Source organism: Azolla caroliniana, unplaced genomic scaffold, assembly GCF_043228905.1.
Source record: "Azolla caroliniana isolate FFs.n. ecotype wild unplaced genomic scaffold, voAzoCaro1.0.p SCAF_10, whole genome shotgun sequence".
Taxonomy (NCBI): Eukaryota; Viridiplantae; Streptophyta; class Polypodiopsida; order Salviniales; family Salviniaceae; genus Azolla; species Azolla caroliniana.
The window spans coordinates 19,675,726-19,747,814 of NW_028230445.1; the positions used below are offsets into that span (position 1 = coordinate 19,675,726).

General features: G+C 46.5%; 1 protein-coding gene across 2 annotated transcripts; it reads right to left on the bottom strand.

Moving 5' to 3' along the window:
- Window positions 1–30,583: 30,583 nt before the first annotated feature.
- On the bottom strand, window positions 30,584–41,880 carry LOC147859433 (putative inactive receptor kinase At3g08680). 2 transcript variants are annotated; one of them, XM_087325228.1, is made up of 2 exons: window positions 40,902–41,880; window positions 30,584–31,269 (listed from the first exon to the last, which is right to left on the bottom strand). In XM_087325228.1, exons 1-2 carry the CDS (start codon window positions 41,821–41,823, stop codon window positions 30,653–30,655), a joined length of 1,539 nt encoding a protein of 512 aa, XP_087181354.1. In that variant the 5' UTR covers window positions 41,824–41,880; the 3' UTR covers window positions 30,584–30,652. The 2 variants fall into 2 exon arrangements, with proteins under 2 accessions (XP_087181354.1, XP_087181353.1); XM_087325227.1 differs by having other exon boundaries at window positions 30,584–31,275; window positions 40,902–41,877.
- Between the last annotated feature and the right edge of the window lie 30,209 nt (window positions 41,881–72,089).

Sequence of the window (72,089 nt, forward strand, 5' to 3'; positions counted from 1 at the left end):
CATATATGGAAATATGTCTCTGAGAGCCAATTGGGGCTATATCTGTAAATATTCCTAAAGTCATATTAGTATAAATATGACCTAGGGCAAACATAGTGTGTGTGAATATAGTTGTTAGTGCAACTGTTGTACAGTGTGTACAATGTGTAATAGTGAGAGAGAGAGAGAGAGAGAGAGAGAGAGAGAGAGAGAGAGATACAGAGCGTGTCTCTGTTGTAACTGCCGCCAGGCAAAGATCAGGAGCACGAGGTCGTTGCCTCTGTGTTCCTCTGTTGTATTCCTCTTACATAGTGATAGTTTGGAGTCTATGGGCTCCCATGGTTTTTCCCTCTCAAGGTTTTTTCCACGTTAACATACTTTGTTCCCTCTCTCATATTATTTGTGTGCACGTGTATTCACCTCTATTCCTATTCTCGGTGTTAGATTCGAAACAGTACGATCTGAGACTCGGTTGTGGCCAAGTAATATTCCACATATTTCGCGTCAGAAAGTACTGGACAATGGCTCGACATACGCGCGAGTGAAGAACCAAGACGGGCGTAACTCCGTCCAAATTTTGACGGTTCGCCCTAACCACGAACTGTGGATCTCTCGGCGGTAATGACCAGGAGGATTTTTAAAGAGGGCTACCAAGGCGTGGGGCTGCGATAGTCCGGACAACCCGAAGAAACCCCACACGTGTACCATAGGTAGGAAGTTTTGGTTCTCCGACAGCGGAGGTTTTACTATAGCTAGCATCAATGGCCGGGAAAAAAGAAAGGTCGAAGAACGTCTAAGGGCGTGTGGTGCCCTTGGCTCCGACGACGAGATTGGTGTGTCGTGGAGGCGGTCTCATTTGATTACACCCTGGGAAAGATCGGTAGGGGGATGAAGGCCTAAGTGAAGATCGAGTCATCCTAGTCGGAACTGTGGAGATGTATGAAGTCATCGCGGACTTCGGGGAGATGATCTGGTCGGAGGAAACGGCCCAAGTTAACACAAAGTACAAGAATGTGGACCGGAAAGTAAGGCCAGTCGCGGCTCCCTTGTTGGAGGGTAGTGAGGAGCGAATAAAAGAGGTCGCGTCGGACCCAAGCTTACGAAATCCGGTCGGCATAGGACACCGGTTCACCGATGAGACGCTACGAGAGCTGAAGATCGGTGGGGGTGGCTTCCTATTGCCGATGGAGGAGGACCGTTTTTGAAGGATGCTCGGAAGTCATTGGAGGGCCTTTGCATTCTCGCTGGAGGAGATCGGGTGCGTCGACCTGACAATCATAGAGCCAATGGTTATCTTCATGATACCGCACGTACCATGGAACCTCAAGCTGATCCTGGTGTCAAGAGATCACATCCCAAAGCTGATGGAGTTGCTCAAACAGAAAGTGGATATGGGCATCCTCGAACCATCAAGTGCTCCATATTCCAATTGGTGGTTCATGGTACCCAAAAAGAATGGCACGTTGCGCTTCATTTAGGACCTGCAGTTAGTCAACAAAGTGACCATTCAGAACGCAGAGATCGGGCCGACTATTGATGAGTTCGCGGAGGCTTTCGCCAGAAGGTCGATCTATTTGGTCGGGGGTTTGTACTCAGGGTACGACTAGTTCCAGCTAGCAGTGGAAAGTAGGGACATCACGACGATGCAAACCCCTCTCGGTTTAGTGCGGATGTGTACCCTTCCACAAGGAGGGACCAACTTGGTCATGCACATGGTGAATGCAATGAACAAGGTTCTGAGGGACTGCATCCCTGACATCACCATGCCATTCTTAGATGACATCCTGATCAAGCGATTCCTGATAGAAGAGAAGGATGAGTCGGTGAGATCGGATGGGTGCCAGAGGTTTGTGGCAGACCACATCGAAGACTACGAGAAAATTCTGGAGAGGCTCGAGCGTGCTCGGCTCACATTTTTTGGGGAGAAGTCGGCTTTCGGGCATCTGAGTGGGCCATACGGACGGAAACCGTCTCCGGCGAAGGTAGAGACCATCTCTACGATGAAAGAAGAATGTAGGTTGGTCATGGAAGTTTGTAGGTTCCTGGGCGCGTGCGCGTTTTATCACATTTGGATTCCGCACTACGTGCACATCGCGGAGCCACTCTACGGACTACTAAAGAAGGGTTGTAAATTCGAATGGAACCAAGAGCACATGTAGTCGGTGCAAAAGCTGAAGGGGGCATTGATGGTGGCACCGGCCCTCAGGAAGGCGGTTTACGAGAGGGACACTCTGGTTTATGTGACAGTGGACACGAGTTCGACCGGAATCGGATGGGTGGTCAATCAGGAAGATGCGGATGGTACTAGATTCCCCATCCGGTTCGGAGCAAAGGTATTGAGTGAGCGTCAGGGAGGATACACCCAGGTTAAGCGCGAACTCTGGGGTATCGTCTCGGCGGTTAAGGCCAATAAGGATTACCTGGTCGGGGCAGGGGTTATAATCGAGACAAACTTCCTGCTGATCTTCGGTATGGTTTCCGGATGTGCGACTGCGGACCTGGCTATGCTCAGGTGGATCGCGTATATTAAGTCCCTAAACCCGGAAATACGGCATATCTCCGGGAAAGACAACACTATGGCCAATATGCTTTCAAGGGCAAGGTTCGACGATGAAGATGGCATGATATCGGAAGACGAGGAAGTTGGCGTATGACAAGAACTAATCGTTCCTTATGCGCAATGCTCGGCCACAACCGAGCTTAAAATCATACACAGAAAACGGGAATGAATGCACGACACAAGAGAAGAGACGAGTACGCAGGATGTTTACATGGAAAACCCAAACTAAGGGAAAAAACCACGGTAGCCCACAGGCTGCAAACTATCACTATGCTAGAATGTACAATAGTGAGTTCATGGAGGCAACGACCTCGTGCTCACGATCCTCGCCACAGGCGGCGGTTACAACAGAGGCAATGACCTCTTTCTCTCTCTCTCTCTCTCTTTGTACACAGTTCCGCGCTCTCTCTCTCCTTGCACCAACAAGAATAACAACTACACACTCTAAAAGTCTGCCCTAAGTCATATTTATACTAATATGACTTTTCGGCTATTTACAAATATAGCCATGATGGACTCTCATAAGCATATTTACTATTAATATGTCTCTTCCTCCGGTGAGCACTCCTCACTGGGTCTGCACCATCCGGCTCTCTGTAGCTGGGTACTCCTCATCCGGTCCTCACCGGGTCTGCACCATCCGGCTCTCCGTAGCCGGGTACTCTTCATCCGGTTCTCACCGGGTCTGCACCATCCGGCTCTCCGTAGCCGGGTACTCTTCATCCGGTTCTCACCGGGTCTGCACCATCCGGCTCTCCGTAGCCGGGTACTCTTCATCCGGTCCTCACCGAGTCTGCACCATCCGGCTCTCCGTAGCCGGGTACTCCTCATACGGTTCTTCTCCCTTCCCATCCGGAGGGACCTGTCTCCCAACAACGTAGACTTCTTCGAGTCGGCCCAAGTAATGGCAAAAGGAAGGAGCACTCCGGCACTGAACGAATTCGACGAGAACGAGTACGAGGGGCAGTGGCTCCGGATCGGTAGGTTCTTGAAGACGCTGACCCTGGACGAGGTGTGGACGAAGGAAGAAGCGAATCGAATCCGAAAGAAGGCGTACGGTTTCTTCCTGCGGGACGGGAGTATATGGAAGCACCCAAAGAAACGTAGAGGCTTTCCACTCCGAGTAGTGGTAAGAAGAGAGGAGAAGAGGGTGCTGTTGTCGGAATACCACGAGACCCCTTGGTCCGGTCACCGTGGGACGTAGGCAACGTTCGAGAAGGTGAAAGAGAAGTATTGGTGGTCGGGAATGTACCGCGACGCACAGCACTTCGTGACAACCTGCGAGAGCTGTCAGACCCACTCGACGATCTGACATAGGGACGAGTTGCACCCAACGTACCCACCGACCGTTCATTTCAAATGGATGGTAGACTTAGTGACCATGCCGATGGGGATGGGGCGGATGTGGTACATGGTGCTGGCATGCGAAGACCTGATGAACCAAGTGGAGGGCCGAGCACTACAGAACAAGACAACGGCGGGAGTGTGTCGGTTCTTGATCGAGGAGGTTTTCTGCCGGTACGGGTGCGTGGGAAAAATCGTAGCCGATCGAGGGGAGCTGAATGCACAAGAGGCCGAGGAGCTGTTTGGACGGCTAGGTGTTAAGCTCTCTCTCACCACGACTTACAATCCAGAGGCGAACGGGAAGGTGGAGCGCAGACACGGACCCATCGTGAAGGCATTACTGCGAGCATGCGAAGGACAAGTCGGGAATTGGCTGTGGCTCTTGCCGTACGTGTTGTGGGCGGACCGAACTATGCACAACTTGGTGACTGGGTTCATGCCGGTGGAACACACGATCTCCTCATGGGTGGCGATCAACTGGACGGGTGAAATGAGCCGAGAGGAACTATTGGTGGCAAGGATTCGGCAGCTTGAATGGAGACCGGAGGACGGGGCGAGGGCGAAAGCAAAATTGTGTGTGGCGCGGAGGAAGAGCAAGGACCAGTTCGACCAGACACGCCGGTTGCGACCGAGGAAGATAGAGGAAGGCAACTGGGTGTTGGTGTATGATAGCAACCTTGACAACCAGCATCAGGTGTCATGGAAATTTGCGAGGAGATGGTTCGGCCCTTACGTGGTGACGAGCGCAAACGACAACGCCACGTACCATATCACGGAGCTTGACGTGACGAGGATAGCAGTGCCGGTCGTGGGAAAACAGATGAAGGTCTTCAAGAAGTGGCATGAGGACAAACCGGGATTGGACAATGAGCACGAAGGTGACGACCCAGGGAGAACCGATGAAGGCGAGGAAGGCGGCAGTACGGAGGAAGACGAGTAACGTGTGGCCGGGTTTTCCCCCACACTTTGCTCCTTTCCTGGCACATTCCGGAGGATGTGCGGGTTTGATGGGGGTGGATGTCGTGGGGAAAACCGGCCACAGGAGAAAGGGGGACCAAAGGCGCGTGAATCGCCGGTTACGGGAGGCACGCGAATAATAACTACTTGCAAAGAACCTAGGATCTAAGCAAATCGTTGTTGGGGGGCGGCCGAATTAATTACATGATGTAACAACCCGCCCTCCTTGGTATATAAAAGGAGGGAGAAAGGGCTGAAAAAGGGGGGGCCTACGCATTTTGAGGAGAAGGAGGTGTTGTCGGATTGGGAACTGAGCATCTGTCTTCTTTTTCCTGTTTTCGAATTTCTGTTTCCTGTATCCCGAACCTGGGATTTTATTATCTTGGACGTATAGACATCTCTGTTTGCATAGGAAGCCCGAGTGCTCCCGATAGAGGCCTTGTTCTGTCACGGTTGTGGAGTGTGTGTGTTGGTAACTGAGCTCATAGCTCATTCCCGGTTGAACCGGTTGTAATTGCCCTGTTAATATAAGTTGTTTCAGTACTCCGCGTGTCCTAAGTTTCTTTCTCTCATCTCCCTTCTTGCAGTCCTCGGTCCAATGCCTCCGCGGTCCTGCCTACGTTTCCTCCCATCTACGTGAAGTAACACGACAACGTCTCTCTCTCTCTCTCTCTCTCTCTCTCGTGAAATGTAATATTTTTGGTCTCATAGGTTATATTTGACCTCCGAAGACGATAATATAATCTATCTATCTATCTATCTATCTATCTATCTCTCTTTTTTCGTAAATAATGGCTTTCATTCCAAAAGAAAAAACACCACCATGACTAACTTACTACGAATTATAGAACCCTTCTATCTAGGGATCTAAAGAATATTATGACACCAAACTCAATGCCACCCTACACACCAATTCAAATGGCGAGTATGATGATATGTGACCTTGCAAAGTTCACTCTCTTCCTGGTTGAGATTTCGTGACTTCTCTAGAACTGTCAATTGCCACAAAAGAAATCCTTTTAACTTTAGAACATATTTTCTCACCCCAACTTGCGAATAAAAAATGAAGGCATTCCGCATATTCCAATTGAACTATAGCCCCCAATACCTCAAGAACTCAAAAATAATTTGAAAATGAGGCATCGGTTCTGTCATGATATGGCAAGACTCGAACCCATGACCTTAGGTTATATGGGTCGAGCTCTTGACCATTATATCGTATATTATTTTCATTTATATTTTATTATAGGAAATTAATGTATATTCCAGATTTCTCTGGAACATTCTAGAAGTTTCAGGATTACTCCTGAGAACACTATAAAAGAGGGCACTAGGCATTATGTTGAACCAAATTGGTTCAACGCCAGTCTTTAGCCTCATAGCCCTTTTGTACTTACTCTTCTTATAATATATAATCTATTATCATCATCTCTCTCTCTCTCTCTCACACTCGTCCTCGCTATCTCTCTCTCTCTCTCCTCTTCTCTCTTCCTCTCTCGGGAGTCTTACGTAGTCCCGTCCTCTTAGTACTAATAGTACCTCCCTTCTCTAGTACTAATCCTCTCTCTGTTTAGTACTATTCCTGACAGTTTGAACCAATTTTCCCTTCTGTCTCTCTCGCTTCATACTAATCTCTTATTCCTCTTTTCTTTTTCATCCCATGGCCACAGTTAGCGCTCAGGAATATCAATCTGTTTTTTCAGAGTTTCAATGTTTGAAAGAGAAGTTCCTAGCTTTGGAACAAGAAAATCAACGGTTGCTGGGGGATCTTCAACAAATCTCCTTAGAAAAGCAACAAACGCAACAACAACATGGGGAACTTGCATTACGCGTGCAACAACTCGAAGCAACCATCGTAGCGATGCAACAACAAGGCCTCGGAACACAAGGGATTCATAAGAAACCCAAGATTGGCCTTCCCACAAAGTTCAATGGAACACGATCACAGTTTAGAGGGTTCCTTAATCAGGTACGATTAGTTATTCAAATGCATCCTTCTCGATATCCTACCGATGCATCACGAGTGGGTTTAGTAGGGACGTTGTTAAGTGGCTTAGCGTTGGCATGGTTTGCTTCATTGTTGGAAAAGGAGTCTAACACGTTTGCGTTCACAAGTGGAAGGATTGCGCATTCCACTTATAGATTCCTTTTATAATCTTGCGATTTTAGACTATTTTCAAAAACTTGATACACCAGTATCACATGTTTTAAATAGCATGTAAAAATTTGCTAGTTTTTTGAGATTTACAAGTTTCAAAATGATCATTTCTAAAATGGAATAGTTTTTCAATAAATGTTTAAATTTTGATGGTTTGTAGATATGAAATGTAGTTAACTTAAAGAAAATCACAATGGTCAACTCAAGGCACAAGTTAAGGTTAATGGTTTCACCATCTTGAGGAGATTAAGATTACATCTATTGTTAGACTTGAAAATGTTTTAACTATAAAAGGTAACATTGCAATCCTTAATGTCATCATCTATAAATTAATGCTCACTAACATCCATAAATTCACAACTCAAGAAATGTAGACAATATTCATAAACAATTTTGATAAATCCAAAACTCCTAAAATGTAGACGATATTCATAAACTGTCAAACTTTAGATGTGAACATTAATATATCAATTTGAACATAACACATAGTTATCAGGGTATCTACAATGTTATCGTGTTCTTCCTTATAAGAATTCCCCTTCAAAATTTGTGACGTAATGGCATTTACAAAGTTCAGTTACCATCAACAGAATTATTAATGGTTTTCTGAATCTAATAAATGAAGCACATGTTTACCATAAGGTATTTTGTTGTGCAACATACATCTTTAAAAACCTCTTTTATTTGAAAAACAACAACAGTTTTAAACATGAACACGATATGTTGTATTGAGTTGATGTAAAAAATAGAGTTTTCATCATAATTCTATACAATATATTGAGTTCATGTTCAAAGTTTTTTTACCGAATTAAACAAAAATAATAAAAATTATAAATTAAGCTTGAGTTCATAGAAAAACTAGATTTTTCATCACAATTCGATATAATGTATCGAGTTCATGTTTAAAGTAATTTTTTCAAATTTTTAAATTTTTTATTTTCAATTTGTTTCAAAATTTTTTATTTTTTTTCAAATTTTTTGATTTATTTTTATTTTTTATGGAAAAAATAATAATTTAAAACATGAACTCGATACATTGTATCGACTTGTGATAAAAAGTCTGGTTTTTTCATCACCTATTAAAGCACAAAAAAACTTTCTAAGACAGTGACGAAATTAGTACTAAGAGAGAAATATTAGTACTAAGAAGAATAGAAGGTGTAGAACACTTGAGAAAAGAAGAGAGAGAGAGAGTGAGAGTGAGAGAGGGACTAAGTGGGAATGATGATGACAGCGATATATTATGTGAGAAGAATATACAATGAAGGCTAAGAGGCTTAAGTCTGGCGTTGAACCGATTTGGTTCGAAATAATGCCTTGTGGCTCCTTTGATAGTGTTCTAAGGCTTGCTAAAGTAGTTGAAAATGAAAATATTCTTTGTATTACAATGTATGGTTTAATGGTTAGGAACTCGACCCATGCAACGTTAGGTCATGGGTTCAAGTCTCACCTTACCATGACATGAAGAAAACTAACATTTTTAGATGAAAAAATCATGCTTTTAAACATGAACTCGATACGCCGTATCGAGTTCATGTAAAAAAGTAGCATGAACTCGATACGGCGTATCGAGTTCATGTTTAAAAGCATGATTTTTTCGTGCAAAAATATTAGTTTTGTTTCATGTCATGGTAAGGTAGGACTCGAACCCATGACCTTACGCTCATGGGTCCAACTCCTAACCATTAGACCATATATTGTAACACAAGATAAAATCATTTTTAGAAATATTATCAACACTAAGAATACTATATTAGCTTTTTAACATGAACTCGATACGCCGTATCGAGTTCATGTAAAAACGTTAGCTTTTCAACATGAACTTGATACGGCGTATCGAGTTCATGTTTAAAAGCGTGATTTGTTACATGAACTCGATACGGCGTATCGAGTTCATGTTTAAAAGCGTGATTTGTTACATGAACTCGATACGGCGTATCGAGTTCATGTTTAAAAGCGTGATTTGTTACATGAACTCGATACGGCGTATCGAGTTCATGTTTAAAAGCGTGATTTGTTCATTTAAAAAAATTTAGCTATATTGAAATCATGATATGGTAGGACTTGAACCCATGACCTAATACTTCATGGGTCTAACTCTTGACCACTAGACCACTAGACCATACTTCATGGGTCTAACTCTTGAAGTTTCTAAAATTATAAATAAAAATTCGAAAAAAAAATTGAAACAAATTAGAAAAAAATACTTTAAGCATGAACTCAATACATTATATTGAATTGTGATGACAATTATGGTTTTCTAGATGAACTCAAGCACAAATTATTATTATTATTATTTTTTAAATCTAGTAAAACAAACTTTGAGATTATTATATCGAATTGTGATGAAAATTATGGTTTTTTGGATGAACTCAGATGACAAGGAAACTTGCAAGAACTCAAGATGGGGATATTAATAGCTACACATGTAGATGGCCATGACCTAGGGTACCAATTCGGCATTGGTAAAGTTTTGGACGTGATGATGCATTAAACCTTTGTAATACATCTATGATTAACATTAATGAGGTGGATATCATTATGTATGACTTTACACACACAAAATTTGGATGTTTAAGGACAACAACGATATACATAATAAAAGAGATATTAGCAAGTCTAGAAGATATCTCAAATTGAAGGGGAAGAAGATTTACTGCACACAATTTGGAGATACCATTTGGTGAAGACAATGATTTGATTGGTACATTGGAAAATGAGGAGGAAGAGTCACGATTGTATATTATCTATAGTAGTGATTGTTATGAAAAGAATGATGATAGTCATGCAAATAACTCCCAAATGTATTTGTTGTACAACTATATGTAACAAATTTAGACAACATTTTATCGAATGGAATAAAAATGTTCATTGTTTTGAAGTATTGTACTTTCAATTTCCTTAAGATCTAAAAACTTATTAGCTGTCATTTTTCCTTAAAAATCCACAAGTTACTTTTCATATTTGACCCAAATTTGGCATTTTTCAATTTTACCAAATGGTGAAAATTTCAACTTTTTCATCAAGTTTTCGAGAACATGTGATACTAGTATCAAGATGTTTTGTGAAATGGCAAAAAAACCCCAAAATCAAACGGAATATTCCTTATCCTTCCACTTATGCGCAATCCTTCCACTTGTGAACGCGAACGTGTTGTCTCCATTACTCAACAACTTTGAAGAGTTTATAGGTGAGTTTAAAGCATGCTTTGGGGATACTAACAGCATAAGGACTGCAATCAACAAAATCCGGCGATTACACCAAGGAGACCGTCCAACCTCCACATACGTTGCAGATTTCCGTCTACTCGCCGCTGACATCCCTTGGGATGATCAAGCGTTGATGGAGAAATTTCGTTATGGTTTACACAACGATGTCAAGGATTTACTCTTGACTTTCCCTGAAGAGCCAAACTCCTTAACAGAAGCAATCAGTTGCGCGGTGAGATGTGACAACCGCCTCTTTGAGCGACGTTCGGAACGACAACTACATATGCCGAGGGAAAGATCAGAGCCCACCTACGCCTCAATGGTAGCAAAACCTTTACCGAGGGAGTACTATAATGCGCCTCCAGTGAATACTCCAACTCCGATGGAGATTGACACTACACGTCGTCGAGGGCCATTATCCGAAGAAGAAAAGCAGCGACGCCGAACAAATCGACTATGTCTCTACTGCGGTGGACCAGGACACATTGCAATAAATTGTCCCCATAGGCCAAGTAGATAGGTAAACCAAATAGTTGCTAGTTCTAATTGTACTAAACCCGAGCCTATTACAGTAGGGATATCTGATAGTACTAATAGTACTAATAGCCTAGATCTAGCGAACAAATTTGATGTTCTTAGTCAGTTAGAAGAGGAGTTAAACGACTAAGTCCAGCCAAAATAGGAGCCGTTTGGTTGGACAACCCTAGATCTGTGCAGCCCATTAGTGGTTCCATTTCCTCAAAGCAAGTTAGCAATGTATTTGTAGCCCAAGTAACAGTTAGTACTAATTGTTGTTGTCATTTTCTGTTTTGCATGAGATTAGTGTGCGTAACTGTGTACAGAGAGAGAGAGAGAGAGAGAAAGAGGTCGTTGCCTCTGTTGTAATCGCTACCTGTGGCGAAGATCCGTGAGCACGAGGTCGGTGCCTTAGTGAACTCACTGTTGTACATACTTACATAGTGACAGTTTGCAGCCTGTGGGCTGCCGTGGTTTTTCCCCTAGTTTGGGGGTTTTCCACGTAAACCTCCTGTGTATCTTTCTCTTCTCCTTGTCGTGTTTTATTTCCCGTTTTCTGTGTATGAAAAGAATCTCGGTTGTGGCCGAGCGCTGGACATAAGGAACGTCCAGATCCTGTCACTAAGGTCAAGACGGTGGTAGAATGGCAGACTCTGTGCTCGGTGCGGGATGTGCAATGCTTTTTTTTAGGCTTTGCCAATTTTTACTGGAAGTTTATAAAAGATTACTCAAAGCTCGTTTTGCCTCTCACACAACTTACCAGGAAGGGACAATCGTTCATTTGGTCTGAAGAAGCAGATATGGCTTTTGAGAGTCTTAAAAAGGCTTTTACATCGGCTCCAATTCTAGCTCATGTCGATTCGGAAAACCCATTCATTATCGAAGCTGATGCATCGGATTTCGCATTGGGGAGCATTCTGTCGCAACGGGGTAATGATGAGAAGCTACATCCTGTGGCTTTTCACTCACGCAAGTTTGACGCCGCCGAAATCAACTACGAAATTCATGATAAGGAGCTATTGGCAATAGTGGACTCGTTTATGCAATGGAAGCATTTTTTAGAGGGATCCTCTCATCAAGTCACCGTATTCAGTGACCATAAAAACCTTGCCTACTTTTAGGATGCTCGTGGGCTAAATCGATGTCGAGCTCGGTGGGCCCACTTCCTCACGCATTTCAACTTCAAAATTACATATCGTCCGGGGAAGCACCAAGGGAAGGCAGATGCATTATCACGACATTCGTATCTAACACCGCGTCCCGGCAAGCCAGCTTTCGATAATCAAAAGCAAGTAATCTTGGGACCGGCACGACTGCAAGCAACACAGGTTTTTGGCATGCGCATGGATTCCCACGTTATCAATATCATACGTGCGGACCTGAAGACAGATGCTTTCACCCAAGCTATACTAGCACAAATTGATCCCTCTCGAGCATCATGTTCACAATCGCAACCACTAGGTACAGACTATCGGCAATTCAAATACCATGATGGATTACTCTTCTTTAAAGAACTTTTGTATGTTCCTAATGGTTCTTGCCGCCTTCGAGTAGTACAAAACTATCATGACACATATATAGCTCGGCATTTTGGTAGTACTAAAACAGTAGATTTAGTACAACGATCATTCTGGTGGCCCCGTATGCGACAATTTGTCGAAGATTTTGTTCGGACTTGTGATACATGCTGTAGAGCGAAAAGGCCAAGGCATCATCCATATGGTTTATTAGAACCATTACCAATTCCAAACAAGCCGTGGCAATCCATTGCTCTAGACTTCATCATAGATCTTCCAGTTTCTAAGGGGTTCAATGCGATTCTAACAGTGGTAGATCGATATATGAAGATGGCTCATTTCTTGCCATGTACTAAGGAAATCTCCAGTGAAGACACCGCCAAAATTGTCATGCGTGAAGTATGTCGACATCATGGACTTCCCGATAGTATCGTCAGCGACCGTGGACCCCAGTTCGTGTCAAAATTCTGGAAGCACCTTTTTAAAATGCTCAAGGTCACTTGTAACCTCTCCTCCGGCTACCACCCACAAACCGACGGCCAAGCCGAACGAACAAATCAAACACTAGAGTAGTATTTGCGGTGCTTTCTCAGCTATCATCAGGATAACTGGGCAGAAATTCTCCACTTCGCCGAATTTGCCTATAATAACTCTATCCACGCATCGACTAAAGTTACGCCCTTTTATGCTTATATGGGACGTCACCCTCGGTGGAATGTACTTGAAACCCCAGAGGTGTCCACAAATCCTTGCGCGGAGGATTGTTTGAAGCAGTTACGCAAGATACAGGCAGATTTATCTACTCATCTCCAGCAAGCTCAACAAACACACAAGGTCTACGTGGATCATCATCGACTTCCATCTAGTTTTAACATTGGAGATCGGGTGTGGCTGTTGAGACGACATATCAAGACTACTCGCCCATGTGAGAAGTTGGATTATCGGCCATTAGGTCCCTTTCGTATTATCGGAAAGATTAATGATGTCGCTTTTCGTCTCGATCTACCTCCTCAACTTCGGATACATCCGGTGTTTCATAGTTCTCTCCTTAAACCCTATCACGAGAGCACCATCCCAGGACGTATTATACAACCTCCACCCCCGATCAAGCTTGAAGATGGACCAGAGTACGAGGTTGCCACCATCCTTGATTCCAAGATTGTTCGCAACAAGCTCTACTATCTAGTCGATTGGCTAGGCTATAGTCCCAGCGAACGTACTTGGGAACCAATCGAGAATGTGACCAATGCTCGTGCGCTTCTTGAAGACTTCCATCGTCAATATCCACACAAACCGAGTCCTCCATCCAAAATGACTCGTGACACTCGTCGTTTTAAAGGGGGGATAGTGTCATGATATGGCAAGACTCGAACCCATGACCTTAGGTTATATGAGTCAAGCTCTTGACCATTATATCATCTATTGTAATACGTAGGATATTATTTTCATTTACATTTTATTATAGGAAATTAATGTATATTCCAGATTTCTCTGGAACATTCTAGAAACTTCAGGATTACTCTTGAGAACACTATAAAAGAGGGCACTAGGCATTATGTTGAACCAAATTGGTTCAACGCCAGTCTTTAGCCTCATAACCCTTTTGTACTTACTCTTCTTATAATATATAATTTATTATCATCATCTCTCTCTCTCTCGCACTCGTCCTCGCTATCTCTCTCTCTCCTCTCCTCTCTTCCTCTCTTGGGAGTCTTACGTAGTCCCATCTGTCGAATACAAGTGTATAATGGACGTATTCACACTATCCCTTTGGGCCATTTGTGTAATTAGCATAAATGGTAGTTGCCCTAAGTCGGTCACTATATATAGTGACCTTGTAACCTTTTTGTAAGGTTGGGTGTTGTATTATTGCTTTGTGGAATAAAGAGTTCTCTTGTGCCTCTCTCTCTCTCTCTCTCTCTCTCTCTCTCTCTCCATCTCTGTGCACGACCTCAGAAACGATCATACGCAGGTACTCAGAACAGAATCGAATGCTTCTTGATCTTCCGCATAGACGACTTTGATCTCCAACATCTGGTATCAGAGCCTGCACATTCAATCCGCTGTCGGACGTCGTCTCAACCTGCACAGCATTCGGTTTCTTGCATCATTCGAAGAAGAGAGAAGAAGAAGAAAAACGAGGCTCGCATCTCATCGCGTTAGATCATCTTCGCTTGGAGTAAGCCAACAGGTTGTACTCTGTTCCTTGTGATCGTAACCGCTCGAGGTGAAATCCCCTTGTGCAACATTGACACGATCGTGCTCCACTCGGTTAAACGGCATCCGAAGAGGTCACCAAACGCTGCTCGCCGCTCATTGTAACCACTCGGTGCAGATCGGTCTCAAGACAACAACCCCAATTCGTGCTTCATCCGCCTGATCGACATTCGAGAGGATCAGTTGGATCTGTCTCTCTCGTCGCTACAGCCACCCGAAGCAGAATCGGCCCAGACAATCGGTTTCAATAATCGGTATTCGGCACATATATCCGAAGCGAACCGGGCTCACTCCGACTCGGCAACATTCGGGAAGACCAGTCGGTTCTGTCCCTCAAGTTACCGGAGTCAATTCGAGCAAGTTCAACAATACATATATCCGAAGCCGAACCGACTCGGGTTCAAATCCGACTAGAACGATATCGGGTGAGCCAACCGGTTGCACTCCCACAAGGTTCGTAGTCAACTCCGAACCGAGCTTCGTCAACCGAAACCAAATTTGATGGCATCAACATCCGGCTCGTCAGAAATGAGTCTAAGAAAGTTCGATGGATCGAACTTCAACTTCTGGAAGGAGCAAATGCAGGACTATCTCATAGTCAAGGGGCAAATCGATCCCATCGAAAATGAAGAACCTCCAGAAGGATACAAACCAATTGAGTGGCAGAAGCTGGACAGAATCGTCCGCGCCACGATTCGGATGCACCTATCGGAATCGGTATATTTTACGGTGCAATCGTGTACGACAGCATTCGAACTGTGGAAAACACTGTCGGACACTTACGAAAAGAAGGTCACCGCAACGAAGATGTTTCTGATCCGGCGCCTCTACAACTTGCGGATGAAAGAATCCGATTCGGTTCAAGCACATCTCAATGAGTACGAAAGCATAAGCTCCCAAATCTCGTCACAGGGGACGGCAATCGAGGATGAACTCAGAGCAATGATACTCATGAGCAGCCTTCCCTCATCATGGGAAACTTTCGTCACAACCGTGTGCAGCGCGTCAACCACGGCTGTTAAATACTCCGAAGTCACGAGCGCAATCCTGACCGAAGCAGCTCGGAGAAAGTCTTTCGCCAAAGATTTCAACAGATGACGCTTACGTAGTACAAGGTTCGACAGACCGATCGAACATACGAGGAAGAGATTCCTCACGGCCGCCGAACAATCAGCGAAGACGGAGCCAGTCACGGGATAACCGAATCTGCAACTATTGCAAGAAACCCGGACACATCAAAGCCGACTGCCGTGCACTCAAGAACAAGAACAACAAGAAGAGTGGCCGGCATGAGGAGATCAATTACGTCAGCTTCTCAGCTGATGTGCTACCAAACGACCCGAATATACTATCAATCGAAAATCCAGTCGGCTCAGAAGTTCTGCTCACGACTGAAGAATCAAGCACATGGCTCTTGGATTCGGGCGCGTCATTTCACGTGACTCCTCATAGATCCCAATTTCGGCAATATACGATCCATCACTCCGACTCAGTTCGAGTCGGCAACTCACAACACTGTGACATCATCGGAATCGGCACAGTAGAGCTCAACCTTGCAGGTGGCTCTACACTTGTACTTCACAATGTCCGACATGTACCCGAGCTCTCAAGGCCATTGATCTCAGTCGGACAACTAGATGAAGACGGCATTCGTGCCGGTTTTTCTTCGGGAGGGTGGACACTCCACAGGGGGAACCTCCTGCTTGCTAGAGGACCCAAGATACACTCACTGTATCCGTTACATGTTACGCTCAGAGAGGGTAACCTGTTTTTGGTGGATATTCCTGTGTCATCACTATGGCACCGAAGATTAGGACACCTCAGCAAGGCCGACATTACGCATCTATCTAGAGCCGGATACATCCCCAAACTCTCCTTCTCCGACCATCAATTCTGCGAGCATTGCCAGTATGGCAAACAAGCAGCCGCAACACACCCGACATCAGCACCAAGAGAAACGAGACCTCTCGATTTAGTCCATTCGGACGTCTGTGGCCCAATGCCGCATCAGTCTCTAGGCGGTGCCTCTTACTTCGTCAGTTTTATTGACGATTCGACTCGAAAGGTGTGGGCTTATCCAATTCGCACCAAAGATCGTGTCTTCTCGATCTTCTCCGATTGGCTCGCTATGGTAGAAAATCAAACCGACCGAAAGCTGAAATGCTTTCGGACAGACAATGGGGGAGAGTTCAAATCCGAAGAATTCGTCAAATTCTGCCGACAACGCGGCATCCGACGTGAATTTACGGCACCACACAGTCCGGAGCAAAACGGGATTGCCGAACGCATGAATCGGACAATCCAAGAACGGATAGTTTCCATGCTCCAACACTCCGGACTGTCGGATGGCTTCTGGGCAGAGGCTCTACTCACGGCAGTACACATAATCAATATGTCGCCAAGTAGACCTCTAGGACTTCAAATTCCTCAGGAACTATGGATCGGCAGTAAGCCGAATTACGACAAGCTGAGGATCTTCGGATGCGAGGCGTTGTCGAGATATTACGCAAGTGCGTGCGGAATAGAGGCGGGACCGCGGGGGTCTCGAACCAAAGAGCAAGCGAGGGAGGAGAAAGAGAGAGAACCGGCTACGCAGGACCGGGGATACACAGGGACACGGCCCTTCAGCACGGAGAACGCGAACAGACACCGACACAGACGGATGCGAATGACTAAATATGTGTATTAACAAAATGGCTAACACGACTACAACCCCCGATGGGGCACAGGTTGGTTGCAACCGAACAGGCCGGCGAACAGATGCCGATGCCTGTTCGCTTTGACGCACAAACGGGGAAATGGGGGGGGGGTAGCAGGTCGGAGGTGCTGCCGGAAGCACTCGGGCGTTCCTCGAAACAGCGCGAGCCTCCCCGGAACCCTGCACAGAAAGCTTTGGAGCTCAAGAAGGAAGGAAACGGAGAGAGCGAAGCGTCCAGAAACGGTCCGACAGCACTTCGTCCTCTCCGCGCCCGATCCCCGCAACAGCTCTTTCCCGCTCCTTATATAGGCCGACGAACAGGCCGTCGTGTCAGCTTTATTCCCTGTCCCTTTTGGACAGGGATCCGCTCCGTTTTTCACAGATCCGCGTAGTTACGCCGCCGACTCGTACAGTTCGCGCGCGCGACCGAAAAGACTGTTCGCGCGGTCTTTGTCTCCACTTGAGTTAGGGCCCGTTCCTGCCGATTATCCTCTCAATTCGTTTCTATGTACAACTCGGAGCGTGCGCGCGTGAAGAACCGGTTCCCACGCCTTGGTGCACCGATTCCGCCTATGGACGGTTTTCTTCACGACATCCGCCCCCACCTAACCGCGCATCCTCCGGTATGCGCCAAGAGAGTTGGGACGTAGAAAACCGGCCCGTCTTCATTCCTCGCCCGTCGGTTCTTCTTCATTTTCGGATCGTTCGTCACTGCCGACCAGGAGAGCCGGGTCTGGCTCGTCGTCGTGTCGCTTCTTGAACGCTTTGATCCGCTTCCCTGCAACCGGTATCGCCATTCTCGTGCCGTCAAGTTCCGCCAGGTGATATGTCCCGTTGTCATTGGCGCTCCGTACCACGTAAGGCCCGAACCACCTTCGTGCGAACTTCCGTGTAGCTCGGTGCTGGTTGTCGAGGCTGCTGTCGTAGACGAGCACCCAGTCACCTTCTTCGATTTTCTTCGGTCGTAGCCGGTGCGTTCGGTCGAACCGGGCTTTGTTCTTTGTCCTCGCCACCCGGAGCTTCTCCGTAGCCAGTGCCACGTCCTCCGGCCTCCGCTCGAGCTGTCGTATACGTGCGACCAACAACTCCTCCCGGCTCATCTCGTCCCTCCAGTCGACCGTTGCCCACGAGGAGATCGTCCGTTCAATCGGCATGATCGGCGTCTGGCCGAACATGAGCTCCGTCGGCATGTACCCGGTTACCGAACTGTGCGTGGTCCGGTCTGCCCACAAAGCATAAGGTAGCAGCCGCGGCCAGTCACCGGCTCGGCCTCCGCATGCCCGAACCAACGCCTTGACGATCGGTCCGTGTCCGCGCTCCACCTTTCCATTCGCCTCCGGATTGTACGCAGTGGTGAGCGAGAGCTGGACTCCCAGCCGGTCGAACAGCTCCGCGGCTTCTTCGGCGTCCAACTCCCCTCGGTCAGCCACGATCTTCCCGACGCACCCGTACCGGCATATCACGTCCTCGACTAGGAACCGACACACGGCCGCGGTCGTCTTGTTCTGAAGGGCTCGGCCTTCCACCTGGTTCGTCAGGTCTTCCCGCGCTAGGACCAGATACCGCATCTGTCCTACCCCCATCGGCATCGTCACCAGATCTACCATCCATTTGAAGTGGATAGTCGGAGGGTACGTAGGGTGAAGCCCGTCCCGGTGTCGGACTATCGAGTGCATCTGACAACTCTCGCAAGTTGACACGAACCGATGCACGTCCCGGTACAATCCCGGCCACCAGTACTTTCCCTTCAGCTTCTCAAACGTCGCCCACGTTCCACGGTGTCCAGCCCAAGGGCTGTCGTGGTAGGCCGCCAGTAGCTCCTCCTATTCTTCCTTCATCGCCACCACTCGGAGCGGGACGCCGTCCCTCTTCTTCGGGTGCTTCCATAGATGCCCATCTCGGAGAAAGAATCGATATGCTTTCTTCCGGATCCGGTTGGCCTCGTCCTTCGTCCATGACGCATCGGGCGTCATCGTCTTCAAAAACCCGCCGATCTGCAGCCATTCCCCGTCGTACTTGCTCGCGTCGAACTCGTTAAGCGCCGGAGTGCTCATCCCGTCGGTCGTTATGTATGCCGCCTCGAAGAAATCCACGCCGACTTCTTCGTCTTCCGAAACCATGCCGCCCTCGTCGTCGAACCTCGCCCTCGAAAGCATGTCGGCCATGGCGTTGTCTTTCCCGGAAATGTGTCGTATTTCCGGGTCCAGGGACTTGATGTACGGTATCCACCTGAGCATCGCCAGGTCCGGAGTCGCGCATCCGGAAACCATACCGAGAATCGGCAGGCAATCCGTCTCGATGATCACTTCCGTCCCTATCAGGTAGTCTTTGTCGGCCTTAACCGCCGAAACAATACCCCAGAGTTCGCGTTTAACCTGGGCGTACCCTCGCTGCCGTTCACTGAGGACTTTCGCGCCGAATCGGATCGGAAACCGATTGCCGTCCTCGTCTTCCTGGTTCACGACCCATCCGATCCCGGTCGGACTGGTATCCACCGTTATGAATACCGGGGTACCCTTCCCGTAAACCGCCTTCCGGAGTGCCGGTGCCGCTGCAAGGGCCTCTTTCAGCTTCCGGACCGATTCCGCGTGCTTGTCTAGCCATTCGAACCTTCGCCCCTTTTTCAGCAACCCGTACAGTGGCTCCGCGACGTGTGCGTAATGCGGGATCCATATGTGGTAGAACGCGCATGCCCCCAGGAATCTCCGTACTTCCGTGACCGAGCTGCAGTCGGGCTTCATCGCGGAGATGGCTTCTACCTTCGCCGGAGACGGTTTCCGGCCATATGGTCCGCACAGGTGTCCGACCACCATGATTTCTGACTGCCCGAAGGCCGACTTCTCCCCGGAGAAGGTGAGTCTCGCATCCTCTAGCCTTTGCAGCACCTTCTCGCAATCGTCGACGTGCGTCGCCACGAATTGCCGGCATCCGTCCGGCCCGATCGTCTCGTCCTTTTCTTCCACCGGGCCTCCCTTGATCGGGATGTCGTCCAGAAACGGCATGGTAATGTCCGGGACACAGTCCCTCAGAACCTTGTTCATCGCATTCACCATGTGGGCCACCGAGTTGGTCCCTCCTTGCGGCAGTGTACACATCCGAACTAGGCCGAGGGGAGTTCGCATCGTCGTAAGGTCTCTGCTCTCCACGGCCAGCTGGAACTGGTCGTACCCTGAGTATAGATCCCCGACCGAGTAAATTGACCTTCCGGCGAAGGCCTCCGCGAACTCGTCTATGGTCGGTCCGATTCCTGCGTTCCGAATGGTCACTCGATTGACCGGCTGCAGGTCCTGGATGAAGCGCAGCGAACCGTTTTTCTTCGGTACGGTAAACCATCGATTCGAATATGGGGCGCTCGACGGCTCGAGAATTCCCATATCAACTTTCTGCCTCAGCAGCTCCATCAACTTCGGGATGTGAGCTCTCGGAACCGGGATTGGCTTGAGATTCCATGGTACATGCGGTACCGTGAATATCACCATCGGCTCCACGATCGTCGGGTCAACGCACCCGATTTCCTCCGGCGAGAATGCGAAGGCTTTCCCGTGCCTTCCGAGCATCCTCCGAAACCGGTCTTCCTCCGCCGGCAGTAGGAACCCGCCCCCACCGATTTTGAGCTCTCGGAGCGTCTCGTCAGTGAAGGTGTGCCCTATGCAGGCCGGATCTCGTAGACTAGGGTCTGATGCAACCCCTTTGATTCTCGACGCGCTGTCCTCCGGTAAGGGTGCCGCTACTGGCCTTACCTTCCGGTCCACAGTCTTGTACTTGGTGTTTACGTGGGCCGTCCGAACTGACTCAAGCCCTCGACCGAAGTCCGCGATGACTTCGTACATCTCCTCGGAACACACCGGTATCGTCCGGTCGTCGTTAAGGCCTTCTTCGACTACCTTTCCCAGCATTCCCAAGGTGTCGTCGAATGAGACCGCCTCCACGGCTCCGTTGATTTCCTCGTCCGGGCCGAGAACTCCGCACGCTCGAAGTCTCGCCTCCGTCTTTGTTTTCTCTCGGCCGGCGATGCCGACCATCGCACACGCTCCGTTGTCGGAGAACAAAAATTCCCTACCTATGGTACAAGGTTTCTTCGGTTTTATCGTACAGGTGTGGGGTTTTCCCGGGGTGTCCGGACTGTCGCGGCCCCACGCCTTGGCAGCCCTCTCTAAAAATCCTCTCGGTTATCGGAACCGAGGGAGTCGCGGTTACGCTCGTGGTTCGGCCTAACCGTCAAAAACTGGACCGAATGGCGGCCGTCCTGGCTCTTGACCCGCGCATAGGCCGAACCATTGTCCAGCACCTTGGTCTCCATTCGCGCCGCCGTGATGTACGGCTCTCCCAGTATGACCGGATGCGAAGACGTCTCCTGCACGAAGAAGTGCTGGTCAATCTCGACGTCGCCGATCTTGACTCGCACATTCGGACAGGCCCCGTGCAGTTCCTCGGTGGCGCGCGTTGCTGCCCTTATTTTCCACCCGTGCTTGGTGTTGATCGGCCATTTGCCCTTCTTATAGAAGTCCATGGACATCAAATTGATCTCCGATCCGTGGTCCACCAAAGCTATCACCGGTTCCTGGACATCGCCGATCTTCACCGGGGTTTCCGTGGTCGCTCGGGCCCAGTGCGGTCTCGAATAGTGGCTTTCCGCCCACTCGTCTCCCAGCGCCATGTCGTCTAGGTGCGTCGTCCGCACTTCCACCGGTCTTTCCGGTTCTGTCTCCGTTGACAGCCTCTTCCGTTTCACCAAGTCCACGATGGAGTCGTGGAACTCCTTCTTGGCGATTCCAAGCACCTCCCGTAGCGACAGCTCCACCTTGCTGTCGAGGATCCGTTCCTCCAGGACCTTTCGTAAGTCCGTGGTTCTTTCTATCTCCGTCCCCAGACGGTACCCGCCCTTCTGGGGTTTATCTTGCGTACCGGCCCTGCCGGCTTCGTCCCGTCGTGGCCCGGACCGGGTCTCGTATCGTTGTGAGGGCCCGGTCGTCCCGGGTTTTCCCACCCGCTTCTCTTCTACCAGAGCCTCGTAGTTTCGGCAAGCGGCTTCCACGAAGCCCGTCCTTTCCTCGACCGGGTCGCTCCACCCGGTCATCTCCCGTACCCGTTTCTCCGCACGGTCCGATTCCTCCCTTTTAAGCCCTGCACCGGCAAGGCCTTCCAGCATCGTCGGCCAGAATCCGGCTTTGCTTTCCTTTCGGGCCTCGCCGCCCCCGACTCGGATGCCGGCCGACGCCGAGTAGTGGACGGTTTCCGCGTGTCGGGCCGCCGCCTCTTCCATCAACCTTTTCATACCACCCTTTCCGTCGTTTCGGCTCAGGGCCCTTCGGGTGTCGCTGGCATGCACCCGTCCTTCCCACAGGTACACCACCCGGTCCCTCAGCGCCTCCGCGAAGTCGCCGCAGTCCTTCCGAACGTGGCCGACTTCATCGCACCACATGCACCTGTTTCCTGCCGCCGGCCGTCGGTCACGAGCCGGTTCGCCTCCTTCCCTTCGGGCCTGCGCGATTTGGAGGTCCTTTATCGCCTTCGTCAATTCCTCCAGCGCCGCTCCTCCGGTTGAGCCTCTGACTACGCCGGTCGAAGCCGAACCGGTTTCCAACCACTCCCGGGTCTCTTCCTTGCGCACCTGTGGCGCTGGTTCGAGCTTCCTTGCTGCGACCGAGCCCGACCCAGTCGCCCCGTTATCCGCCCATTCTCGCCGTTTGTCGAAACGGCCACAGACCTTCCTGACAGCCGCCCAGTCGGTAGTGAGCCCGTCTTCGGTTTCCAGCAAGAGGCCCACTTGCTCCCGATCCCGCTCGTCGACCGACTTGACAAACAGCAAGACCCGGCTCGTGTCCAGGATGGTTCGGTCGAGCGCCGAAAGGCGCGCAAAGTTTTCCTCGAACTCCCGGAGGAGTGCCGACGCGTTTCTTCCCTTCCCCGGGGACTCCACCCATTCCATGAACCTTCGCTTCGAAAGCCGGAGCGCGTCGTCCAGCCCGTATTTCTCTAGGAGCCGACCTTCGAACTCCTCCCAGGTACGGCTCTCCGCCCGCACCTCGAGCACCTCCGCATGGATGCTCGGCATTGCCACTCGGGGAAAACCGGCAAGACGCCTTTCTTCCGGAATGTCCCGCATCAACATTTCTGCACCGTAGGACGCCAGATACTTCGTGGCATCCCTCCCATCGAACCGGCCGATCGTGCCGACGACCGCCTCAATAGCTCTGTCGAGGGCACCGGTACCCTCGCGCGCGTTTACGATCCGATCCACGGCCGAAGCCATGGCCTCTGCGAGATCCGACCCCCTCATCTTCTGCTCTTCTGCCGCCTCTTTCACGTCGGGTTCACCAAAGATGTCGAGATATTACGCAAGTGCGTGCGGAATAGAGGCGGGACCGCGGGGGTCTCGAACCAAAGAGCAAGCGAGGGAGGAGAAAGAGAGAGAACCGGCTACGCAGGACCGGGGATACACAGGGACACGGCCCTTCAGCACGGAGAACGCGAACAGACACCGACACAGACGGATGCGAATGACTAAATATGTGTATTAACAAAATGGCTAACACGACTACAACCCCCGATGGGGCACAGGTTGGTTGCAACCGAACAGGCCGGCGAACAGATGCCGATGCCTGTTCGCTTTGACGCACAAACGGGGAAATGGGGGGGGGGGTAGCAGGTCGGAGGTGCTGCCGGAAGCACTCGGGCGTTCCTCGAAACAGCGCGAGCCTCCCCGGAACCCTGCACAGAAAGCTTTGGAGCTCAAGAAGGAAGGAAACGGAGAGAGCGAAGCGTCCAGAAACGGTCCGACAGCACTTCGTCCTCTCCGCGCCCGATCCCCGCAACAGCTCTTTCCCGCTCCTTATATAGGCCGACGAACAGGCCGTCGTGTCAGCTTTATTCCCTGTCCCTTTTGGACAGGGATCCGCTCCGTTTTTCACAGATCCGCGTAGTTACGCCGCCGACTCGTACAGTTCGCGCGCGCGACCGAAAAGACTGTTCGCGCGGTCTTTGTCTCCACTTGAGTTAGGGCCCGTTCCTGCCGATTATCCTCTCAATTCGTTTCTATGTACAACTCGGAGCGTGCGCGCGTGAAGAACCGGTTCCCACGCCTTGGTGCGCCGATTCCGCCTATGGACGGTTTTCTTCACGACAGCGTATGCCCTTATTCCGAAAGATGATCGCCGAAAACTTGCACCTCGGTCCAGGAAATGCATTTTCCTTGGATATGGATCCGACGGCGAAATGGGATACCGACTCTGGGATCCCGAACGCAGACAAATCGTCCGAAGTTCGGACGTTGTGTTCAACGAGTCGGCTATGAATCCATCAGTCGAAAAACCGATCGAAGTCCGAAGGGTAACATTTTCCGATGTGCCGACCCTTCAAGAAGGCCCCGCTCTTAACACACGGTCAGCTTCACGGGTAGCTGAACCTTACACTACCGATTCGGACAACTCTGACTCGGCACAGCAGCTTTCGGACCATCCGACCTCGATACCCGATGCGACCAGTCCAATCATACCTCGACGATCCGAGAGACTGTCGCAACCTCCGGAGAGGTATTCTCCTGGAATTTTCTTCACCGACGCCGGCGAACCGACGTCTTACGAAGAAGCATCGACATCTGTCGATTCAGCCACCTGGCATCTGGCGATGGAGTCGGAAATGCACTCCATTCGGGCAAACAAGACTTGGGATCTGGTCGAATTACCTAGGAACCGACGTGCTCTTCCTTGCAAGTGGGTTTATCGACTAAAAGAGACGTCTGATTCGACCACCCCAAAGTACAAGGCCAGATTAGTTGCGAAGGGCTTCCGACAAGAATATGGCGTCGACTTCGACGAGATTTTTTCACCAGTGGTGAAAATGACAACCCTTCGTTTTCTACTCGGCGTAGTGGCAGCCGACAACTTGGAGCTGATTCAGCTAGATGTCAAAACAGCCTTCCTCCATGGTGATCTTGAAGAGGAAATTTATATGGAGCAGCCAAAAGGCTTCGTGGCACCTGGCCAAGAACATCTAGTCTGCCGACTCAGGAAGAGTCTATACGGCCTCAAACAGGCACCGCGACAATGGTACAAGAAGTTCGACGACTTCATCCAATCGATCGGCTTCTCAAAAAGCGATGAGGACCATTGTCTTTTTACCAACACAGCTCAAGATGGATCACCCATCTTCCTCATCATTTACGTGGACGACATGCTAATTTCTGGACGCCACGCGGGCGAACTTGCCGATCTCATTCGGCAACTGCGGTTGAAGTTTGCCATGAAGGACCTCGGTCCGGCACGACACATACTTGGCATGAAGATTAGTCGGCATCGCGATCAACGACATCTTTTTTTGTCTCAGACCGACTATATCGGACGTGTCTTGGAACGCTTCAACATGCAATCAGCCAAATCTGCTTCAACCCCGCTCCCCATGAATCTTCGGCTCTCTCAGCGAGACTGCCCGACATCCGGTCCGGAGGGGGAAGATATGAAGTCGGTACCGTATGCACCGGCAGTCGGCTCCCTTATGTACCTGATGGTCGCGACACGACCTGATATTTCTCACGCCGTAGGAGTCGTTAGCAGATTTATGCACAATCCCGGCCGATCGCATTGGAACGCAGTCAAGCATGTGTTCAGATATCTGGCTGGCACAAAAGACCACGGCATTCTTTTCGGCCCGAACCGAACCTCAGGCGTAGTCGGTTACACCGACTCGGACTTCGCCGGCTGTATAGACAGTCGGAAATCAACAACCGGATACTGCTTCAAATTCGGCAATGGAGCAATCTCGTGGAAGTCGAAACTTCAGGAGTGCACAGCGACCTCAACGACCGAAGCAGAATATGTAGCTGCGTCCGACGCAGCAAAAGAAGCCTTGTGGCTCGGTCGGCTGGCGCACACGTTTCGACAAGTCGACCATGACTCGGCCCCAGTTGTCTATAGCGACAGTCAAGGTGCTGTTGCCTTGTCGAGAAATCCGGTTCACCACAACGCCTCCAAACATATCGACGTTCGATATCACTTCGTTCGGGACTGCGTCATTTCAGGGAAAATCGGTCTAGAGAAAATATCCACAACCGACAATGTCGCAGATGGAATGACCAAGTGTCTTTCGGCAGACCGCTTTCGGTTTCTTCGGCATCAGATGGGCGTAACGACAAACCAGTCCGGTTAGAGCCGGACACAGAGCAGGATGGTTCCCGACAACCGAAATCAGTTCCTTAATGATCAGCTTCAACTGTTCCGACCCGACCAGTTCGGTCTTCTGCCTTCGGACCCTGCCGACTCGAACAAAGCTGATATGTCCGAGAACCTAAGTCTATACCTGTAATCTTAGATAACCCATGTATACGCCCATTACGGGGGAGTGTCGAATACAAGTGTATAATGGACGTATTCACACTATCCCTTTGGGCCATTTGTGTAATTAGCATAAATGGTAGTTGCCCTAAGTCGGTCACTATATATAGTGACCTTGTAACCTTTTTGTAAGGTTGGGTGTTGTATTATTGCTTTGTGGAATAAAGAGTTCTCTTGTGCCTCTCTCTCTCTCTCTCTCTCTCTCCATCTCTGTGCACGACCTCAGAAACGATCATACGCAGGTACTCAGAACAGAATCGAATGCTTCTTGATCTTCCGCATAGACGACTTTGATCTCCAACACCATCTTCTTAGTACTAATAGTACCTCCCTTCTCTAGTACTAATCCTCTCTCTGTTTAGTACTATTCCTGACAGGTTCATTGTTCTCCATATGTGCAAAAACCCAACTGAATGAAGATAGATTTACTCCTGTTAGAGACATCCACACTAAACTGATACACCTCCAAACCATCCTTGCCATCAGGCATGAAATAAATCGATGCCTACTATGTTCCAATTCCATTGAACAAAAGAAACACAATCCTTTAGTAATGTTTCTTTTGTTTAATCAATCCCCTAATGGTAAAGCTCCAACCTATTACCGATTAGGAACACGGTCTACGGTCAATCCTTCGACCTAGACCTCAAAGTGATTGTGTTGCAACGAATGGTACCATCGTAGCGTAATACTTAGTGGGATACCTCCCGTATCCTAGTAGTGTATAAGAGAGACGGCTACAACCGAACTCTTTAGACAGTGGACTAGCAACCACACTGTTACGCACGCCTACGCTCTTACGACTGCGCTATGCCACCAAGAATCACAGACACACAGTAGATTAACCACAGATACGCACATGGATCAAAGAAGATAGAACTCTATTAAGATACGCCTTTTACATTCCAAAATTACATGCTACCTCTATCAGAGGATTTCTGCCCTTTATATACATAGGGTCTTTTTAGCTATTCACGCTTACCGCGTGAACCGTTAACATGCGTTACAATTTTACTATATTATATTCCTGCGCTCCTGTCCGTCGGTTACTATTCCGGCGGAGAACACAACCATAACTCTCCAAATAAATACCTTGGCTCATAGCATCAATCGAGAACACCAACTTGCCTTGATCACATGAAACCACCAAGTAATGGGCTTATGAAAACCCCATATCTTTATAACCCTTTCTTCCAACCACTTATGTTTGTCAATCAACTTGTGATAAGCAACATTCATTGAGATCATAGTCAATTTCTTATTTCCAACAAACCTTCAATCAAGCTCTTGAGATCGCCCATCTAAATTTGGAATTGGCTCATGCGAAGATAGTATTTGTTGCAACTTATCCCAAATAAAGTTATAACCTTTTGGAATACGAAATGTTGATCTTATTGTTCGAAAAGCCATTACTCTTGTTTGTGAAACCAACATAGCATCCTTAACTGTTACCAAACCCAATCTAGCCATCCGATTAAATTGAAGGTTAAGAATTTGTTTACCTTCCCACCTCAACAACCTTGATGTTGCCAAAACCTCTATTTGTAATGAATTGGCACATCCCATGTCTTGTGGGGGATGCCATTCCACAAAATCCAACATACTTTGCCAAGATGTCAACAAATGATTAACTATCATAGACCCTCTACATTTGACATCCCTGTCAGAATTAATTACATTCCACCAATTCGCTTCAACCTTCATGTTTCCAAGCTTTATTCCGTTCTTCTCTATAAAGTATGCCACCATTTCTGTCCAAGGTTGTACACCTTCAAACATGAATCGAATGAAAGTAAATCGATGAGCCACCATATGCTCATATAGATTCAATATTGATAACCAATCCACATTATCATAGGCTTTCTCGATATCCAATTGTAACAACACTAATTCTTGTTTAGCCTCCTTTGCATAGTTAATTGCCATTTGAACATTTAAAATATGATGTAAAATGTCTCTTTTTGCTAAAAACCCATATTGATCATTATGAATAATAGAAGGTAAAACCTTATGCAACCTATTGGCCATCACTTTTGCAAAAATCTTGTACATTCCCCCCATCAATGAAATAGGCCTCCATTGTCTCTCTCTCTAACTCTCTCTCTATCATACACACACACACACACACAAAATCATACCCAATTCTCTTTCACTACACAGAATCATACCCAATTCTTTACATGTTTTAATATGGTGCATTCAAAGTTTGTAATGGCCCAATAGTTTTGAAACATCTTGAATCAAGAAATGTTTGTTAAAAGTTTTAAATAATTTAGCACCATAGCGCATTGAAAGTTTACGATGAGCCAATAGTTTTGTGACATTTTGAATCATGAAGTGTTTATTAAAACATTTTAGCTAATTTGGCACAAGCTCCTAGGTTGCAAAGCACAATGTGTACAATGTACTATCATTTTAACAATCAAATTGATACATAAGATATTTGAGAGGATCTTAAAAAGATTACTTTAAATATCTAACATTATTGACTATTTGAATCCAGGCATTCATTTGTTTTTTACACACTCTTTATTACTTGCTCTAACTCACTGAATATGCATGCTTCGATGAGTTTTACGTAGCAATGAGCACGGTTTCGGCTCAAACCGAACCGAACCATTAAGTCATGGTTTAACGGTTTATTGGTTCCAAAACTTTTAATGGTTTGGTTTGGTTTGGATTTTTGATAAACAGTTCGGTTTGGTTCTAAAACTCAAGTTTATAAGTTTGGTTTAAAGTTTTATAGGTTTTTGGTTAACATTTTTTTTACCTTAATAGTTTATTTATTTAATGGTTTTTTATTGATTTAATTCATTTAACTTAAATGTTTATTTTATTTAATGGTTCAATTAAAGTTTCTTTTATTGATTTAATAAATTTAACTTAAATGCTTATTTAATTTAATGTATTTTTGTTTATTTAGATGTTTAATTAGTTTGACTTAAGTGGTTAGGTTTAAATTATTTATTAAACGGTTCAGTTTGGTTTCAACTTTTCCCTAAACGGTTTGGTTTAAATACTGAGAGTTCATAAATGGTTTGGTTTGGTTTTGTTTTAAATAAACGGTTCGGTTCAGTTTCTTTGCCTTGAAACAGAACCAAATCGTGCCCATTGCTAGTTTTACGCATATTATCTCTATGAACACATATACAATTGTAACGAGTCTTTTTATTAAAGTTTCTTATTGATCTTATGAATTCAACTAACGCCACATTGTCATTTAGCATGTGGTCTTCCACTACATGATACATGTGTAGAAAACATGTGTGGTTGCCATATGATTACGTCCTCATATCATATAGCTCATAACATGATGAGCAGTGTGCATAATGGGGTGAAAGCATGTGAATGGAAACACTATTATAACTAATATGTAGCTAAAATGACCACAACTAAGTAGTTTTTTATAGCTAATTTTTAGTGGGAAAATCTTAAAGATACATATCATTTATTATGGGGATGGAAATATTACCATTTATGGTCCACATTTAAGCTAGTCTTTATTTGAGATTACATTTTAATAAATTATCACTAAAATTGCCAAAATATGCAAATTACATGCAGCTTGTTGCATAGCTAATTAGTTATGTCAAGGACACAACTAATTGTTCCCATTCCCAGCTTTCACCCAACACTCTTTGTGGAGGGAGAATTCCACTTCGTAGAAAAGAACCACATTAGATGCATTCAAAGTAACTCCTAATATTCGCATACGCCCAATCTAGTAGACATATACGAATGTTTACAGTATAGGTTCGCATACAATAAGCGATATTAGTTTTCCTTCTTTTTTTATGGTCTTGACCTTTGTCTATAAAAATGTTGTTGATTTTTTATTTTTCATATTTTTTTAAAAACAAATAGAATAATAAATATAAATATAGACGAATGGATTTCAATCATAGTTGGAGCCAGTTCACGTATGAGTATGATAGGAATATTCACGTATGAGTATGGCATGAATGGGAAGTATGGCTAAAACAATGGATGTATTAATTAATGGTCAATATACTCTTTGAGACAATAAATGTACTTCACCTATGATAGAGATCTTCATGTTGATCAAGATTAGGTTATGGTGACGCGATTGAGAATATGCAAGAGAAGTTGATGTAGACCAAGTATCTCCCATGAAATGTCATCCAACGATGAAGAGTCAAAAGAGAATCTATTGGAGAACCAATGGAAGATTATTTATGTCATTGATTCGAGAGACTATCTCAATCATTGTGGGGCGAGCATCACAATGAACCACACAAGACAATGCGATTTTGAGGAGTTGTGTCATCTCTAGTTTGATATGGTTGAAGTTTTCCTCAGATCTCAAGGTCTTCGAATCAAAAACCTCAGCCACCCATCGTTCTTCATCGATGGACTCAACCCATTGTGGGAGGAGTGTGTGACCACGACTAATCGTAGCATCGACCTTATCACTAGGGGGGGTGATAGTTGTTGTAACTTTGGAGGATTTTCCGGTGATAAGCTCTAGTAGGAGAATGCCAAAGCTATAGACATCAGTGGAGGGATTGGCGGCCTCAGGATGGAAACCCATCGAAAGTAGCTCAGGTGCGAGATATGTTGTCATGCTGGATTTAGCGTTGGGATAAAAGAGCGCGATTTGTGCCAACCCGTAGTCAGCGAGGTGTGGCTCCCATTGTTTGTCCATCAACACATTCGATGACTTCAAGTTGCCATGGACAATGTTGTGCTCGTGTAGGTATAACAATGCCTCTGCCATAGCCAATGCCACTCTTAGCCTCTTCTCCCATTCCATGGAACCATCCCCTGATCCTGAAAGACCAATATTAATATATAACACTGCTAATATATCATTCTAATTTCTATATATAATGCAATATTTTAATTCCCTTTTCTCATTTCTCTATGTATATTTTAAGAATACATGACGTCCCTAGTGAAATATGTTACAAATGAAAACAATAAGCTAGGAAATGTTCCACGGTGCTGAGTGAATGTGTACTTACACATGAAAATATCAAATTGCTCTTAACATTTCCCACCCTTAGGAACGCACACTCTTGCTCTCACTCTTCAACACCATATGCACCCATATATTAATCTTGCAAGACACCAATCACAATTGAGCAAATAATGATAGGTGAAGGAAAAATCTAATTGAAAACATTTATGTGCGGAAGCTTAACAGAATACAACTGGCTCAACCGAACAACAACAGAGAAAATACAGAGAACCAATGGAGAACTCGGAAGAGACAAAGACAACGACAAAGAGCAGAAGACTAAAAAACTCAAATTCAATTTAATACTTCTCTGTACAAACAAATGTGTTGAGAGAGCACTTTTATACAAGTCCTTAAAGGACACGCTCGAAGTACTAACAAGTACTTCAATGCTCATAACTAAGCTAATGACTCTAACTCCTACAAATATAACTACCTACTAAGTTAGGAGTGTAGGCCTCAAACGGCCTACCGGCTTCCCGTAGATCAAGCTCTCCAATCCAGTCCTCCAATCCGGTCTGGGCCTAGCCGATTGGTCTTCATCTGATCCAGCTCTCGGCTTATGTAGCCAATGGAGCCCATCTTGAGCTTACTTCTCAACACTCCCCCTCAATCTCAACTTGAGGTTCCTTTTGCTCTACCGGTTCCTTGCCTCGGCTCCTCTTGCCAGCTTGTCTCCTTGCACGCGCTCCTCGACAACACATCCAATCCCACGCTCTTCGACCTCCTCGGTCGGCTTGTCTACTCTTCAGGTTTTCCTTAGCTCGCTCATTGTCTTGGCAGTGGCCCAACTTGACCCATCTATTCCTTCATTTCGGTGTCGGCTTTGGTTGCTCTCTCATTTTCCTGGTCTTCATATGATTTGGCTCTCTCGAATCAAATTCCTTGACCGAATCGGTTGTCTCCGATTCGTTCCCGCTCTTGTCCAAATTGGTTGTCTCCAATTCGTCATCCTTCTTCAGGCCCTTGACCACATTGGACCATGTCTTGGTCCTACCCTTTTTCTTTCAATCGGCTCTGTCCTTCTTGACTCTGCCGCCTTTCCCACTTCCTCCGGCTCTACCGGATATTTCAACTTCCTCAATCGATTCGGCTTCTTCTTGGGCTATCCTCTTGCCATCGATCAGTTCTCTCGGTTCTTTCTTCGGCTCATCATCTGCTCAGTGTGGCAAGTCGAGGTATTGGATGCCAAGCATCTCCGAGAAGTGTTGTAACTTGTCCGTCCCAAGGGCCTTGGTGAAAATGTCGGCAACCTACCGATCGATTCGAACATACCAGAGTTCGACTTCACCACTCAGGACTCGCTCGTGCACAAAGTGATAATGCACTTCTATATGCTTAGTATGAGCATGGAATACCGGGTTCTTGGCCAACTGCATGCTACTGATATTGTCGTAATAGATCAGAATCAGAGTGGGAACTTTGACCCGTAAGTCGTACAACAACCGTCGGAGCCATATAGCCTCGCAAGTTGCGACGATGGCGCCTCTATACTCAGCTTCGGTGCTAGACAAGGCCATTGTCAACTGCTTCTTGCTGCTCCACGTTACAACCGCGCTCCCAAGAGAGAACATGAAACCTGATGCCAAGCGTCGATCTGTAGCGTCTCCAGCCCAGTCGGCATCAATATAGCTGACTAGCTGTTCGGCTATGCCGTTGTCGTGAAGGATTCCGGCCATAGACAGAAACAAAGTCGGATACGCGTGAACGGGCATGTGCATGGATGCACACAAAAATTAAGCCTTTATGTACAAACATATGTAAATAGAATAGATTCACTAGAAAGTACGAGGGAGTAGGATTTATGGGTACTTTAAAGACCCACATAGATAGAGAGGATACGGGGAATCTCTAACAGTAATCACGATGTAACGGTCTCCCCTTGTCCTATAAAAGGGGAGGTTTGAGATTGTTTCGAGGACAGAAGTTTTTGGGGGGACGAGGTGTTGTCGGACCAAGCTCTGCATGCTTCCTTCCTATTCTCCGTTTTCCAAATTTCCTTGTCGTTGTGCTGCGAGGCCTCCGTTTCACACTAGTAGCTTGTGTGCTCCCAATCAGAGGCTCGCTAGTGTCTATGTGTTTTTTATATTGAGCTCGAAGCTCTTTTTCCAGCCACGACCAGCTGTAATCTTTTCATGTTTCCTCTGTTAATTGATTAGTTCGTTGAGTCTCTCTATGTGCTTTGGGTTTCCCGTGTTCTTGCCTTTGATCTATTTCTGTCACGTTGTATATCTGAGTGAGTTAGAGCTCATCACTGCCAACCAAAATCTAGTTTGGGGCCATACGGGTCCCCGAGTCCGTGTGCTCATCACTGTCTGGCATTCGGGAACCGATCCGGACCAAACACGTGACCGCTAACCGATCTGACGAAGATATCAGAACCCAGATCCGGACAACCTTCCTACCCTCACTGGCTCCTTGGTCCAAGACCCCCGTGGTCCCACCCTGTTTCAACATATCCACGCGGAATTCCGTGATACCGTGTCGGTACAGTAGTCCTTGATTCTTCGTGCCGCTCACATATCGCAATATTCGATGTGCGCACTAAAGATGCTCGACAGTCAGTCTCTACATGAGCTGACTTACCATGCTAACCGGATAGCTAAGATTGGGTCGGGTGAAAGTTAAATATATTAGGCTTCCGACAATTTGTCGGAACCGTTTCTCATCGCAAGTTGCTCCCCGGTCAGAACAAATCTTCAGGGTTCTGTCGAGAGGAGTAGAGATAGATCGACAATCCGTCATGCCAAGTTTGTACAGCATATTGAAGACATAATGTCATTGAGTGAGCAATATGTCATCGGGGGTGTGGATCACTTCAATCCTGAGGAAGTAATGAAGGTCCCCTAAATCCTTCATTACAAATGCTTCTGACAATTGAGACCTGACTTGGCTGATTTCAACAAGGTCGGGGCCAATGATGACTAGGTCATCCACGGATAACGATATACACACCGGACCCTTCGAACATTTCCGGATGAACAGGGACGAGTCGGACTTCGAGACTACAAACCCCACCTTACACAACCAGTGCGTGATTTTCCAGTTCCAAGCACGAGGGGCTTGCTTCAGGCCATAAAGTGACTTCTGTAGTCGGCATATTGTCAATTTGTTCATCTTCGACTGAAAACCAAGGGGTTGGACCATAAATACCTATTCTCCAAGGTCGCCTTGAAGAAACTCGTTTTTTATGTCCATCTTATGAAGATGCCACCACTTTGCCACTACGACCGCCAGCACCACACAGACTGTTGTCATCTTTGCTACTTGTAGTCGATGTCATGGGTCTATGTGTATCCTTTCGCCACCAATTGGGCCTTGTACTGGTTGACTGAACCGTCGGCGTTGTACTTTATTTGGTACACCCATTTGCATCCGATTGGTTTGTATTGTCGGGGAGGGTCAACCAAGTCTCGTGCCTCCTTGGAATCAAATGCCCGCATTTCTTCCTCCATGGCCGATCGCCATTTGGCATCCTGCGATGCCTCTGCATACCTCTCCGGCTCGTGGACTTCTGTCACTTTCTTCATGTACACATAGTGATGCGTCATGTATTCGTTGTACCCCTATCGGATCACCAAGTTCTTGTGGCTAGTTGATCGGCATAACTTCTCATTAGCCAATTTCAGGGCCCTCTTGGCCGCAATTGACCTCAACTCTTGATGTTAGTCTTCGCTCCGGTTGGTGTTGGATTCTCTCTGATTCCGTGCACCTTTGTTTGTGTCATACTCTGGCATCTTCATCTTCCCCTTCTCTTTACGTGTATATCTTCCTTGCGTGGGGAGTGCACGACCGAGCCTTCACTATTTGCCGGCCCTTCATTCGACTAGTCATCCCAACTCAACTCCTCATTCAGCCCACTCAGCCGGAATGAAATCGAACTCTCTTCTAGAGTGCTGATATCTTCTTCTTCTTCTCAAATCATGTCGGCCTCAATAACCTCATCCTCAATAATTGGAATGGAGTCGGGGGTTGGAAGGGAATACCAGGACGCTGACTCGTCGAACACGACATCTTGACTTGCTCGTACTTGCTTGATTTGAGGGTTGTAGCACTTATGCCCCTTTTGTTCATGTGAGTAGCCAACTATGATACATTTCTCCGACTTGGCATCCAGATTCTTCTACTTCTCATCTGGTACATGCACATATGCAATGCTACCGAATACCTTTAGGTGTTTTAAGTTCGGCTTGCGCCCGAAATACAGTTCATGAACTGACACCTTCTCTCCAGTTGTCCAAATCTGATTCTGGATATATACAACAATCCAAACAACTTCAACCTAGTAGAATTTGGGCACACTCTTCTCTTCCAACATAGCTTGTGTTGCTTCCTTCCACAATTGACCGGTTCTTCCTTTCGGCTACGTAATTATGCTCTGGCGTATATCTACAACTGAATTCGCGCCGAATTCCCATCTATTGCAAATAACTGTGACGAGCCGGAAAAGTATTCTTTTCCGCCATCCGACCGAAGACACTTGATTTTTTGTTATGTTTCTCTTTCGACAAGATTCTGCAAGTTCCGGAAACATGAGAAGACATCACTCTTCTTCTCTATCAGGTAAGATCCATGTGTGTCGGCTATAGTCGTCGATGAAGGAGACGAAGTATCGAATCCCGTCTAAGATCACATTCTGTGCTAGTCCCCACACATCCGAATGTATTAAGTCGAGCTTGTTGCGACTCCGATTACGCTCGTTGGGGGATGGAAGTCGGTGTTGCTTCCCTAGCTGGCAGACTTCACAAACTTGGGCCTTCCGGTCACTGAACTTTGGCAAACTAAACACGACTTGTTTCGTTTGCATCTCCTAAAGTCGATCCGCTTATGCCACAAGTCGATATCTTATTCAACTTTTTTCCTTTGGCAAACATTGTGGTGCCGACATCGTTTGTGTCGAGGATAAACATCCTCCCTTCCCGGCACCCTTGCGCGATGATTTGGCCTTCTTCTTTGATGAAGCATCCGAGGTCTGTGAACCGGACCTGCATCCCTTGGTCAACAATTTGTTTGACCGACACCAAGTTCTTGGTGATTGTCGTCGGAACATGCTGGACGTGCATTAGTCTCCCCTTTTGTCCGACATGGCTCAAGGGGACATCACTAACATCCTCGATTGGATGTGAGGTTTCGTCACTGGTTCGACAACCCCCGGTTATTCCGGTTTCTCCAAATATGAGAACTACTCTTCGTGGCTCGTCATGTGGTTTGACGCTCTCGAATCGACATACCACACCTCGTTCAGTTTCGAGGTGCTCAGCTTCATCGAGTTGGCCCTGTGCTTCATCACAAAGGTTGGGCCCTTTCCGGCTTGCTTTGAGCCTTCCGCATAGTGCAATCTTTGCCGATTTCCTTGTTCAGCTCTACTCGATCCGGATTTATCCATATCAGCCTTGAACTCTTCCAACACTCGCTTTCTTTGTGGCCTTTCTTGACAGAATACTGGCATTCCGTCTCGGCCTTCGCTTGCTGGTTTCCGGTGCCTGCCCTGACTCCCCTTGCTTGTGGAAGGTCCGGAAATGTTGTCGGCATGCCTATTATGCCTCTAATTCTGCTCTTGTCGGCCGCCACTATTGTGTGCCAATCCACCTCGTCCTCCATGACCGTGGGGTCAATCCGCCTCCGTGTACAACACTCAGTTGTTTGATTGTGTGCTCCTTGACACACCCGCATGGTTCTCTTCGACCATAAGCATTGATTGCAGTTTAAAAAAATGACAATGGTTCCTCCCTTGTGCAAATAGTTGTTCGGATCGGCCCATACCTTTGAGCTAGACCACCGAGACAATTTTGCACCATTTCGTCCTCATCCACCGTCACCACCGTCACATTAATCGACCCCAAGCTGTCACATATTTCTTTGATTTTGGTGGTGTAGTCGGTCACCGTCATATCCCTCTGTCGGATATTGTTGAGCTCTTGATGGAGTTGCAACTTTCGACCCGTGGTACTCACAGAGAAAAACTTCATTAGATTTTCCCATGCCTCCTTCGGCGTCTTTGCATCTCGAATGTAGCCTAGCATCTAGTCATGCACAAAGGATGCAAGGCAATACAAGACTCTACTTGCTGCTTGCTCCCACACTGGAAAATCCTTGTGTGTCGATTCTGGCGCTACTTCGTTTTCTTCATGGATGTAACTCCAGTAACCCTACCCAAGCAAGTATTGGTGCATCTTGTACTCCCAAGATGTGTAGTTGCTTTTGTCCAAGTTCTCTATCAGAAAAGCACCACCCATTCCACTATCCATTTTCTTCTTGTCTAAACTCGTCCGGGGATTAGGGTTTGTCTGAGTTTAATGCTTGTCGGTAGCAGAGGATTCTCAACCCTTGCGCTCGGATACCATGAAAAGATTTATGTGCGGAAGCGTAACAGAATACAACCGGCTCAACCGAGCAACAACAGAGAAAATACATAGAATCAATGGAGAACTCGGAACAGAGAGAGAGAGAGAGAGAGAGAGAGAGAGAGAGAGAGAGAGAGAGCAGAAGACTAAAAAACTCAGATTCAACCTCCCTGTACAAACAAATGTGCTGAGAGAGCACTTTTATACAAGTCCTTAAAGGACGGTCAGAAGTACTGACAAGTACTTCAATGCTCATAACTAAGCTACTGACATTAACTCCTAAAAATATAACTGCCTACTAAACTAGGAGTGTAGGCCTCAAAGCTTACTGGCTCCCCGCGGATCCGGCTCTCCGATCCGGCCCATGTTGAGCTTGCTTCTCGGCACTAATCAATAGAGACCCAAGGTAACAATAGGAACATAAACGCAAGGAAAACTAACAACAAAGCCCACGATCATCGATGAACACTCATTTGACATCTTAACCTTAATGTGTATGTACATGTCAATGAGATCATGTCATGCAAAATGCCATGGTCAGTCTCTAAAAGGAGAGGTTTGCGACTTTAAGTCAAAGTGGATGATATGACGTCAAGGCAAATAATATGAAATTAGAAATAAGAGACCTAAAGAATGTATGCATGGAAATATCTTCACAAGTTTATGCAAAACATGTATGTAATAAGAGGGAAGGTCATCATTGAAACCATGCAAGCAAAAAGCAACCCAACTTACGCTAGACAAGGCCAACTGGATAACAAAAGCTTCATATCAAAGTGGATGATATGACGTCAAGGCAAATAATAGGAAATTAGAAATAAAAGACCTAGAGAATGTATACATGGAAATATCTTCACAAGTTTATGCAAAACATGTATGTAATAAGAGGGAAGGTCATCATTGAAACCATGCAAGAAAAAAGCAACCCTACTTACGCTAGACAAGGCCAACTGGATAACAAAAGCTTCGTTTAATAATGATAGTATTGGTATATATTAAACATATGATACATATGAACATAGAGCTACATTTGTAATACTAAAAGGTATGCCAAAAAATGGGGCCGGAACCTTTTAAACATTTCTTCCTTCTTTCAAGGATACACTTTTCCATGTTGAGGATCATTGTATACATTTGTGCATGATAAATGGGCAGGACCCAATTGCCTCGACTATGAATGTGCATACGTAGTATGTTGAGCACCTAGGAAATATTATCATTCTTCATCTACCAATGGGGTATATCCTAAAGTTGCTAATTTTTTCATAAGTACAAAGGATTGTAGCCCCCAACAACAACAAGATGATACAAAGCTTATGTGGATTGATTGGAGATCAAATTAATCAAGATATTTATCATCAATCTACATATTGTTGAGAATTATTACCAAATTACCTATTTTTTGGGTTGGGGAATTTAGGGTTGTTTATAATTAAACCAATACTTTGGTGGGGAATTTTATGCTAAGTCACTCTCTTAGTGAGCCCCCAATGGAGATTTCAAGTTTCTTTAGTTTTATATAAATTCATGGCATTGTTGGATCTAGTAGAACCAATATGTAGATCTATCATCTATACCTCTTCTACAATAAACTAGTATGCACCTTTGTAACCATAAATTTGATGCTCTTCTATGTCTTAAGAAGCCTTTTTGACTCACTAGGAACAAAATTTGTCTTTCTTGATCATCTTTTCATTCAATGGCTGTTTGTTTCAAGATCTACAAGTTGGTTGACTGATCATTGCAATTCTCTAATTAAAAAACATTGCAACTTTATCTTAAACACTTTAGCTAGCTCATACAAGCATGAATATCTATCACATACCACGGTTGGCTATCAACTCTCATCCATTCTCCTTAAACAAAAAATGCACATATTGCCCATGCTAACTTTTTATTAATTTGTCTCACAAAAATTTTCACATGATTATTGTGTATGGTACTTATCCTAAAAGTTGTTCTTCACTTTGTAAGCTCATTCTTCAACACACATATGTTTTGAGTATGTGTAAACATACACAAACCATATGTTGCTTACGTCTTCAATGTTCATATTCAAGTAAAGTCAAAGGTAAGTTAACTTATTTAATAAACTCATTTTATTTGCAAGGCTAGAGAGTAAGCAGTGGGTATAATCTCAATTACTCTAATAGACAAATGCTCGAAAGGGACATAATGAGTGCTTATAATATTCATAACTTTCATTTCTTGACCGATTCAAGATACTTTTCATTTGCTTTTGACTTTTAAAAAAGAAAGACATTTTTCCATACATACGCAGCCATGTGCAACTACAAGACACTACTATTAGAAGTTTTATTTAAAGAGAATGGCTATGATATGATGTAAGTCACGAAGTAGTCTACATCAATGGGAAGAACAAATGACTTAGTTTAAATGCAAAGTTTTCCTTACTAAGGTCCAATGTGGATTGAGCGAAGATAAGAGACACTTGCAAGCCCTACCTATTCTATACATCATAACAAGAGTGGACTCTTTCCTTACTAAGTTTTCCAAATTTCCATTCGTTCTCTAAAGTGGGTCACCATTAAGCAATTGGCACTACATGCCCAGATGATACACTAAGGGTAGGTGTTTGATTGGTTCTAAAACTCGGGTTTATCAGTTTAAGCGATTTGGTTTAAAGGTACTAGTATTTCATTCGATGGCACCCATAAGAAAAACTTTACTATGTATATATTCGCGTTATTAATTATATATAAGTAATGCATTCTAAAGGATCTCTTGTTTGATTTGTGCAGGGTGTGAAACGAAAGAGAGAGATTGGAAAATGAATGACACTTAAGCATGCTACCTGTAAATACCAAGTACCTAGTCATTGAGGCAAGTGCAGAGAGGTCAACTCGGTGACTGCAAGAGCAATGCATGAGACCAACGGGACGGACATAGCTCATTGAATAAGGTTGTTCGACCAAGACTAGAAGGCAACATTTAATATTGGCATCTTGGGACATTAGGGAGAATATATACGTGTGTGTGGAAGTGGCATCCAATGTTGGATCTCAAGGCCTTGTGTTTTAGATGGTCAACTAGCTAGTAAAGAAGAAGGAGACATGTGAAGGAATTATTACCATGGAGGAGAGTGGATAGGCTGCCATTGGGCATGTAGTCCATGACTAGGAGGGGTTGGTTATTCTTGCTTATGAAGTATGCGAAGAAGGGTGCCAAGTGCCGGTGCTCAAGCCCGCCGAGTGCCTCGATCTTCCTCCTTATAATCGACTCTTCTTCGCAATCATCATCATTGATGCCAAGACTGTGGATAAGCCCCTTGAGCCGCTTAATGACGACCGTAAGCCCGCTCTCCAACACGGCCTTGTAGGACATGCCGAAGCTACCCTTCCCTAGAAGCACCGCGGATGCCCCCAAAACTTCCATTAGCTTGAATCCCGATCCGCCCCTCCTCATGAACACTAACTCTTTCGACAATGCCACTTCATTGACAATTCTATCATCATCCGCAGCCGATCCTGATCCGCCCACGATGATGTTCACATTGGGCACCTCCCTCTTGCCTAATGTCAACTGCTCCTTCCTCATGGTACTTGGTGATCCACCCCACCATTTATTCATATATGGCATCCAGCGGGCTCGCAATATTATGATGGCCACGATGCCACATACCAGGATGAAGCCTGCGATAGTTATTCCTGCAATCACACCCACACTAAGGGTTTTCGATCGATTCTCGTCATTCTCGGGAGATGGAGATGGTGATGGTGATGGTGATGGTGATGGTGATGGTGATGGTGATGGTGATGGTGATGGTGATGGTGATGGTGATGGTGATATATCCTGGGCATTCACTACTATAGATAGCAAGATTCGATCCGAGGCGATCCCTAAGTCATGGCATATTAATGTCAATGCGAAAAAGATTTGTAGAACTAGAATTATGTGTAGATTAGCATTAAGAAGAGATCGGATCGGCATAATAGTGTAAGAATTAGTGTCGTAACTGGATCTTAATTTGTTTGAATAGATTAGCCTTAACATGTTTGTTGTTGAGAAATCAATTGATGATATCTTTGAGGTTGTAAGGCTAGAACAAAATGAGGGTCTAAAGTCAACCTTTTCATGGATAAATTGTGACACTTAACATTGTTAAAGGGAAGTTTGAGTGAGGAAAATCTTTATCAAACCTATCGCTCTCTAGACCACTTCAAAGTATAGCGGACAACTATGCATTCAGAAAATAAGATATTAATGCACGAAAAATAACCAACACTAGTATAGTCATTAGTATTGGTAAACATTATCACCTATTGAATTCTTTGATAACGATCATAACTCATACTTTTTTAGATGCCAAGTTCATACTCAAGAATATCTATGGTGATCTTTTAACTGGCATGCTTTTTTTAGGTAGAAAAATGGTGCATCAACCACTAAGCAATCCTCCATCTCTAAAGGATGGTCCTTGGATGTGTGTATGAGAAACATCATAATCACCCAAACACATATTTTCGGCGTAAATCTCATGAGTAATGCCTCTTCTCTTAAAGATTCAAAATGGTGCAACACAAAAATGCAAATAGGAACATGTTTTTTAACATAATCATTTTCTCATGGTCAAAGAAATACTTTGTGAATAAACATTTGTCTTGCAAAAGGCACAATGAGTGTACATCAAGACAAAAATGACTTAATACAAAATGCCTAAGCCTCTAAAGTACTTTCTGGATTTATATATAGTCAACCATACAAAATACCATTAAAAGTATCTACATGCATGCAAAAGGCTTATTCAAAGAAAAAGAAGAATATGGGAAGTTCATCTCTGCGGTGTTTGATCTCACTTTGGAAAAATTCCTAATAGCCCAATTGTGTATATCTTTCTCTTAAAATTGTATACTCCTTATGACCTTTGAAGATCTACAACAAGGACTCTTCAAAATCCCATTGCCATGTCCACATAATCAAGAGAGGATCATGTAGAAAGAAATTTAGTCCAAACCACAAACCATGTATCAAGTGCCTTAGAAGGAGTAAGACTCTTACACCTTCCATGCCAAATCAACAAGGCTAGGATAATACCCTTGGTTGATATTGGATCTTGTGTCAAAATACTCTCTTTTGGTAAGGTTTGACTTGGATCTCCTTGTTCTCCACGATTGCAAAGACACGGTGTCGTAAAGGATTTGCTTCACGATATAAAAATAAATTTAAATATTGTATTTAATAATATTTCAAACACTTGAACCCACAACCTTATAAACCAAGCACAATGTATATACCACTAGGGTAAGCTATTTGTTTTTAGAAATGTTGTCAAGAATGTGCTTCACTATATAAGAATAAACTTAAATATTGTATTAAGTAAAATTGAGGGACTTGAACCCTCAACCTTGTATATCAAGCACAAAGCATACACCACTAAGCTAGGTTATTTGTTTTAGGGTTATATCCATCATTATACTTATCCCATATATATTTTCATACATGGGAGCTCAAATGAGCATGATGGCTATCATGCATCACATGCAATGCATGTGTGCCAAATGGCGATCATGCATCACATGTAACTCATGCATTACATGCATGCCATGCTCCTACACATTACCATATGCATGGCAATACTTATAAAAAGAGGGCAAAGGAAAACAAAAGACAAAACAAGAGAAAGTTAGAGAATAATATAATCAAATAAATAAATTAGCTTGTTGGTGAAGAGGCTCGTGTTTTTAAGTTGGAGTCAAGGGTTCGAATCAAGAGTTGGTAGAGAAAGAGTTCATCTTGCTATCAAGCATTGTAAAGTTGGTAAAATCCTGTATTCGTAATATACATCATGTTCATATCATATACTTTTTTGTCTTAAATCATACTTTGTCTCTATCTTGCTTCTTGAATCATACATTGTCTCTATCTTTTATCTATACTAGTCTCTCTCTCACACATATTACTTTAAACTCTTATTCTTCTTATCCTTAATCCTCCTAACATTTGCGCGCAAGCCTTATAAAAGTTCTTTCAACTCCCCTTAACCTTAGTCCCTGTGACTTTGCCACACGAACCACAACTACCCCGACAAATTGGTGAACCCGACGTGAAGGCGGCGTGAAGGAAAAATGGAGGAGCAAATGAGGCTTATGTGTACAATGATGGAACGAATGATGCGAGAGCAAGGGATGATAGCAAGCATCGACAAAGCCGTCGACAATATTCTGGCACGAGTAGGAATCTTCAAAGGTATAAATTTAACAAGATTTCTGAAGATTTACAATAAAGAAATGCTTAAACGTGGTGTCAACGAAGCTGCCAAAATTAATAGCTTTAGTCGAGTCTCTACGATTGGGCTACAACAAAGAATCTAGGAGCTACATATGGGGCATCAAATGTGGGTGACTTTCGAAAGAGCATTACTCAACTAATACAACCTCAACAATATGTCAACGATGACAAGGCGAGCTTTCATGGATTGGGTAGAGTTTGACAAACATTTATGTGTTTTTGAAGTGTTAAAAGAGTTTTCAGAAAGATTTGAGCAATTAAATGTTAGGGATAGAAACATAATAATGCCAGATAAAATAATATTGTTTCTAGAAGCTACTAATATTAAAGACATGAAAGACTTGGGAATGCTTCTAGAATATCAGAATAGTCCGAATGGACTTACCGAAGACTGGGAGGAGGTGAGAAGGGCTTGCATCCATTTCTGAAAAAGAAAGTTATGGTTTATGGAGCTGCCGGACAGGAAGGGAGACGAAACGGGAAATGACTCGGGAGAGAAGAAAATAGAAGATTCACTCTAGCATGAGTTGGTGAAAGGCATGAAAGACTTGTCGATCATAGTGACGAAGCTAGAATCGGGACAAAGCTTAATTTTGTCAAGGCAAGGAGATGGAATGGTCCAAAGGTGTATGTGGTGTGACAGTATCAACCATCAAAAGAAAGACTGTCAAGAACATAGGGATGCTCTTTATCATGATAAAATCTATTATCAAGATGGTAAGATTCACTCGACAGAGACTCGACAACCACTTCAACTCAACTTCGGGCGAGGTGGAATGAAAAAGCTAATGGAAGATGCCGAGAGAGAAACAACTCAAGCAATACAATCCGTCGCAACGTTAGGGTTGCGTGTAGAAGACTCATATGGTGGATCTAGCTTTTGGCAAGATGTGATGGATTATGCAAGAAAAGTGAAGGTTCAAGTGGATGAATTAAAAAGAGCAGGAGATGAAATACGGAAATTCACTGGATGGAATGATCTAATGGACGCACTATCAGCATTCGCCCAAGTGAATTCACAAGAGGTACTAGTGGAAGAGAAGCGAAAGAGGGCTGAGGAGGCTGATCCGACAAAGAAACATCAGACACGAGAACAAAAGAGAAGGGATATGGAAAAGGGTGCTCCTGAGACGAAGGAAGCTGATAGAATAAAAGGGAAGACAGACCCATCTTTCAAGCTTGTTTCAGACATAGAACCAACGACGGATATAAAAAAGGTACTAGAAACAAGAATATTAAATAGTAAGGTAGAATTTACTTTAAGAGAAGTGTTGGGTATAGCAAAGAAAGAATTTCATGAAGTTATCATAGATATTATTAGAAGAAAGAGATTGGTGACAGAGGAAGTTATGGGAGGGTGTGCAGCAACACTTCGAGATTTATATGGTGGTACCATTAATGTTGCAAGTGTAAAAAATAGAAATGATGTTGGGGTTCATGAAGAGGATAGGAGTCACTATACAAGGGACCATTGGGCTCGAACAACAACAGAGACACCTGCAAAAATTGGGGAGCAATAAATTCCATGTATTGCTTTGATCGATCATGGATCCGAGATTAGCATGATGTCGTTGGAATTTTACGCTCAAGAACGATGGCCGATCAACAAGAATCATGGGTGGAAGATAAGAGTTGCCACAGAGACTACGGAGGATCTATTCGGAGCATGCCCCAATGTGAAGGTAACAATTGGTGATGTGTCGGTGAATCAAAATTTCTTTGTGCAGGATCGATCAACCTACCCCGTCATCCTTGGTTAGCCTTACATCACCGCAGTCAAGATGGAAACAAAGGTGATTGATGATGGTTCGGCTTTCGCATGAATCAAGAGTCAAGATGGAAGAAAGACAGTCCAATTCTTAACCGTGAGGCCCAACCACGAAAGAAATAAAGAATGCTTGAGGGAACATCTAGTTCGGGAGGTGGATGAAGAATTTTCCCAAGATTTTTAGATAGGGCTTTTACAGGTAGGGGCTGTGATAGCCCGAACATGAAAGAAAACCCCATGAATAATAATGTAAATAAAAATATTTCTTGTACAATCTCATCTAGTGGTGCTACTTTTATACTAAAAGTAGATAATAATAAAATACAAAATGCTTTCGAGTACTTTAAGTCTTTTGGATTAATAGATGATGATGAAGAAATTCAAGATATGTTTGAAGAATTAAGTTTTGAAGATACAATAACTCATTTGGAAGCAATGGAGGATGACAACGAAAACCAAGTTCCTGTTCATTCGATCAAGATGTACGAGGTCATTGAAGAAGTTGCTCGAAAGGATCATGAAGCACATGTCCTAACAAAGTACAAGACAGTAGAGAAGAAGGTGTGTCCTATTGTTGCTCCACTTCTAGGGGATAGTGAAAGAGCAATTAAAGAAGCAGCCACAAAGCCAATGATCAGAGACCCACGAAAGGTGGGACGTGTGTTTACTCCAGAAACAATACAAGGGATGAAAATAGGAGGGGGTGACTTCCTATTACCAGCCGAAGAAAAGCAATTTAGGGAGATGTTAAAAAGGCATGGAAAGGTGTTCGCATTCCAACCTAAAGAAATAGGGTGTGCAGATCCAAAAATTGTGGAGCCCATGGTTATATTTACTATCCCTCATATTCCATGGAATTTTAAGCCAATACCCATGCCTAGGGCTAGAATCCCTCAACTATTAGAACTTCTGAAAGAAAAGATAAGGGTGGATATCTTGGAACCATCGAACGCTCCTTAGTCAAGTCGATGGTTCACTGTGTTAAAGAAAGATGGACGGCTTCGATTTATCCAAGATATGCAACCCGTGAATTGTTGGGGTTTGACGCTTCTGAAACCTTCACCTCTCGGCCACAACCGAGGAAACACGGATCAATACAGCAGTAAATAGAAAACACAGAGAGAGACTCGAATGCACAGGGTTTATCGTGGAAAACCCTAGACGGGAAAAACCACGGGAGTGCAAGACTCCAACTATCAGTATACGCAGTGAATGTACAATGGCGAGCTGCAAGGCGACGACCTTGAGCTCGCTATCCTCGCCACAGGCGGCAGTATTACACAGAGGCGTCGACCTCTTCCTTTCTCTCTCTCTCTCTCTCTCGGCTGCTCTCACTTCGCTCCCTCTAAGTGGAAAAACAGAAAAATGAGCAACAAAAAAAACTGTTTGCCCTAAGTCATATTTATACACATATGACTTTCGGGCTATTTACAAATATAGCCTCAAGGGCCCTTGGCAAACATATTCACAAATATGTCCCCGCATCCGGATCTCTCTCCGGGGTACATTCGTCATCCGGCTCCGTAGCCGGGGTCTTCATCATCCGGCTCCGTAGCCGGGGTCTTCATCATCCGACTCCGTAGCCGGGGTACTCTTCATCCTTCGGTTCCGTAACCGCAACCGGGCTTGCCGTCATTTATCTCCGGACATCCCATCCGGAGGGACCGAAATCCCACCAAACTCCCCCTTCACTTCGGCATGGGATGTCTTTCCAGTCCGACCTTCTTCCGGCACGCTTCCAGCTTGTCGGGTGTGAGCACTTTGGTCAGCATGTCTGACCCGTTCTCGTCCGTGTGAATCTTCGTCAGCACGAACTCCTGGTCTTCTATCCTTTCCCGGATCCAGTGATATCTTCGCTGGATGTGCTTCGTCCGGGAGTGATAGGCCGCGTTCTTCGCAAGGTGGATGGCACTCTGACTGTCGCAGTAGAGTCGGTACTCCTCTTGCCAGATACCGAGCTCTCTAATAAAGTCCCTCATCCATATAATTTCCTTGCCGGCTTCAACAGCCGCCATGTACTCCGCCTCCGTGGTTGACAATGCAACCGTCTTCTGCAGCCTCGACTGCCACGAAACAGCTCCCCCTGCATACGTCATCACATACCCTGATGTGGACCGGCTGGTATCTGCATCAGCCGACATATCCGAATCGGTAAAGCCGTCGAGTTCGGGCTTACCAGAGCCGAATCGGAGGCACACGTTTGCCGTGCCCTTCAGGTATCGGAGTATCCACTTGGCCGCGTTCCAGTGCTCTTTGCCGGGATTGCTCATGTACCGGCTCACCACTCCGACTGCATATCCTATGTCCGGTCTTGTACACACCATTGCGTACATCAAGCTTCCGACGGCAGAGGCATATGGTACTTTCATCATGTCCTCCTTCTCAGCCTTTGTCTTGGGGCTTTGCTTGCTGGACAACTTGCAGTTTGCCGGGAGGGTTGACCCGACCGGTCTTGCTTCCGACATGTTGAACCGGTGAAGCACCTTTGTCACGTACTTCTCCTGTGACAGCCGCAACTGCTTCTTCTTCCGGTCCCAGATGATGTGCATCCCTAGTATTTGCCTCGCCGGACCCAGGTCCTTCATTGAGAAGGTTCGGTGAAGCGCTTTCTTCAACATCCGTATCTTGACCTGGTCCCGTCCGACGATCAACATGTCGTCCACGTACAGGAGGAGTATTAGAAAGTCTCCTCCTTCGAACTTCTTCACAAACACGTAGTGATCGGTCTGCGTTTTGTGGTACCCTTCGTCGGTCATGAAAGAGTCGAACTTCCGGTACCATTGCCGGGGAGCCTGCTTCAGTCCGTAAAGGCTCTTCTTCAACCGGCATACCAGGTGCTCCTTCCCTCTCTTCTCGAATCCTTCCGGTTGCTGCATGTAGATTTCTTCTACGAGGTCACCGTGAAGGAATGTCGTCTTCACGTCCATCTGTTCTACCTCGAGGTCCATGCTTGCCGCTATGCTCAGCACCGTCCGGATGGAGGTCATCTTCACTACCGGGGCAAATATCTCGTCGAAGTCGACGCCCTTCTTCTGCTGGAACCCCTTCACTACGATCCTGGCTTTGTATCTCGGGGGGTTTCCGGCATCCCCCTGTTTCAGCTTGAACACCCACTTGTTTCGAAGTGCCCGCTTTCCTTTCGGCAACTCCATAAGTTCATATGTGTGGTTCTCATGCAGGGAATCCATCTCCTCCTGCATGGCACTTAACCACCTGCGGCTATGGGTGTCAAGCTTTGCTTCTTCAAAACTCTCCGGCTCCCCCTCGTCGGTTAGCAGCACGTGCTCTGGTTCCGGAAATCTCCGGGGGGCCCTTCTCTCTCTTAGAGGATATCTCCGTTTCGGAGCTTCGGTAACCGGCTCCTCCGTTTCCTCTTCATCCGAATCCATTTCGGGATCGGAGCCGGTTCCGGTATCAGTTTCATCTTCCTCGGCCGGTTCTGTTTCTTCACCGTCTTCGGCCGGATCCTCGAGTGCTAACCGGTCCCTTGCCGGTCGGGACTGCTCCTCGTAGAGTTGATTCTCACCGGTCGACTTGGAGCTCTTCATCTTCTTCTCCGACTCCCAGTCGGCGAGTGTCTTGTCCTCCATGAAGATGATATCTCGACTCCTGAATATCTTCTTGTCGACCGGGTCCCATACTCGGTAGCCGAACTCGTCGTCGCCGTAACCGAGGAATATGCATGGCCGGGTCTTTGGATCTAACTTTCCTCTCCGGTCCTTTGCCACATGCACGTATGCGAGACACCCGAACACCTTCAGATGCCGGTAGGACACTTCCTTACCGGTCCACACTCCTTGTGGCGTGTCTCCATCCAGGGGTACTGAGGGTGATCTATTTATCACATATGTCGCCGTCGACATTGCCTCAGCCCAAAATCCCTTGGGTAATTTCGCATGTGCTAGCATACTCCGGACCCTCTCCATTATGGTCCGGTTCATCCTCTCGGCCAGCCCGTTCAGTTCCGGCGTCTTCGGCACAGTAAACTCGAGCCGGATTCCCTTCGAGCGACAGTACTCCTCGAACTGCCCCCGGTATTCCCCTCCGTTATCTGCTCGTATCGCTTTCAGCTTCTTGCCGGATTCCCTTTCCACTCTCGCGTGGAGTTCTTTGAAGACGCACAACACTTGGTTCTTTGTCTTCAACGGTGCCGTCCACAGCTTCCGGCTGTGGTCATCAATGAATGTCACGAAGTACTGGGCTCCGCCATGTGACTTCGTTTCTACTTGACACACGTCAGTGTGCACCAACTCCAAAGGTGTGCTACGTCTCGTCGGTGGCCTTGAGTGGAAGGAGGTTCGGTTCTGCTTACCGGCCAGGCAATCGGTGCACTTCTCCAGGTGCACGTGCTTCACTGGAATAAGGTTGTCTTCTGCAAGCCTCTTCATCCCCTTCTCACTCATGTGGCACAGTCTCTTGTGCCACAGTTCACCGGCAGTGTCGGCTGCCACGTTCAACTCCTCCGGACACAACCAGGCACTCATAAGGTACAGTGTGTTGACTTTCCTGGCCCGAGCCACTATCAGGCTCCCCTTGCTGAACTTCATTACGCCGTTCCGGATGCTACCTGTGTAGCCTTCATCGTCTAGCCTCCCGGCCGAAATCAGGTTCAATCGAACCTCCGGAACGTGTCGGACATCCTTCAGCAACATTTTGCATCCGGTCGAGGTTGTCAACCACACGTCTCCTATGCCGGCAATCCGGCACGTACCTTCATTTCCCATCCGAACACAGCCATGCTCACCGGCTATGTAGGATGAGAAGTATCTTCTTTCCGGGGTCAGGTGGAACGACGCTCCGGAATCGACCACCCAGGTAGTCTCATCGCCGGCAATGTTTAGTTCACCTTCTTCGGTGATGAGCATGATCTCCTCTTCACTTGCCGCGAGTGCCGTCGTTCCTTTCCGGTCCTGCCCTCGCCGATCCGAACCATTCCGGTCCGTGGCTCCCCGGTAAGCACCGTTCCGTTCCGAAGACTTCTTCGAATCGGTGTCGTCGGCTCCGTTGTCTTTTCGGTAATGCCGACAATTCTTTCGGAAGTGCCCCGGCTTCCCACAGTGGAAGCATGTGGGCCTTCCTCTTGACTGCGACCGGGTCCCCGACTTCTCCCGTCTTTGCGGACTCCGGTTCCGTTGTCTTCCCCGATCCGATTCGGTAAGCAGCATCTTCGGATCGGAGGCCGGTTCTTTATCTCTCCGACGCGCTTCTTTATTCAAAATGCTTGTCTTTACCGTTTGTAGGGACAAGTTATCTTCGGTGCAGGAGGTGCTGAGAGTCACCACCAAGTTCTCCCAGCTTTCCGGCAATGTACACATCAGGATGATGGCTTGCATTGCATCCTCCAACGGGAACTTGATCGCCGCAAGCTGGTTCACGAATCCCATGAACGTGCTTACGTGTTCCACCATACTCTCGCCGTCCCGGTACTTGAGGTTCACAATCTTCCTCATCAGGGAGGTCCGGTTCAACGCATTCTTCCTCTCGTAGAGGCCCGACAGCTTCCGCCACATCTCATATGCGTTGGTGTCGTTCGCCACATGTTGTAGAACGCTCACGTCGACGTATTGCCGAATGGTTGCAACGGCTTTCCGGTTCAGAAGCCTCCATTCCGTCTCAAGTACCCCCTTGGGTATTTCCGACCTGTCGATCGGTTCATACAAGTCCCGAACAATGAGCAGATCCTCCATCTTTATCTTCCAGTTGTTGGGGACAATGTCGTCTATGCGGAAGATCAAGAAGCATTCGTTCCTTGCTGATTACCTGCGTATGACTGTTTCTATGTCGTTGCACAAGGGGAGAGAGAGAGAGAGAGAGACAAAGAGGCACAAAAGAACTTCTTATTTCATAAAGCAATAATACAACATCCAACCTTACAAAAAGGTTACAAGGTCACTATATATAGTGACCGACTTAGGGCAACTACCCTTTATGCTAATTACATAAATGGCCAAAACGGGATAATGTGAATACGTCCATTATACACATGTATTCGACACTCCCCCGTAATGGGCGTATACATGGGTTATCTGAGATTACAGGTATAGACTTAGGTTCTCGGACATATCAGCTTTGTTCGAGTCGGCAGGGTCCGAAGGCAGAAGACCGAATTGGTCGGGTCGGAACAGTCGAAGCCGATCATTAAGGAACTGATGTCGGTTGTCGGGAACCATCCTGCTCTGTGTCCGGCTCTAACCGGACTGGTTTGTCGTTACGCCCATCTGATGCCGAAGAGACCGAAAACGGTCTGCCGAAAGACACTTGGTCATTCCATCTGCGACATTGTCGGTTGTGGATATTTTCTCTAGACCGATTTTCCCTGAGATGACGCAGTCCCGAACGAAGTGATATCGAACGTCGATATGTTTGGAGGCGTTGTGGTGAACCGGATTTTTCGACAAGGCAACAGCACCTTGACTGTCGCTGTAGACAACTGGAGCCGAGTCATGGTCGACTTGTCGAAACGTGTGCGCCAGCCGACCGAGCCACAAAGCTTCTTTTGCTGCGTCGGACGCAGCTACATATTCTGCTTCGGTCGTTGAGGTTGTTGTGCACTCTTGAAGTTTCGACTTCCACGAGATTGCTCCATTGCCGAATTTGAAGCAGTATCCGGTTGTTGATTTCCGACTGTCTATACAGCCGGCGAAGTCCGAGTCGGTGTAACCGACTACGCCTGAGGTTCGGTTCGGACCGAAAAGAATGCCGTGATCTTTTGTGCCAGCCAGATATCTGAACACATGCTTGACTGCGTTCCAATGCGATCGGCCAGGATTGTGCATAAATCTGCTAACGACTCCTACGGCGTGAGAAATATCAGGCCGTGTCGCGACCATCAGGTACATAAGGGAGCCGACTGCCGGTGCATACGGTACCGACTTCATATCTTCCCCCTCCGGACCGGATGTCGGGCAGTCTCGCTGAGAGAGCCGAAGATTCATGGGGAGCGGGGTTGAAGCAGATTTGGCTGATTGCATGTTGAAGCATTCCAAGACACGTCCGATATAGTCGGTCCACGTAAATGATGAGGAAGATGGGTGATCCATCTTGAGCTGTGTTGGTGAAGAGACAATGGTCCTCATCGCTTTTTGAGAAGCCGATCGATTGGATGAAGTCGTCGAACTTCTTGTACCATTGTCGCGGTGCCTGTTTGAGGCCGTATAGACTCTTCCTGAGTCGGCAGACTAGATGTTCTTGGCCGGTTGCCACGAAGCCTTTTGGCTGCTCCATATAAATTTCCTCCTCGAGATCACCATGGAGGAAGGCTGTTTTGACATCTAGCTGAATCAGCTCCAAGTTGTCGGCTGCCACTACGCCGAGTAGAAAACGAAGGGTTGTCATTTTCACCACTGGTGAAAAAATCTCGTCGAAGTCGACGCCATATTCTTGTCGGAAGCCCTTCACAACTAATCTGGCCTTGTACTTTGGGGTGGTCGAATCAGACGTCTCTTTTAGTCGATAAACCCACTTGCAAGGAAGAGCACGTCGGTTCCTAGGTAATTCGACCAGATCCCAAGTCTTGTTTGCCCGAATGGAGTGCATTTCCGACTCCATCGCCAGATGCCAGGTGGCTGAATCGACAGATGTCGATGCTTCTTCGTAAGACGTCGGTTCGCCGGCGTCGGTGAGGAAAATTCCAGGAGAATACCTCTCCGGAGGTTGCGACAGTCTCTCGGATCGTCGAGGTATGATTGGACTGGTCGCATCGGGTATCGTGGTCGGATGGTCCGAAAGCGGATTGTTCTGTTGTGCCGAGTCGGGGTTGTCCGAGTCGGTAGTGTAAGGTTCAGCTACCCGTGAAGCTGACCGTGTGTTGAGAGCGGGGCCTTCTTGAAGGGTCGGCACATCGGAAAATGTGACCCTTCGGACTTCGATCGGTTTTTCGACTGATGGATTCATAGCCGACTCGTTGAACACAACGTCCGAACTTCGAACGATTTGTCTGCGTTCAGGGTCCCAGAGTCGGTATCCCATCTCGCCGTCTGATCCATATCCAAGGAAAATGCATTTCCTGGACCGAGGTGCAAGTTTTCGGCGATCATCTTTCGGAATAAGAGCGTACGCCTCGCATCCGAAGATCCTCAGCTTGTCGTAATTCGGCTTACTGCCGATCCATAGTTCCTGAGGAATTTGAAGTCCTAGAGGTCTACTCGGCGACATATTGATTATGTGTACTGCTGTGAGTAGAGCCTCTGCCCAGAAGCCATCCGACAGTCCGGAGTGTTGGAGCATGGAAACTATCCGTTCTTGGATTGTCCGATTCATGCGTTCGGCAATCCCGTTTTGCTCCGGACTGTGTGGTGCCGTAAATTCACGTCGGATGCCGCGTTGTCGGCAGAATTTGACGAATTCTTCGGATTTGAACTCTCCCCCATTGTCGGTCCGAAAGCATTTCAGTTTTCGGTCGGTTTGATTTTCTACCATAGCGAGCCAATCTGAGAAGATTGAGAAGACCCGATCTTTGGTGCGAATCGGATAAGCCCACACCTTTCGAGTCGAGTCGTCAATAAAAGTGACGAAGTAAGAGGCACCGCCGAGAGACTGATGCGGCATTGGGCCACAGACGTCCGAATGGACTAAATCGAGAGGTCTCGTTTCTCTTGGTGCTGATGTCGGGTGTGATGCGGCTGCTTGTTTGCCATACTGGCAATGCTCGCAGAATTGATGGTCCGAGAAGGAGAGTTTGGGGATGTATCCGGCTCTGGATAGGTGCGTGATGCCGGCCTTGCTGAGGTGTCCTAATCTTCGGTGCCATAGTGATGACACAGGAATATCCACCAAAAACAGGTTACCCTCTCTGAGCGTAACATGTAACGGATACAGTGAGTGTATCTTGGGTCCTCTAGCAAGCAGGAGGTTCCCCCTGTGGAGTGTCCACCCTCCCGAAGAAAAACCGGCACGAATGCCGTCTTCATCTAGTTGTCCGACTGAGATCAAAGGCCTTGAGAGCTCGGGTACATGTCGGACATTGTGGAGTACAAGTGTAGAGCCACCTGCAAGGTTGAGCTCTATTGTGCCGATTCCGATGATGTCACAGTGTTGCGAGTTGCCGACCCGAACTGAGTCGGAGTGACGGATCGTATATTGCCGAAATTGGGATCGATGAGGAGTCACGTGAAATGACGCGCCCGAATCTAAGAGCCATGTGCTCGATTCTTCAGTCGTGAGTAGAACTTCGGATCCGACTGGATTTTCGATTGATAGTATATTCGGGTCGTCCGGTAGTACATCAGCTGAGAAGCTGACGTAATTGATCTCCTCATGCCGGCCACTCTTCTTGTTGTTCTTGTTCTTGAGTGCGCGGCAGTCGGCTTTGATGTGTCCGGGTTTCTTGCAATAGTTGCAGATTCGGTTATCCCGTGACTGGCTCCGTCTTCGCTGATTGTTCGGCGGTCGTGAGCAATCTCTTCCTCGTATGTTTGATCGGTCTGTCGAACCTTGTACTACATAAGCGTCTTCTGTTGAGTCTTTGGCGAAAGACTTTCTCCGAGCTGCTTCGGTCAGGATTGCGCTCGTGACTTCGGAGTATTTAACAGCCGTGGTTGACGCGTTGCACACAGTTGTGACGAAAGTTTCCCATGATGAGGGAAGGCTGCTCATGAGTATCATTGCTCTGAGTTCATCCTCGATTGCCGTCCCCTGAGATGAGATTTGGGAGTTGATGCTTTCGTACTCATTGAGGTGTGCTTGAACCGAATCGGATTCTTTCATCCGCAAGTTGTAGAGGCGCCGGATCAGAAACATCTTCGTTGCGGCGACCTTCTTTTCGTAAGTGTCCGACAGTGTTTTCCACAGTTGGAATGCTGTCGTACACGATTGCACCGTAAAGTATACCGATTCCGATAGGTGCATCCGAATCGTGGCGCGGACGATTCTGTCCAGCTTCTGCCACTCAACTGGTTTGTATCCTTCTGGAGGTTCTTCATTTTCGATGGGATCGATTTGCCCCTTGACTATGAGATAGTCCTGCATTTGTTCCTTCCAGAAGTTGAAGTTCGATCCATCGAACTTTCGTAGACTCATTTCTGACGAGCCGGATGTTGATGCCATCAAGTTCGGTTTTGGTTGACGAAGCTCGGTTCAGAGTTGACTACGAACCTTGTTGGAGTGCAGCCGGTTGGCTCACCCGATATCGTTCTAGTCGGATTTGAACCCGAGTCGGTTCGGCTTCGGAACTTGCTCGAATTGACTCCGGTAGCTTGAGGGACAGAACCGACTGGTCTTCCCGAATGTTGCCGAGTCGGAGTGAGCCCGGTTCGCTTCGGATATATATGCCGAATACCGATTATTGAAACCGATTATCTGGACCGATTCTGCTTCGGGTGACTGCAGCGACGAGAGAGATGGATCTAACTGATCCTCTCGAATGTCGATCAGCCTGATGAAGCACGAATTTGGGGTTGTTGTCTTGAGACTGATCTGCACCGAGTGGTTACAACGAGCGGCGTTTGATTACCTCTTCGGATGCCGTTTAACCGAATGGAGCACGAATCGTGTCAATGTTTCACAGGGGATTTCACCTCGAGCGGTTATGATCACAAGAGACAGAGTACAACCTGTTGGCTTACTCCAAGTGAAGATGATCTAACGCGATGAGATGCAAGCCTCGTTTCTCTTCTTCTTCTCTCTTCTTCGAATGACGCTGGAAACCGAATGCTGTGCAGGCTGAGACGACGGCCGACAGCGGGTTGAGGAACCGACTACTGTGCATGCTCTGATACCAGATGTTGGGGACAATGTCGTCTATGCGGAAGATCAAGAAGCATTCGTTCCTTGCTGATTACCTGCGTATGACTGTTTCTATGTCGTTGCACAAGGGGAGAGAGAGAGAGAGAGAGACAAAGAGGCACAAAAGAACTTCTTATTTCATAAAGCAATAATACAACATCCAACCTTACAAAAAGGTTACAAGGTCACTATATATAGTGACCGACTTAGGGCAACTACCCTTTATGCTAATTACATAAATGGCCAAAACGGGATAATGTGAATACGTCCATTATACACATGTATTCGACACCAGTCGGCGTAGTTCTGCGCATTCAGCACCATCATCCCCGGCTGCCCGCTGTTGCCGCCTTCCATTTTCTGCACTGCAGTCGCTCTGATACCAGATTGTTGGGGTTTGACGCTTCCGAAACCTTCACCTCTCGGCCACAACCGAGGAAACACGGATCAATGCAGCAGTAAATAGAAAACACAGAGAGAGACTCGAATGCACAGGGTTTATCGTGGAAAACCCTAGACGGGAAAAACCACGGGAGTGCAAGACTCCAACTATCAGTATACGCAGTGAATGTACAATGGCGAGCTGCAAGGCGACGACCTTGAGCTCGCTATCCTCGCCACAGGCGGCGGTATTACATAGAGGCGTCGACCTCTTCCTTTCTCTCTCTCTCTCTCTCGGCTGCTCTCACTTCGCTCCCTCTAAGTGGAAAAACAGAAAAATGAGCAACAAAAAAAACTGTTTGCCCTAAGTCATATTTATACACATATGACTTTCGGGCTATTTACAAATATAGCCTCAAGGGCCCTTGGCAAACATATTCACAAATATGTCCCCGCATCCGGATCTCTCTCCGGGGTACATTCGTCATCCGGCTCCGTAGCCGGGGTCTTCATCATCCGGCTCCGTAGCCGGGGTACTCTTCATCCTTCGGTTCCGTAACCGCAACCGGGCTTGCCGTCATTTATCTCCGGACATCCCATCCGGAGGGACCGAAATCCCACCATGAATAAGGTAACAATCTGAAACTCGGGAGTAGGGCCAATTGTGGATGAGTTTGCTGAGATGTTTGCAAGAAGAGCTATATATTCAATGGGAGACCTTTATTCCGGGTATGATCAATTTCAACTTGCTATCAAAAGTCGAGATATTACTTCTATCAAGACACCTATAGGGTTAGTACGGATGTGTACCTTGCCGCAAGGAGCGACCAACTCAGTGGCGCATATGATGAATGGAATGAACGAGGTACTTCGTGATTTTATTCCTCATATTACAATGCCTTTTTTAGATGATGTTCCGATCAAGGGATGCAAGGAGGAAGAGAAGAATGAGGAATTGGACGAAGATGGTTGCCGACAATTCATTGCCGACCATATCAAGGATTGTGAGAAGATACTATCAAGGATGGAAGAAGTGCATTTGACCTTATCAGGGGCGAAATCAATATTTGGGGCAAAAGAGATATTAATAGTTGGTCATCTGTGTGGCCCGTATGGGAGAAAGTCATCCCCCACCAAGGTCAATGCAATTCAAAACATGCAAGAGGAATGTACATCCATCTCCGAAGTACGAAGGTTTCTGGGGGTATGTGTTTTTTATTGTAGATGGATTCCGCATTATGCCCATTTATCTGAACCTTTATACAAACTCCTAAGAAAAGGAGAAACATTTGAATGGAGTGAAGAGCATTCGGAGGCAATGAGGAAATTGAAGTGTTACTTGGCACAAGCTCCACCATTAAAGCAACCTGACTACACCTGGCCCATATATCTCACAGTAGACTCCAGTCCCATTGGAATTGGATGGGTGATAAGCCAACAAGATGGGGAAGAAAGGTATCCAGTCTGATTCAGAGCGAAGGTTCTTAGTGGTCGACAAAGAAAATATGCACAGGTCAAAAGAGAGTTATGGGGGGTAGTAACAACAGTTAAGATAGATAGAGATTACTTAATTGGTGCTGAAGTAATAATAGAAACAGATTGTTTGCCTATTCTTGGTATCATAGCTAATTGTGATATTCCAGATCAAGCCATGTTAGGATGGTGTATCTATATTAGATCAATCAACTCTGAAGTTCAACATATTTCTGGGAATAGAAATCCAGTAGCAGATATATTATCAAGAGCAAGGTATGAGGAAGAGGAGATTCCAGACTCGAACGATGAGGACAAAGAACAAACAGTCCTTACCACAAGCATTACCCGAGAAGGAGGAGTGCAGTTTCTAGAAGAGGAGTATGAAGAAGAATTCAAGGAAATAGGGAAATACCTACAAACCCTTGACAAGTACAAAGGTCGATCTGGAAAAGAGTTCGCCCAGTTTCGCAAGAAAGTCCATAAGTTCTTCCTGCATGAAGGATATCTATGGCGACATCCGAAAACCAAGACTGGAAACCCGCAAAGAGTAATAGGTTCTAAAGGGCAAAGAAAGGAGATAATCAGAGAGTTGCATGACAAAGAATGGGCTGGTCATCGAGGAGTGTGGGCCACTTTCAGTATGATTAAAGAACGGTTTTGGTGGCCTCAATACTATGAGCAAATAAAAAAGTATGTGGAAACTTGTCCCACTTGTCAATATTATTCAAATGTAAAAATTTGTGATGAATTACACCCAACATATTCACCGATGGTGCACTACAAGTGGATGATACATTTGGTAACAATGCCACTTGGAGTAGGACAAAAGAGATACTTGGTTCTTGCAAGAAGATCTAACAAATCAAGTGGAATGACATGCACTGCTAACAAAAGGGACATTAGGAGTATGTCAATTCATCTTGGAGCACATTGTTTGTAGATATGGATGTATCGGGAAGATAGTAGCAGATAGGGGAGAGCTCAATTCTACAGAAGCTCAAGATTTTTTCGACAAAATAGGGATTCGGCTATCTTTGACAATGGCATACAATCCGGAATCTAATTGAATGATAGAAAGGGGACATGGGCCAATAGTCAAAGCTTTAGCAAAGGCATGTAAAGGACGGGTCGGTGATTGGCCAAAAGTCTTACCCTATGCACTATGGGCTGATAGGACAACTCATAGCATTGTTACTGGATATATGCCTACAGAATTAATCATAGGACAGAAGTCGATAATGCCAATTGAAGAAAAGATAACTACATGGGTTGTGTTGCCTTGGGAATCATAAATGAGTAGGGAAGATTTACTTGCTATTCAGATACGACAACTTCAATCCAGGACAGAGGACATAGAAAAAGTTGCTACTAGATTGAAAGAGGCAAGAATCAAGAATAAGGACAGATTTTACAAGATAAAAAGAATATGACCAAGGAAGGTGCAAGAGGGAGACTAGGTATTAGTATATGATAGTAGCCTACATAATCAATACAGTACTCTTCGAAAGTTCACAAAAAGATGGTTTGGACCTTATGAAGTTAGGAAAATAACAAATAAGGCCACATATTTCCTCAATGAATTAGATGGGACAGAAATTCGTATCGCAATTGTGGGAAAAAGGATTAAAATATTTAAAAGGAGGGAGTCACTAGAGCCCGAATTTTATGAAGAACTAAAAGAACTAAAAGAATCGGAAGAAGTGTTGGATGAACTCTGCACAACCAATGTGCAAGTTCAAAGGGGGTGGGTGTCGTGAAGAATGTGCTTCACGATATAAAAATAAACTTAAGTATTGTATTTAGTAGTATTTGAGACACTTGAACCCACAACCTTATAAACCAAGCACAATGTATATACCACTAGGGTAAGCTATTTGTTTTTAGAAATGTTGTCAAGAATGTGCTTCACTATATAAGAATAAACTTAAATATTGTATTAAGTAAAATTGAGGGATCAAGTCCCTCAACCTTGTACATCAAACACAAAGCGTACACCACTAAGCTAGGTTATTTGTCTTAGGGTTATATCCATCATTATACTTATCCCATATATATTTTCATACATGGGAGCTCAAATGAGCATGATGGCTATCATGCATCACATGCAATGCATGTGCGCCAAATGGAGATCATGCATCACATGTAACTCATGCATTACATGCATGCCATTACCATATGCATGGAAATACTTATAAAAAGAGGGGAAAGGAAAACAAAAGGGAATCAATCAAGAAGGGAAAGTTAGAGAAATGATATGATCAAACAAACAAGTTAGCTCATTTGGGAAGAGGCTTGTGTTTTGAAGTTGGAGGCAAGGGTTCAAATCAACAAATCAACAAAAGAAAAGTCGCATCTTGTGACGACATTGTAACTTTGGTAAAATCTTGGGTTTTTAATATAATACATATTCTTATCATATTTTCTTACCTCTTCAATCATACATTGTCTCTATCTCTCATCCTTGTTCGTCTCTCTCTCGTACATTACTTTCAACTTTTATTCCTGCTATCCTGAATCTTTGTGGTAAAATCTTATATTCTTAATATAAATCATGTTAATATCATATACTCTTGCTTCTTAAGTCATATATGGTCTTTGTCTCTAATCTATGCTCGTCTCTTTGTCACACAATACTTTTAACTCTTATTCTTCTTATCCTTAATCTTCCTAACATTTGTGCGCAAGCTTTATAAAAGTTTCTTCAACTCCCCTTAAACCTTAGTCCCTGTGATTTCGCCGCACGAACCACAACTACCCCGACAGCGTTACTTTAACGCTCCTAATATAATACTCTATCCTCCATGCGTTATGTCCGGCGGTTACAATTCCAGCAGACAACACATTGGAATAACAATGTTTCCTTTTTGTAACATCCAATCCTAAATCCTGCGATCTCCATCTAGAGGTGGCACAGGTACTAAAGAAAGTACCAACTCTGTGACTTGATTCTAGATAACACGATGATGTGACCCAAGACTATAACGACATGTCATGTCATTGAACCTAATAGGTGACCTTGGTCATTTACCACATATGCAATTGATTTTAGCCCCTTCTTTGCTAAAATATAAACTTTCCTAGGCTCTTGTTCAACTAATGACCGTGGGAATATAGCACTCCAATGTAAGCTTTCAAGGCGTAAGGAGTTCCCTAATTCTGAATTCTTGGCTCTCCATTTTATGTGGTGCAATACTTCCTTCCAGTGCTTTAGAATCTTTGAGCTAAATGGACAACCTTTGATGTGCCTGTCAAGCTTTCCAAACACTACATCCCAATTGTTAGTATCCCATGAGCCAAATGACTTGGTTTTCAAATTAGCAAACATATGTTCAGCAAAGTTTGGCAGTAAAGTAGCTTTTATAGCCAACATATGCAACTGCAAATTAAGAATATTTAGCCCTCCACATAATCGTGGAGTGCATATCTTCTCTTGTGATAAGAGTTGTACACCTCTACATGACTACATAGAGCACCAAAAGTTGCTTATGATTTGTGAAAGTTAGTGTGCGGAAGCGTATGCCAAACCAGCTCTGTCGGATAGTAACATTAAAGAGAAGAAGGTTTAATGGAAGCTTAGCACAGAGAATAAGCATACACATGAGAGAGAGAAAGAGCAGAACATAAAACTCTATTAAAAAATAACACTCTGTAACTCTGTACATAGAATGTGCTCATAGAGCACGTTTATACAAGTCCATAAAGTACTGACAGGTACTTCAATGCTCACACGAGCAATTGTCACTGACTCCCAAAAAATATGCATACATACTAGGCTGGATCCGTAGGCCTCTAACGGCCTACCAGCTTCAATCTGATCAGGGTCTCTGATCCGGCTCCTGGTTCCGGATATCATCCGAACACCGATCCGGTTCTCCATTCCGGATACCGATCTAGATCTGGTTGACCTTGCTCGCTCAACACTCCCCCTCATGCTCAACTTGAGGTCGGATCGTGTTGTCAGTGTCTGCAATAGCTGATCCTTTCCTCCGGCTCCTTCTGACGTCTTCCCACCTTGCTCGCGCTCCTTGTCCGGTCCGGTTCTGCGCACCTCGTCCTCCTTGGTCGGCTTGTCTGCTCAACATGCCCATCTCAGCTCCTTCGTTGCTATGACTCCGGCGCTTGTCGACCCATCGGTTCCTCCATGTCGGTGTCGACTTCCGTTGCCTTCTCGTCCGCTTGGTCTTTAGTTGATCTGGCTCTTCCGAATCCAACTGTTGAACCGAATCGGCTTCCTCCGATTCGTTCCAACTCTTGTCCGAGTTGGTAGTCTCCAACTTGTCTTCCGTTTTTAGGCCCTTCACCACATCGAACCACGTCCAGGTCTTGGTCTTCTTCCGGTCGGCTCTGTCCTTCTTGACTCTGCCCCCGCTGCCAATTGTTCTGACTTGTTCAGATGTGCCGACTCCTTCGGTCGGCTCGACTTCCTTTATCTGCTCATCTCCCCCATTGGTTCTTTCTTCCTATCTGGCTCCTTATTCGGTGCCATCCGTTCCCATTCCTGTTCTCCCCCTCAAGTGCAGCACATCAAGATGTTGAATGCCGAGCATCTCCGAAAATGTTGCAACTTGTCTTATCTGAGTGGCTTGATGAAGATGTCGGCAACCTGCCAATCCGTGTGAACATACCGAAGTTCAACTTCACCGCTCAAGACCCGTGCACAAACAAAGTGATAATGCACTTTTATGTGCTTTGTCCGAGCATGGAATACAGGGTTCTTGGCGGGCTATATGTTGCTTACGTTGTCACAATAAATCGGGGTCGGGGTCGACACCTCAATCTGGAGGTCTCGCAGCAGTCGCCGAAGCTAGATGGCTTCATAGGTGGCAATGGTAATGCCCCGGTATTCAGCCTCAATGCTCGACAGAGCCACTGTTGGCTGCTTTTTGCTGCTCCACGCAACAACCGCGCTACCAAGAGAAAACATGTAACTAGAGGTGGATCAGCGATCCGATTCATCACGAGCCCAGTCGGCATCGGTATATCCGACTAGCTTCCGAGCTATACTGTTGTCGTGAAGATTCTCGTCCTTAGCGAGAAAAACGGGAATAATGGGAACATCGGCGGGGTGTTGCGTAGGCACCCACCCTTGTGTATACATGCAAAATAATAGGGGCGCCTTTATGGCGCCGAACAAGAGTTAATTCGGGACAAAGGATCCCATGTAAAGCGGGATTTACCCCACATTGTTACACATCCCTCTCCTTGTTCTATAAAAGCAAGGGAGCGCCCCTTGTAAAAGGGTTCCCACTTGTGGGTTCCATTTTGCCTCTTATTAATAGGATTCTGTTTTCTATTCACCTAGGGTTCTTACTCGTCTCTGTGTATCACTTTTGTCAAGGAGAGGAATTTAGGGTTGCTTCTTTTCGGTCTCTATGTATGTTGTCTCTCTACTCTGCATCTGTGTGTGTGTGTCCCTGTTGTCCCGCACTGTTGTTGCTCAGGTTGAGTGCGTGTGCTCGAAGGTTTTGTGTCGAGGTCCCCTCTTCGTCGTGCAAGGCCCCACTTGAGTGGCGAGCCTGTGTGCTCCCGATTGGCGGCTTGACGACGAGAGGTTGTTGCTAAGGTCTGTGTGGAGCAGGCGTTGTGTCGACGCCGCGTACATATGCGGGTGCGTGTCTCCTGGGAGGCAGCGTAGGTCTTAGAGGTCTGAGTGTGGGTGCGTATGTAGTGAGCCAGTTTAGGCGTGTGTGCATGCGCGTAGGTGCAGTTAATCGGGTCGTGACCCGTGCCTCTTTTGAGGCCCTTGTACATATGGGCAGGAGGGTCGTGTGGATACGCGCGCGCTCTCTTCTTTCAAGAGTCTGAGTCGCTTCTGGGACGTATCCAGAACCGTCCCGATCGGCCATTCCCGAACACCATCCGAAACCAATCCGGTCGGCAGCGCGACAAGCTCCGGAGGAATCGGCCTTCCGGGTACTCATCCCCTCCTGGTCCATGATCCCGGTGGTCCCGCCCAGATCCGACATGCAAGCGCGGATTACCGTGTCAGTATGACAGTCCTCGGTCCTTCGTGCCGATAACATACCGGAGTATCTAGTGTGGGCACTGAAGGTGCTCGCCGGTCGGCTTCTGCATGAATTGGTTGATCACTCCAACTGGATAACTGATGTCGGGTTGAGTGATTGTCAAGTATATGAGGCTTCCGACAATTTTTCAGAACCATTTCTCATCGCAGGCCAGTCTGAAGTCAAGACGTAACTTTAGGTTCTAATCCAGGGGTGTGGAGATCGGTCGCCATGTTGTCATGCCAAACATGTACAACATATTCAGCACATTGTGTCTTTGTGAGAACAATATGTCATCGGGGGTCCGTATCACCTCGATCCCAAGAAAATATTGAAGGTCCCCCAGGTCCTTCATTTCAAATGCGTCCGACAACTAGGACTTCACTCTACCGATTTCATCCAGTCTGGGTCCGGTGATGACTAAATCATCAACATATAGCAGGATACAAACGGTATTGTCCAGACCTTTCCGGATGAAGAGTGACAAGTCGGACATTGAGACCGCAAACCCCATCTTACGCAACCGGTGCGTGATCTTCACATTCCAAGCTCGGGGGGCTTGCTTCAGACCGTAAATCGACTTCTTGAGACGGCACACTACCGACTTGTTCATCTCCGATTGGAATCCGAGGGGTTGGATCATATAGACCCGTTCTTCAAGGTCACCTTGAAGAAACACATTCTTCACGTTGTCGCATTGCTACGCGCGTGCGTGGCGAAGGGCAGGACCACGGGGGTCTTGGACTAAGGAGTAGAGGAGAAGGAATCAGACACGGAATGGAAGCTTTGCCCAGGAAGAAGAAGAATCAACAAGACATTAGATCGAACAAGAGGAAGATGGAGACAAGATGATCAACAAGATATATTAAAACGAAATGAACGATTACAAAATGGTGGTCGCATCGGCCGCACCAAACGACTACTCGAAACCCTAACCGACGAAGATGAAGATCATGATAAAGAAACCCTAACCCTAACGCTCGACCTATGTGGTATACCTCGCACACTCAAAATAGGCAACCCTCACAATGGTGCCTTCCCTCTCCTTTTATAGCACAAGGAGGGAAGACCGTTTACAAAAACGAGACTAAAATATCCCCTTTCATTCAAAGGGGATATTTGCCTTGATTTGGGGGAGGGTGAGATTGATCGCCCCTTAACTCCCACCTCCTCACAAACAACTAGGTACCTATGTACCGCATAGTACCTCTCTCTCTCGCGCGCGTGGATGTGCGCACAAGACCACATCGCCTTTATACCTTAGGGATCTTATGGGGCATTTCTAGCACCATACCCTTTTCCCCTATTATTATTACAAATACATTATGTATGTGTGCAACGTTGCACATCGCTCTTAGGCTCTCGTTGCTCGGGTTTCCGCTCGTGGACGAAAATCTTCACGACAACGTCCATTTGGTGAAGATGCCATCCCCTTGCCGCAGCAACAGCCAGTACCACACGAACTGTCGTCATCTTCGTTACTGGAGCGAAGGTCTTGTCGTAGTCGATTCCGTGGGTCTATGCGCATCCCTTAGCCACTAACCGGGCCTTGTATTGGTTGACCGAACCGTCGGCATTGTACTTCACCTTATATACCCATTTGCAACCGATCGGTTTACGCTTGTCGGGGAGGGTCAACCAGGTTCCATGTGTCGTTGGCATCAAGTGCCTGCATTTCTTCCTCCATAACAGCACGCCAATTTGCGTCTTTTGTTGCTTCTACGTAGCTCTCCGACTCACACACGTCTACCACCTTAGTCATGTACGCATACTGATGCGCCATGTACTCATTGTATCCGTACCTCTGGCGGGGTTCTTCTGGCGGATTGAGCGGCGTAACTTTTCGTTAGCCGGTTTGAGGCCCTTCTTGGCCGGTTTGGACTTCCTTTCTGAAGATCTTGCCTTCTTCCTTTCTGGGGTCAGATTCACTCTGATCCGACCCTTCACTGTCGGTAACATATTCCGGCATCTTCTTCTTCCCCTTCTCTTTGCGCGTGAACCGTCTCCTTTATCTTAGTGGTGTAGTTCGTAACCGACATATCTCTTTGTCGGAGTTGCAACTTACGAGATGTGGTACTCGCAGCGAAAATCTTCCGAAGATTTTCCTAAGCCTCCTTTGGCGTTTTTGCATCCTTGATGTAGCCGAGCATCTTATCGTGCACACTGGACGCGAGGCAGTACAATACTCGGCTCGCTCCTTGCTCCCATGCCGGGAAGTCTTTGTGTGTCGGATCCAGTGCTACCCTGTTGGTTCCTTCCACATAGCTCCAATATCCATGCCCCAATAGGAACTTGTGCATTTTATATGACCAAGATGCATAGTTGCTCCGGTCGAGCTTTTCTGTTAGAAGTGAACTTGCTATTCCTCTATCCATCTTAGGTTCTCTTCTGTAGAGAAATAGCGCAGAATATTGCTCGTCCACAACCAAGACTTGAATCACTTCTATGAGAATGAAACACAAAAATGGAAATGGAGAGTACACAAAGAAAATACACAGGATGTTTACGTGGAAAACCTAAATAGGGAAAAACCACGGGAGCCCACAGACTCCAACTATCACTATGGGAAAAATGTACAATCAGAGCCTCAGAGGCAATGACCTCGAGCTCTGTATCTTCGCCAACCAGCGGTTACAATAGACTACCTCTCTATATCTCACACACTCTCTCTCTCTTTCTATCGCTCTCTATACAACAATTACCACAACAATGATCATCATCCACATCATAGTGATTGCCCTAAGTCATATTTATACTTATATGAACTTGGGCCTATTTACAAATATAGCCTCAATAGGCTTACTGAAAACATATTTACAGATATGTCTTCTCTTTCGGTTCTCGCCGGCTCTCTCTTCCGGTTCTCACCGGGTCTCCTCTGGTTTTCGGATCTCTTCCGGTTCTCACCAGGTCCTCTATATTCATCACCGGATCCCATCCGGAGAGATCGATTTCCCAAAAATCTCCCCCTTCACTCCGGCATGGGATATCTTGTCAGCCCGATCCGCTTTCGACACGCATCCAGATTGTTAGTTGTCAGGACCTTGGTTAGCATGTCCGACCCATTCTCCTCCGTGTGGATCTTCATCAGCACGAGCTCTTGATCTTCTACTCTCTCCCGGATCCAATGGTACCTGCGCTGGATATGTTTCATCCGGGAATGGTAGGCCGCGTTCTTTGCAAGGTGGATGGCGCTTTGACTATCGCAATAGAGCCGGTATTCCTCCTGTTGGATCCCTAGCTCTCTGATGAAGTCCTTCATCCAGGTTATCTCCTTGCCGGCTTCTACAGCTGCCATGTACTCCGCCTCCGTGGTTGACAACGCAACCTTCTTCTGCAGCCTCGACTGCCATGATACAACTCCACTTACATAAGTCATTACATATCCGGATGAAGACCGGCTGGTATCCGCATCAACCGACATATCCGAATCCGTGAATCCGTCAAGTTGGGGATTACCAGAGCCAAACCGAAAGCACATACTCGAAGTGCCTTTCAGATACCGGAGTATCCACTTGACTGCATTCCAATGCTCTTTGCCAGGATTGCTCATGAACCGGCTCACCACTCCGACTGCATATCCGATATCCGGCCGGGTACATACCATTGCGTACATCAAGCTCCTGACGGCAGAGGCATATAGTATCTTCATCATATCCGTCTTCTCTGCCTTTGTCCTCGGGCTTTGTTTTCCGGATAGCTTGCAGTTTGCCGGAGGTGTCGATCCGACCGGTTTCGCCTCTGACATGTTGAACCGTTGAAGCATCTTTGTCACATACTTCTCCTATGACAGCCACAACAGCCTCTTCGACCAGTCCCGGTTGATGTGCATTCCCAATATCTGTCTTGTCGGCCCCAAGTCTTTCATTGAGAATGTCTGGTTCAAAGCCTTCTTCAGCGTCCGAATCTTGCCTTGATTTCGTTCGACGATCAACATATCATCCACATATAGGAGGAGTATCAGGAAATCTTCTCCATCAAATTTCTTCACAAACACGCAGTGATCGGCCTACGTCTTGTGGTACCCTTCGTCGGTCATGAAGGAGTCGAACTTCCGGTACCATTGCCAGGGAGCTTGCTTCAGTCCGTATAAGCTCTTCTTCAGCCGGCACACCAAGTGCTCCTTCCCTTTCTTCTCAAATCCTTCCAGTTGATGCATGTAGATCTCCTCTTCGAGGTCACCATGGAGGAATGTCGTCTTCACGTCCAACTGCTCTATCTCGAGGTCCATGCTTGCCGTTATGCCCAATACCGTCCGGATGGATGTCATCTTTACTACCGGGGCAAAGATCTCATCGAAGTCCACTCCTTTCTTCTGTTGGAAGCCCTTCACCACGATTCGGGCCTTATACCTTGGTGGATTTCTAGCATCTCCCAGTTTCAACTTGTACACCCACTTGTTCCAGAGTGCCCTCTTTCCTTTCGGCAACTCCACCAATTCGTATGTGTGGTTCTCATGCAGGGAATCCATCTCATCCTGCATGGCACTCAACCACTTGTGGCTGTGGGTGTCTCCCCTTGCTTCTTCAAAGCTTTCTGGCTCCCCCTCATTGGTTAGCAACACATGCTCTGCATCCGGAAATCTCCGGGGGGCTCTTCTCTCCCGAAGAGGATATCTTCGTCCTTGGTTTCTGACTTCCGGTTCCTCCATCTGTTCCGAATCCGAATCCGATTCAGGATCTTGTCCGGTTCCGGTGTCTTCTTCTTCGGTTGGTTCGGTTTCTTGTCTGAATCCGGCCGGTTCATCGAGTGTCATCCGGTTACCGGCTAACATCCGGCTTTCAACCGGGTAGGTCCTTGTGTCCTCAGGCCGGTTTTCATTGGATCCGGAGTTGGTCATCTTCTTCTCCGACTCCCAATCGGCAATGGTCTTGTCTTCCATGAAGACTATGTCCCCACTCCGGAACACCTTCTTGTCGACCAGATCCCACACCCGGTAACCGAACTCATCGTCGTCGTATCCAAGGAATATGCATGGCCGGGACTTCGGGTCCAGCTTTGCTCTCTTGTCCTTCACCACATGCACGTATGCGAGACACCCGAACACCTTCACATGCCGATAAGATACATCTTTGTCGGTCCATACCTTCTGAGGTGAGTCTCCTCCCAAGGGTACTGAGGGTGATCTGTTTATCACATAGGTCGTCGTCGTCAGCGCCTCAGCCCAAAACTTCTTGGGTAACTTGGCATGTGCAAGCATGCTCCGGACTCTCTCCACTATGGTCTGGTTCATCCTTTCGGCCAGCCCGTTTAGTTCCAACGTCTTCGGCATTGTAAACTCGAGTTGGATTCCCTTTGATCGGCAGTACTCCTCGAACTGCCCGTCTTCGGCATTGTAAACTCGAGTTGGATTCCCTTTGATCGGCAGTACTCCTCGAACTGCCCCCGGTAAGAATAACACTTGGTCCTTCGTCTTCAATGGTGAGACCCACAGCTTCCGGTTGTGGTCGTCTATGAACGTCACGAAGTACTGCGATCCGGCATGTGACTTCGTGTCGACTTGACACACATCGGTATGCACCAGCTCCAGTGGTGCATTCTGTCTCATCGGTGGTCTGGACCGGAAGGAGGTTCGGTTTTGCTTGCTAGCTAAGCAATCGGTGCACTTCTCAAGATGCACGTCCTTCACCAGAATGAGATTGACATCAGCAAGTCTTTTTATCCCCTTCTCACTCATGTGACACAGTCTTTTGTGCCACAGCTCACCGGCAGTGTCGGATGCTACGTTCACTTCTTCCCGGCATATTTGGGCATTCATCAAGTATAGTGTGTTGATCTTCCAGGCTCGAGCCACTATTAAGCTCCCTTTGCGGAACTTCATAGATCCGTTCCGGATGCTACCCGTGTAGCCTTCATCATCTAGCCGACCGGCTGATATCAAGTTCAGTCGAACCTCCGGAACGTGTCGGACATCCTTCAGTAGCAACTTGCATCCGGTTTATGTCGTCAACAGCACATCTCCTATGCAGACAATTCGGCATGTACCTTCATTCCCCATCCGGGCACAACCATGATCACCGGCTATGTAGGATGAGAAGCATCTCCAGTCCGGTGTCAGGTGGAATGACGCTCCGGAATCGACAACCCACGTTGTCTCGTCTCCAACAAGGTTTAACTCATTCTCCTCGATAATGAGCATCAGTTCCTCTTCACTTGTCGCGATTGTCGATGTTCCTTTCTGATCCAAGCCTCTCCGGTCCGAATCGTTTCAGTCTGAACCCTTCTTCGAATCGGTGGTGCCAATTTCCTTCTCTTTCCAAAAATGCCGACAGTTCTTCTGGAAGTGCCCCGGCTTCCCACAGTAGAAGCAAGTAGGTCTCCCCCTTGACTTCGACCTCGTCCCTTATTTGTCCCGGTTTTGGGGGCTCCGATACCGGACTCTTCGCCGGTTGTGGTCATCATCCGTGACCAAGGCCTTCGGATCGGTTCCGGACTCTCGGTCCTTCCAACGAGCTTCTTCATCTAGCAAGCTTGATTTTACCCTTGCTAGGGACAACTGTTTTACTTCCGGCCCGGCGTTGCCCATCGTGACAACTAATGTCTCCCAACTATTCGGGAGGGAACCGAGCAGGAGAAATGCAAGTACCTCATCAACAAGAGGTACTTCCAACGAGGTTGCCTGGTGGATCAATCCTTGGAAGGCATTCATGTGCTCCGTCATACTGGAGTCATCTTGGTATCGAAGCCTCACTAGCTTCCGGAATACCGAAACCCGATTAACATCATTCCTGGTTTGGAACATGATGTTGATCTTCTCCCAGAGTTCATGAGCCTTGCTCTCTTCATTGAAGTTGTTGTACAGGCTCATGTAGATGAAGCACCAGATGTATGTCGTCGTCTTCATGTGCATCACCTCCCACACTGTGGCGTCAATCTTATCAAGTCTCTTGTCCCCGAACTGAACCGGCAACCAAAGATCTTTGACCACCAGCATATCCCTCATCTTCAACTTCCACACTGAATAGTTGGATCCGGTGAGCTTGAACATACCGTCGAACGATTCTTCCATTTCCCGTGTTGTTTGCTCTGATACCATCTTATAGAGAAATAGTGCAGAATATTGCTCGGCCACAACCGAGACTTGAATCACTTCTATGAGAATGAAACACAAAAATGGAAATGGAGAGTACACAGAAAATACACAGGATGTTTACGTGGAAAACCTAAATAGGGAAAAACCACGGGAGCCCATAGACTCCAACTATCACTATGGGAGAAATGTACAATTAGAGCCTCAGAGCCAATGACCTCGAGCTCTGTATCTTTCACCAACCGGCGGTTACAACAGACTACCTCTCTGTATCTCACACTCTCTCTCTCTGTGTTGCTCTCTATACAACAATTACCACAACAATGATCACCATCCACATCATAGTGATTGCCCTAAGTCATATTTATACTTATATGAACTTGGGCCTATTTACAAATATAGCCTCAATAGGCTTACTCAAAACATATTTACAGATATGTCTTCTCTTTCGGTTCTCATCGGCTCTCTCTTCCGGTTCTCACCGGGTCCTCTATATTCATCACCGGATCCCATCCGGAGAGACCGATTTCCCAACATCTTTTGTTCTTCACTAGGTGGTAGGGTTTGTCTTCACTAGTCGCTTGTTGGCTGCAGAGGTTCTCAACCCTTGCGCTCTAATTCCATGTGAAAGTTAGCGTGCGTAAGCGTA

What these genes read in the sequence shown, in the direction of transcription:
- LOC147859433 (XM_087325227.1), bottom strand. Translation starts at nt 41,823, where the DNA reads ATGTTAAGGCTAATCTATTCAAACAAATTAAGATCCAGTTACGACACT. An exon ending in CCTATCCACTCTCCTCCATG is followed by an intron (nt 31,276 to 40,901) that starts GTAATAATTCCT and finishes TTGGTCTTTCAG; the next exon opens with GATCAGGGGATGGTTCCATG.